This window comes from Eptesicus fuscus, chromosome 3 (assembly GCF_027574615.1).
Source record: "Eptesicus fuscus isolate TK198812 chromosome 3, DD_ASM_mEF_20220401, whole genome shotgun sequence".
Lineage (NCBI taxonomy): Eukaryota > Metazoa > Chordata > Mammalia > Chiroptera > Vespertilionidae > Eptesicus > Eptesicus fuscus.
The window spans coordinates 20,184,309-20,242,270 of NC_072475.1; the positions used below are offsets into that span (position 1 = coordinate 20,184,309).

Consider the following 57,962-nt stretch of genomic DNA (forward strand, 5'->3'; position numbering starts at 1 on the left):
TACACACCCACTACCTCACTGGACCTGGCTGCAGTCATTTTAGATGTCCCTGTTGTCAATACAAATAATGGTCATAACAAAATATGATTTTGATCCCATTTCCTTGGCTCCTGACCCAGGCTGGTTCAGAACAAAGGCCTCCCTGTCCTTTGAAAGTGTCAGGAATCTCCTGCCTCTTCCCTCTGCCAAGCACTAATCTTCACCCCAGATATCTGCAGGTTTTGCTCTTTACCACCTGACTATACTTTTCAAATGATTTGTCCACCCTTGCTCTCCTCGTCCTCTTAATGGTGCTTTTTCCCCCCTCTTCTCCCTTCCCCACCCCACTTTCCCTCTGGTGATCACCATACTCTTATCTGTGCTTGTAAGCTTTATTTTTCTTTCCTCAATCCCTACACATTTTTCACCTAGCCTACCAAGCCCCCTCCCCTCTGACAGTTGTGCCCCCAGTAGATGAGTGGATTTAAAAAAAAAAGAAAGAAAAAAAAAGCTGTGGTACATTTACACAATGGAATCAATACTACTTGCCCATAAAAGAGAAGAAAATCTTACCTTTTGCAACAGCATGGATGGACCTGAAGAGTATTATGTTAAGTAAAATAAGACAAGTTTCATATGATTTCACTTAAATGTGGAATCTAATGAATAAAATAAAAACAAACTCATAGATATAGAGAACATCCTTCCCAACACTTGTTTGTTGATTTATTGATGATAGTCTTTCGGACAGGTGTGAGGTGATATCTCATTGTGGTTTTCATTTGCATTTCTCTGATGATTAGTGACCTTGAGCATCTTTTCATATGTCTTTTGTCCATTGAGCAGAGAACCTCAGGTGAGGATGTGAAGAAAAAAGGAACCCTTGTGCACTATTGGTGGAAATGTAGATTGGTGCAGCCACTATGGAAAACAGAGTGGAGGTTACTCAAAAACTTAAAAATGGAACTGCCTTATGATCCAGCAATTCCACCTCTGGAAATATATTTTAAAAAACTCAAAACAGTAATTCAAAAAGATATATGCATCCTATGTTCATTGCAGCATTATTTACAACTAGAGGCCTGCTGCACAAAATTTGTGCAAGAGTCGGCCTTCCTCCCCCGGCTGCTGGCACTTCCCTCTGGCAACCAGGACCCAAGCTTCCCTTGCAGCCCCAGCTTTGTCCGGAAGGTCGTCCGGAAGGACATCCAGTCCAATTAGTATATTCTACTTTTATTGTTATAGATAGCCAGGATATGAAAGCAACCCAAATACCCATCAATAGACAAGTGGATAAAAAAGCGGTGGTGCATATATATATACAATGGGATATTACTTGGCCATAAAAAGAATGAAATCTTACCATTTATGACAACATGGATGGACCAAGAGGGTATTGTGCTAAGTGAAGTCAGACAGAGAAATCAAATACCATATTATTTCACTTATATGTGGAATCTACAAAACAAAATAAATGACCAAATTAAACAGAAACAGACTCATAGATACAGATAATGGACAAATGGTTGCCAATCAAGGAACTAGGTGAAAAAGGTGAAGGGATTTAGAAGATTGGCAGCTATAAAACAGTCCTAGGGATGTAAAGTACAGCATAGGGAATATAGTCAATAATATTATAATAACTATGTGTGGTACCAGGTAGGTACTAAACTTATCCAGGGATCACTTTGTTAATTATGCAAATGTCTAACCAGTATTCTGCACCTCTGAAACTAATATAATATTGAATATCAAGTGTAAATGGAAAAAAGAGATTAAAATTTTTACAAATAATACATCATTGGGCCAGTCTGCATTGCTATACAATGGACATTATTTCCATGTTATGGTCCACAGTGCATTCTATTTAATTTTTACTTGCTCACAAATTATTCCTCCTGACAAAGGCTATATTTAGCTGAACTATGTGATTTGATTTGCAGATCCTCCACCCACACACACATATATTTAAGTAATTGTTTCAAACAAAGGTTCACAGTCTTCGCTTTGTAAGGAAGGAAGGCAGAGGGTACAAGGAAAGTGGGTTTAGCTTGTTTGCTTCTGCAACAAGCAAAAAAGTCCCTTAATTTGAATAATGTAAGCAAATTTTTGTAGGTAAAAATTCATCCTATCATTGGACTTTTGTGCAGCGCTTCCTTATGGTATAAATAGACAAAGCTCTTATGAAAGCCTGCTTATTTTGTTGTTGTTTCAGTGAAAATTATTCCAAAGGATGGGCATAACGTAAACACAACTCTGAAGTAATCAGAGTGTGCCCTCATGTAAATGGGAATAAAGCTGAGGGTAGTTTAGAGGAGCAGAGAAGCAACGCTGAACCTGAAGTGCCATTTGCTTGCTGAGTGACACTGGGCAACATGCTCAACTTTTGCTGAGAAAAGCTCGTTGTGAACTTGGAGGGTTGCAGTTAATAATCTTTCCTGTTCCAGGTAGCTATTTTTTAAATAAGTAATCAAGACATTGTTTTAATTACATTTTCTCTCTACCTATTGATATATACCTGGCCATTGGGCTTCGACATAGGTATGTTTTTAGTGAGCAGAATAAGCATAGATAGCCTCTAAAATGTGATAGATTGCCCAGCCAGCGTAGCTCAGTGGTTCAGCGTCAACCTATGAACCAGGAGGTCACGGTTCCATTCCAGGTCAGGGCACATGCCCGAGTTGCGGGATAGATCTCCAGTGTGGGGCATACAGGAAGCAGCCGAGCCATGATTCTCTCTCATCATGGATGTTTCTATCTCTCTCTCCCTCTCCTTTCCTCTCTTAAATCAATAAAAATACATTTAAAAATAAAATAAAATAAAATAAAATAAAATAAAATATGATATAGAGAGCGCCTGGGAAGGCACATGAGCATTTCTTTTTTTCTTTTTTTTTTTTTAATATATTTTATTTATTTTTTACAGAGAGGAAGAGAGAGGGATAGAGAGTTAGAAACATCGATGAGAGAGAAACATCGATCAGCTGCCTCTTGCACACCCCCTACTGGGGATGTGCCCGCAACCAAGGTACATGCCCTTGATCGGAATCGAACCTGGGACCCTTGAGTCCGCAAGCCGCTGCTCTATCCACTGAGCCAAACCGGTTTCGGCACATGAGCATTTCTTTAATTATTGTCAGCTGAATCCAATGGCATTGGCAGAGCCACGTTCTGGAAACACACCTTGCCAGAGGCAGGATTGTTGTCAGCCTGACCTTCAGCCCAAGCGCCAGGGGTTGGGTTTCGTTTTCTAAATCCAGCCAAGCACCAGGAATGAACACGACTCGGGCCCACCCAAGAATGCACATAATCTCCTTTGTCTTGACCTTTAGTAAAACTTCCTGGGTTTTGCTGTATAAAATAAACATGCTGTATTGGCTCTGGGTCACTGTCTCTCCATTAGAGGACAGCTATCCCACCCGGCCCCAGCTTTTTCCTTCTATCTCTGTGTCTGTCTCTTTCTTTCATTTTCTCAATCCCCAGCCACCCCTATTCGGGAACCAGACCACTCTCTAGCCACGCTGGATGTGGAGAAGAGAGAAATATTTATAATGTGATAGATTGAAAACCCCTCAAAATAAAGGTCCCAACACACGCTCTCTCCCCTGGAGCACGCCTGCACCCTTCCCCCCCCCTTTCCTCACAGCATGGATCTCCTAAATTCTAAGGGACCCTAAGAGACTTGCAAACAGGACAGCACTGGGCAGTGGCAACTCACCCCAGGTAAACCCCCTGAACCCGTCCCCAAGGCCCCCTTTTCTCTGACTTCCTAGTGAGTTGGAGCAGACCAGCCTAGGCTCATTTCCCAAGCCCATCCTTGTTTCATCGTCTCCAGCTTTAATGAACACCCTCTAAAATTAAAAATAGTTAAATAAAATGTTATAGATTATATTAGTTTGCAAGTCATGTTGCAACAAAATACCACAGTCTGGTTACTTAAATAACAGAAATCCATTTACACACAGTTCTGGAGGATGGAAGTCCAAGACCAAGGTGCCAGCAGGTTGGGTTTCTCCTGAGGTCTCTCTCCTTGGCTTCCAGATGGCTGCCTTCATGCTGCCTCCTCACACGTCATCCATCTGTGCACACACCGCCCCGGTGCCTTTCCGTGTGGACAAATTTTATCGTTTTACAAGGACTCCAGTCAAACTGAAGTGGGCCCACCCTGACAGCATCATTTTAGTGCAATCACTCTGTAAAGGCTCTATCGCCAAATACAATCACAAGTACTTGGGGTTAGGACTTCAACATACGAATGTGAGGAGAAATACAATTAAGCCCATAAGGAAGATATTCTAAGCCTTCCTTTCATGGATATATTGTTTGGTGTTATTTTAAAACACACTTTCAGTTTAATGACACACAACTTCCTCTGAGGCACCATAGTTTTAATTACATCAATCGGTACTTATAAGATGTTACGAATCTTGCTAGCCAATACATTTGTTTTTTTTTATAAAATGGTACAGTGCAATATTTTCATAGTTTGTTCTTCCTTCATTCTTATACCTGACAAAGACCTTTATTATCAGTTAATCACTCATAGACCAGCATCACAGAAAGCCTGGTATCACCTTTGGTACCACATGATTCTAGGTTCACCAGGGGTGCCTAGTAAACATTTGTTAGATTATTAATTAGGGTGTTTTTTTTTTGTCTTGTAGGGACCTAAAGGCCAATAAAACCAGAGATAAGGAATTATGAATCAAACTGCTGTTTGCTATATAACACACAGTAACTATTGTTAAAAATCCATGGCCTGGATGGTAAAGTTTATGTTCTTGGTGCTGATGCACAGTTAACCACCTCACCCTCTTGGTGCAGCCCTGTCGCCTGCACATACAGTATATGTATTCCCCATCAAGGCAAATGGTGGTTATGAGGATGGGACTGGGAAGGCAGTTTTAGGATCTCTGCAGAATCTGTTAACAGTTTCAGTCTCTCCCGGGGGTTTTCCTAGACTTTCAGAGATCTTGGGAGCATGGCCAGCACAAGCTGGCCCACCTCTTCAGGGATCCATTCAACCTCATTGCTAGCAAAAATCAAAACCTAGGCAAGCCCACTTCTTGCTGTCACAATCAAATTTGGGAACTCTTTGGAGTCCGACATGTAATAAGCATTTAAGAAAAGTTAACTTGGACACAGAATCCTGGAGAAGTTGGGAGGTTCCAAAAATGATTGCACTCAGAGGTTTGGCCACATCTGGCTCAGGGGGGAAGCATTCTTGCATGGAGCACGTTTACAAAGCACAGCTCACACTGACTGTTCCAGCTCACTTCCTTCCACAGCACAGCTTCCAAAGAAAGACAGGGGGAGAGCTCTCCCCACGTCCATTCGGCAGAGACTAGCGCTCAGGGTATCAGAGGCTAAGGATTATGTATGTACATTATGTCATAAAATGAGTAATTGGTGAAGCTGCAAACCTCAGTCCAATGACTTTATCTCTTGCAATAGTTCCACTACACCACACCTCCTTCCAAAGTAAAAAGTTGATACACTTTTCTAACTCGATAAGACTACTCACCCTATAAATCCATGCTAGGCAACTGGATTTCTCACTTTTTACTGGAACAATAATCTAAACTGCTAGAGCAGATAATCTTGGGCAATCTCATTAAGCCACCATAGTCAGATATCAGGAAATTGGATTGCCCAAAATAGGCGGGCAGATTTTTTTTTAATTGAATGTATTTGAAGATTTCTTAATTAAAATAAGGATAGAAAAATGTAAGTACGGCTGCCGTGGCTCAGTGGTTGACTGTCAGCCTATGAACCAGGAGGTCACGGTTTTATTCCCGGTCAGGGCACATGCAGGGGTTGCAGGCTTGATCCCCAGTAGGGGGTGTGCAAGAGGCAGTTGACCAATGATCTCTCTCATCATTGATGTTTCTCTCTCTCCCTCTCCTTTCCTCCCTGAAATCAATAAAATTCTACTTTTTTTAAAAAAAGAAGTAGGAACACAGAATAAATGAGTTAATTGCTAAATGTACTATATACAGGTCTAGAACCTAGTAGAACATCTCTGTGAAGAAAGAGACTAATAAAAAAAAAATCTTTAGAGGCTTATCAACCATTATCTCCCTAACACTGAACCCAGGGCCTGGGGAACACTGAGAAGCCATCCTGGATCAGTTGAGATAAACTGAAGAGGAAGGATTTTCTCATGTAATAGCCTCTCAGCTGGCTCCCTGCTTCCACCGTTGCCCTGCTTCAGGCTCTCTCTCTCTCTCTCTCTCTCTCTTTAATATATTTTTATTGATTTCAAAGAGGAAGAGTGAGGGAGAGAGAGATAGGAACATCAATGATGAGAGATAATCATTGACCGGCCGCCTCCTGCATGCCCCCCACTGGGGATCGAGCCCACAACCCAGGCATGTGCCCTTGACCGGAATCGAACCTGGGACCTCTCAGGCAGATGCTCTATCCACTGAGCCAAACCAGCCAGGGCTACTGCAGTCTCTTTGCATCCAGCTGCCAAGTGATCCTTGAGAAGCATACACCAGAGTGTGTCATCACCATAACTCCCCCAGTGACTCCCATTCTCACTCAGCAAGAGCCACGGTCCTTGTCATGGTTTATGGGGTCCTGCCAGACTGGTTTTTCTCCATCTCTGAATTCATCTCTTACTTTCAGCTTTGTTCACACGTCTCCATTCACTCTGCCTTCTTTGCTTCTCCTCCAACTCGGCAAATGTGCTGCCATCTGGGGCCGCTGCCCCTGAGCACCCCCCCACCTGGAATGCTGCTCCCTGTATTTTGCCACTGCTCAAATCCTTCAATGTGCACAATTTAAAAACACCGCGCCCCCCATTTCAAAAAATTAAAATAGTACCTCCCCAATTTACTCTTCTCTCTACTAGCTATAAATTTCTAATCAATCACTTACCTATGTATTGTACTCACTATCTACTTGGCCCCACCCAAATGGGAACTCCATGAGGGCAGGGATTTTTGTTTGAGTCTCTAGTACCAGGAACATAGTAAGTGTTCAGTAAACACTTATTAAAAAATTAAAATAGTACAGAAAAATGTTTTGAATTCAGCAAAATCGGTGTTTTTGTAGAATGTCAAAGAGAAAGTTAAAATGTCCATTAGCAATGAGAAAGACAAGAAAAAATGTTTTCAGAATAAGATGGAGAGTAAGTTTTAGTTCTAATGTAAAAGTGGAGCTTTATGGACAAAAAAGAGAAAGAAAAGGGGGCAGAGGGGTGAAGGAAAGAAAGAAGAAAGAAGAAGAAAGAAAAGCAGACATTATGCTTGATAAGACCTCCCTCTTCAAAGAATGTCGTCAAGGTCTCGTCCACGGAGCGCTATTGGTCAGGGGAGGAGTCAAATAAGGACTTTAGCCCCTAACATTCAAATCTGCCCCTCAATTTTATATCTTTAATATTTTGAGTTTCTCAAAGAGATTTTTGTTTTGTGCCCTGGCTGGTTTGGCTCAGTGGATAGCGTGTCAGCCTGAAGACTGAAGGGTCCTGGGTTCGGTTCCTGTCAAGGGCACATGCCTGGGTAGCAGGCTCAGACCCAAGTAGGGGGCCTGCAGGAGGCAGCCGATCAATGATTCTCTCTCATCATTGATGTTTCTATCTCTCTCTCCCCTCCCTTCCTCTCTGAAATCAATAAAAATGTATTTAAAAAAAAAGATTTTTGTTTAAAAAAATGGCTCAGATTAAAAATGATAATAAAAGAGCAAAACTACTGGGCAATTTTTGAGAGATGTTCGCTGAAGACTGCTGATGGCAAAGGTCAGAATCACAGCAGGTGGCTATAGAGAATCTCCCAGCAGCCAGGCTTCAGGTTCTGAAGATGCCTGGACAAGAGAGCAGCGCTCCAGCGAAGAGAAAGAACGCGCTGGTCTTCAGGGAACCGCCCAAGTGAACTTTGAGGAGAGGCGGCCAGATAACAAGCAGGGACGGAGTGCCAAGAAAGTAAAACTCTCCTCCAAAGGCAGCCCAGCGGTTTCTGTTTATCTGGGGGAGTAAGTGTGCTGGGCAGGGAACTTACAGCGTCACAGGACGCTGAGATAAGAACACAAAGGCATTCTTGGAAAAATAAGTTTTATTTTTTTAAATTATGATAACTGTTTAAATTTGCTTGGAGCCTTGGAATCTTACCTCCTCTGATATATCCTATGCTGTTGGCACGTCACTTTATGCTGTTCTTAACCCACCCATCCCTACCCTTCTAGGTTTAATCTAGTATATGTAATCATTCGTCTTGTTTGCACAAGAGTGACAAATAAGGCTGGTAGTTTGAGGAGAAGACAATAAGGTTGTAAAGAAAAGACAATGTTAATTGTTACAGAAAAGCAAGAAGCTAGGAAAATTCCAGGACTAGCGAATAGGGAAACTGAGACAGTAAAACAGCAGTTTGCAGCCACCTAGTAAATCCTATCTTTCCTAACCCAAAGACACTTAAGAGTAAATGGTTTGCACTTGTCACCTACTCACGGGATAACAGAAACCCAATTAAGTGTCATTTGCCAACCACACCCAAGGACAGAAAAATTAAGAGAATGAATCTCATTTTGGTACATCAGTATAAAGCTGATGAATATTCTATTGATCCACCCCTAAAACCTCCCCTAAATGCCCAGCCTTTAAAACCCCTGAAAACGTAAGTCCCAGCATGCTCTCCCTCCAGGGAGTACACCAATACCATTCCCTCTCCCCCACCCATCTCCCACAGGCACGTGTCCCCCATCCTCTAAGGGACCCATGATATTTGCAACCAGGGGAGCAACGGGCAGTGGCAGCTTGTCCTGGGCTCACCCCGCTGAACCTGTCTCCAAGGCCCCCTTTTCTCTGAGTTCCCAGTGAGCCAAGGCGGCCCAGCCGAGGCGCTCCTGTCATTTATTCTACGCCCTTCCTTGTTTTACTCTCCTAAGTATATGTTTTGCTGCGGTCAATAAATTCTTGCTTGCTTTTCTACACTTAGTCTCTTGATTGAAATCTTTCCCTCGAGAAGACAAGAACCGAGGTCTCATCTCCCTGGTAACATGAATGTCATTCAATCTTAGTCTTACATATTGATATCATCCTACTTTTTCCTGTTATAACTGATATGATTAACATGTGGTTATTTTGTTGCTGCCCTGTGCACTGATATTGCCCTGATTTGGTGACATGGGTTAAGGAATTTAAGAATTTGAATGCAACATAGAAACCAGAATATTTGTCAACAGGATAAATTTCCTGCAAAGATGTATATTGATCTGTCTATAAACCATAAATGCAGAAAATGTTATATAATGATACATTTCAAAATAGTCCTACCTGTGGTAGCAGTAGTGCCACAGGAAGTAGAGGGGAATTGCAGCAAGTACCTTTGGAAACACGGGAAGGGCTATCAATTCACTCAAAACCATGCCACAGGAGAAACAGCTGAAAAGGTGGGACTTCTCAACTCTAACTAGACCCACTGAATAGAATAGCTGTCTGCATGTATTTGAAGCCTGTCTGGCAGAGAGAAGATTGGCCTTGTTAGGTATGGCCTGAGGGGCAGATGATGAGAGATGCAGCTTCTGAACAATGGAGCAGAGTGTCTGTGACACGCCTGTCTCAGCTCCCGGTTCTGAGAAGAAAGAACTCCTGAGTCTGCAGCCAGCGACTGCAGCCACCTGCCTGTCAATGGAGGACAAACACCACGGGGAGGTAGTAACAGAAAGTCCGCTTGTCTGGCTGTGCCTGCAAGGTGGCCAAGATGTGATGGGTTTGTGATTTGCTCTTCTGAAATCTGGCCCCAGGGTGCAGTAAATGAGGGATTGGGGGAAATCGGTAGGTAAAAAGTAGAGACAAAGTAGATTCCAAGCGGTGTCAGAAATTGGTGGAGGTTAGCAGACACTAACGATCAGATTTTTATAAACCACAGAGATAGCGGCAATCCCAGAGAAAAGCCCAGGTGAAAGGAAGTGCCGATTCTGTCCCTCTGGCCAGTGCAGCCATGGACATTTTAGCAGCACCCACATTGATTTTGTCTCCTGTGCACATGCCCCAGGTGTTTGTTTGTTTTGGCTTTAAAAGAGACACTATCCCAGCTTCTTATCTGCTCACGGAGGTCCTTGCAGCCCATCTGTCAGAAGACTCAAGTGGTTAAAAGAACTGAAAAAGCTAAGAACATGTCACCCCAAAATATACTGCGCATAGGGGTACAGGGGCATGCCTGATGCCGCAGTGTCTAATTGACATCAGAAATAGGCTATAAGATGGCCCAGCTGGCATAGCTCAGTGGTTGAGTGCTGACGTATGAACAAGGAGGTCATGGTTCAATTCCCAGTCAGGGCACATACCCAGGTTGTGGGCTAGATTTCTAATGTGTGGTGTGCAGGAGGCAGCCAATTAATGATTCTCTCTCAACATTGATGTTTCTATCTCTCTCTCCTTCTCTCTTCCTCTCTGAAATCCTATATAATAAAGAGGTAATATGCAAATTACCCTCACGCCTTCACAAGATGGCTGCCTATGGCCAGGTCAGCAGCGGGGTTAGTGAGGGATGACCAAATGACTGAACAGCAGGCTGCGTGGGGTGACCAGGCCAGCGGGGGGGCTTTGAGGGGTGACCAGGCTGGTGAGGGGGGCAGTTGGGGACAACTAGGCCAGTGGGGGAGGGCAGTTAGGGTGACCAGGCCAGCGGGGGGTGAAGCTGGAGACGACCAGGCCGGCAGGGGTGGCAGTTGGAGGCAATGGGGCTGGCATGGGGGCAGTTAAGGGAAACCAGGCTGGCAGAGGGGGGCAGTTGGGGGCAACCAGGCCAGCAGGGGGGCCAATAAGGGGTGACCAGGCTGGTGGGGGGGCAGTTATGGGCGATCAGGCTGGCACGCAGAGGTAGAAAGGGGCAATTTGGCCAGCAGGTAGGGCAGTTAGGAGCGACCAGGCAGGCAGGCAGGTGAGCGATTAGGAGCCAGCAGTCCAGGATTGTGAGAGGGATGTCTGACTGCCAGTTTAGGCCTGGGATCGGGCCTAAACTGGCAGTTGGACATCCCCCAAGGGGTCCTGGATGGGACCTCACCCTGCCAAACCGCCCCTCCCCCCCCCACTGCCATGCATGAATTTTGTGCACCAGGCCTCTAGTCAATATATAAAAGAAATAGGCTATAAGATGTGTCTGAGAGGCAAAAATCTATCCAGGAGCCAGGGTGCCAGGGTGTAAATCCCACTTCCACCACTGATTCACTGTGTGACCTGGGCAGGTTCCCTATGCTCTCTGTGGCTGTTTCCTCTTCTGTAAAATGGGAGAGGACAATAACAGTACCTACCTCATAAAATGAGAGTTAAATGAGTTAATTCATGGAAAGGACCCATTCCAATGCCTGGCCATAGTAAGCAATTAATAAATGATTATTATTTGAGTGTCAAATTATTGTTGTCATCACTGTACTCAAGGTCAAAGGAAGAATCAGACTCCTGATTCTATGTAAGAAAAATAAGCCTCTTAAGTCACAACCTATAATTAGCTATCTGGGTGTGATTCTTGATAAATAAAGTTATAGAAACACAAATGTCCAGGGGCATGCTGATGTTTTCTACCTCTTTCTTCCTTTATATGTTCACACAAGCGTTTATAACAGACTTACTACTTTATTTTGTCCATCTGATCACTCAGATAGTCACTCTAACACACATCAATTCAAATATTAAAGTACCCAGCATTCTATGAGCTTAAGTATCCTGCAGACCCCTCAATTTCAACATCCCTCAAATTGAAGTCTGGTTATTTTCTTTGTATTTCTATTATTTGTCAATATTCTTAGCCATTTTCATAATTGTATTTGGTTTAGCAATGCTACCTGACTGAATTTCCCATAAATCCATCTCTCTCTTTGAATCTTACTACTAGACTTCCCTTATTCAGGCCTCCTTGCTTTAGTGCCTCGACTACTAGAAAGAATTTCTGTTCTTGCCTTTCAAAGCTCCCCACCCCCCCACCGCTTCTACAACTCTCTTCTACACGGTCATCAAGATGAACTTTCTAAAATACAGATCTAATCACATGTACACTCTCCCAACAGTTGCAATTTAAAGTCTGAAGCCTTTATGATTCTTCATGGTTCCAGTTGATCTTTCTGGTCCTGCCACTCCCACCTGTGCTAGTTCAGCCTTGAAGGCCCTTGACTGATTCCTCCCCACCACCTCCCTTGTCCCAGCACACTCAGAGGACCAGGACCCTTCTGGGCCTTTACTCATACTAGTTGTGTTCCTGAATGTCCGTTCTCCTTTTTCTACCCTGAAAACCTCCATTCAATCTTTAAGGTCCAATTCAAATATCTCTACTACAGATAATTCTTTGACTTAGTTTTCCTTCCATAGAATCGCTTGACACTGGGTTTATATTGCATTTTAACAGCACTAAAGTCATAGCTGCCTTAAAGGCAACAGATTAAATTCATAAATAGCTTACTGGGCTGATTAAATTAGGTACTTTTCAAATATATGAACTCTCTCTTCTTATGCATCTTATTAAAGTTAGCTATGATCAGCAACTAACCCAATCTTTCGTACATAATAGGTGTTCAAAAGGTTTATTGAGTGAATGAATAAAGTAAGTATTTTATCTTGGTATATTTTCACTTTTCATCAGCACAATCAAACAGAGGAAGATATACTTTCTTGCCTTGTTTTCAGTTAGCTGTTTACTAATTTCTAGCCATCTATTTATGCATGGGTAAATGCCACACTGGAGAGAGAATTCTGCTTTGCTTTTGGAATGGCAATGGACTCAGCTAAAGGAAAGGGGTAATGACCACCATTTATTCATTCATTGGATTGCTTATTATGTGTCAGGCCCTGTTCTAGGCTCAAGGGATTCAATGGAAAGAAAAATAGACAATACCCCTACTCTCCAAGAACTTCAATTCTATAAAGAAGAGACAGAAAACAAATGAACAGAAAAACAAGGTGGCAGTGTTAGAGGTAAGGGCTAAGAGGACCATACAATTGGGTGATATGGTATAGTAACTAATTAGGGATGGGGTCAGACTGGGTGGTTTACCTCTCTGATGAGGTGAGACCTGCGTGTTGAAAGGAGCCGCCATTTAAGATCTGAGGTTGGAGAGGATAACCAGGGCAATGTTTAAATATAGGCTTCAGGTAAAGAAAGAAAACAAGTATGGCTGGCAGGTCATTAGCAAGGGGACATACAGTGTAGCAAATACTATACAATCTGCTTTCCATGTTTTTTCTACCTTTATATCTGATTACCTCCTCGGAAGAAGGCTATCCACATTTTATAGAAGGGAAAACAGAGTGTCAGGGCAGTGAAATAATCTTATCCAAGTCTTATATGTTGGAAGTAGAAGGAACAATTTTTTAAAATACATTTTTATTGATTTCCTTCCTCTTTGAAATCAATAAAAATGTATTTTAAAAAATTGAGAGAGAGAGAGAGAGAGAGACATTAATGATGAGAGAAAATCTTTGATCGGCTACCTCCTGGGAATCAAGCCTGCAACCTGGGCATGTGCCCTAACCAGGAATCAAACCATGACCTCCTGCTCATAGGTCAACGCTCAACCACTGAGCCATACCAGCTGGCCAGGAAGAAACAATTATTCTAAGTGAATTCTGACTGTCTCAAAATTTCAAGAACAAAAGTCAGGCTTAAGTAAAATAATTTTAGATATGATTGCTTCTTTACTGTTTACTGATAAACCACTGTAATCGTGATAAGAAGCAAATACATGAGATCCCTTAATGTATTGCTGATATTAGTGTGGACCAAAAGGGGCCAGTACTAACCTGACTTACTCAGGGAAGGCCTGTGTGGCAGCCTTGCAAACTCAAAGGCCTAAAGTAACCACAAAGGATGATCTGAAATTAAAACTTTAACTAAAAGCCGTTGTGGTGGATAGTCATTTCCTAGGTTGGTATCTTCCCTGACAAAGATCAATTTCTGTTTTAACTTGAGAAGGCTAAAAGGCTAATTCCAATGTAACCCTGATGTTTGGGGGGCTAGCAATCTGAATTTGTGCCAGTAACCTAATGTACATTCTTGATAACCTATAATTAAGTCACTGCCCCTTTTTCCACAATCTGGTCTTGCAAGAGCTGTTACCTAAATGCTCACATTTTACAGAGGCCATAAATCATGAGCAGTACACAACCCCCAGAGGGGGTTATCAGCGTTGGCGCCAAGCCAGGCCCTTAGATATGGTCTCAAGGCCCCCATCCCAACACACGGGGCTTTTTGAAAAGCCCACAAAAGGTCCAGAAGTCCCATGCATATTTGGGGGACAAAGAAAGCAAAAGGGATAAAAGAGGAGCTTCCCCCATATTGGTTTGCTCAGACTTTGGAGGCAACTCCTCTGAGACCGCTGGCATAATAAGACCGTGTAACTCCGTTTCTCTAAGCGTCACTTGGGTTTCTTCGGTCTTCAACAACAATACCAATAAAATTAAAATGTATAGTTAGATCAGAATATAAACTATTTGAACACAGTTTAAACATTTAAAGATAAAATAAGGGATACTTCAATGTTAAAAGACAACACCTACTAAGCATTGCTTCCTATTGGTGTTAAAACATCCTATCAACTCTTCAAGGCTGAAAGAGCAAATTAAACAAGTAAGAAGATGCAATCATAAATAACTGAGGGAACTTTAAAAGAGCATTCAATTTATAGTGATTACAATGAACAGACATACCTTTGTTCTACTAAAAAGAATTAATCCATCAGGGGTCAGTAACCACCAAAAGCTTAATAAATTCAAATGTTAATGAAATTTTAATCCCATGTAACTTTTTTCCCTGGGGCGAGAATAAACTTGAGGTGATATGGAATTTAATTACATTGACAGTGAAGATATTCCTTAAACCACAGATACCAACAGATTAAAAAAATTATGCAGATTTTCTTAAACGTACACAAGGAAAAAGACAACCTCAAAATCCTGTCAAAGAAACATGTTTTCAACTTAACAGTAAGATTCACGTTTTGAGGAATGGGGTCTTTGGAGAACAGTTTATATAGAAACACTTTCCTTATCTAGCAACTGCCAGCACATCTCGACCAGAGATCATAAAGAGGAAGATAAAAAGGATTCGGGCCTGTGTTTTACCCAAACATCACAGAACTTATCACCAGTAAACCAGGAGTCCTCGACACCTGGCAGAATCTGCACGGGCTGTTTTCTGAGATCTTTGTTTCCCCCCAGGTATGTTTTTTTTTTCTATTCCAGTGGTGATTTCCCGGTAAAAATATATATCCTACTTTACAGCCAGAACTTCATTAGAAATAGCCAATGTATCAATTTGATTTGAGAAGGAAGTGATTGGAAGCGATGTTTCTCTGGCCTTGCATTGTCTGTCTCACTCCAGAGAGGTCCAGAGCCTTGCTTATACCTTTATAAGGTATCCCTTTGTTATTAACAAGAAAGCAAACAATTTGGGGGGTTTTCTGTATGTGCCTTTAAGATCTTTGATTGATTAGACTTTAAGAGGCTACAGAGGAATATGACTCAGTTATGTTGAGATTTTGTTAAGATACAGATGGACAACTGGGAGTTTTCTTTTTAAACCAGCCCCTAGGGTCTTAGTAAAATATGCAACAGTCATTACTTCACATATATCTGCCTCTTCAATCCTTCCTAACAAAGCTGGAAGAACTTTAAAGAGCTTGTAATTTCCATTTTACCCCATGGGTCCACGTTCTTGGTCAGTTTGGAAATTAAGCCTAAAACAACCACCAAAGACAGTTGGAGTTTACATCCTGGAGAGCACACAGGTTTCATATTTCCTGCTGAATCCAATCAATTAGAGGTGACAGCCTGAAGTTCCATGTTGAGCAGAATGACAAAATACAGTGGCTCAGTGGGAAAGAAACAGACTGGATTATGTATGTTTACCGTGGATGCAGGGAGGGATGTGACAGCACTCAGACCATACATCTGCTGACTCTGATGAAGACATTCAAAGAAACAATGGACACAGATGATTGTTTCAGGGAATCATGATGGAGCAAACATAAAACTTCTTCTCCAAAAAGGGAGAAAATGTACAGTGTGTGTGTGTGTGTGTGTGTGTGTGTGTGTGTAATGCTTACAAAGTAAAACCATTCATTCATTCATTCATTCATTCAATGTTTATTGAATGATTATTTAATATTATAATTTATACATTAAATATGGTATAATGTAAAAACAACATAAATTATGCTATAGATGAATGATAAAATAATACATATTTGTTGAGTGCACCAATCCACGTGCTAGAGACACAATAGGAAACAAAACAAATTTCCAAATCTCTTTTATTCCATGTGAGAAAAAGATCTCCAAAGATGCAATGAACAAATAAATGTTATGTCTGGGAGTTATACAGGCTAAGAATAAAAATAAAGCAAGAACAGGGAAGAGAGATTATCGGGGTACTATTTCACATGGGGTGCCTGGTGAAGGCTCCTCTGAGAAGGTAGTCTGTGAGGAGAACCTGGGGAAGTGAGCCACAGAGCAGGGCAGACATCAATGATCAGTCCTATTCAGGGAGGAGCTGGGCAGAGACCCCGATGTGGACGTGTCCTTGGTGTGTCTGAGGACCAGCAAGGTGTGTTCAGTGTTGCTGCCTGTAGGGAGTATTGGGGAGAGAGCAGGGGATGAGGCAAGAGGTAATTGGGTACAGATGATGAGAGCCAAGCTGAGTAGGCCAGTGTAAGAAAGACATCTCTTATTCGGAATGAGACAATTTATCAGTGGAGAGTTTTCAGCAGACCAGTGCCATGAATGACCTGGTTGCAGAGAAAAGCTTGTGACAGGGAAAGGAAGGGAGCAAAAATGGGAAAAAACAGACCACTCAGGAGGCTGCTGTGATAATCCAGGGAAAATGATGGCAGCTTGAACCAGTTTAGTTGTGGTGGAGATGACAAGGAGTAATCATACTCAGGATGTTCTTTTTTTTTTTAATATATTTTATTGATTTTTTACAGAGAGGAAGAGAGAGGGATAGAGTCAGAAACATCGATGAGAGAGAAACATCGATCAGCTGCCTCCTGCACACCCCCTACCGGGGATGTGCCCACAACCAAGGTACATGCCCTTGACCGGAATCGAACCTGGAACCCTTGAGTCCGCAGGCCGACGCTCTATCCACTGAGCCAAACCGGTTTCGGCGGGATGTTCTTTTTACATTAAAATTTTTTTATTCAATTTACTTAAACAAAAAAAAGGTATCCATCTCTCTCATCTCCCACCCCTCGCCTCTTGCAACCACCAATCTATTCTCTGTATCTATGAGCTTAGGTGTTTTTGTTGGTTTTTAGATTGCAAATATGAGAGAGATCATATGGTATTTGTCTTTCTCTCTCTGACTTATTTTACTTAGCATAATGCTCATGAGGTTCATTCATGTTGTCACAAATGAAAAGATTTCATTCTATTTAATGACTGAATAATATTCCATTATGTATATATGTATGTATGTTTCATTATATGCATGTATGGCTACAAACATATGTATGTATGTTTATGTGTATATATATCACAATTTCTTTATCCATTCATTCATTGATAGATACTTAGGTTTTTCCATATCTTTGCTATTGTAAACGTAAATGCTGCAACGAATGTGAGAGTGCAGACTACTATCTTTTCCAACTAGTGTTTTTGTTTTCTTCAGATAAATACCCAGAAGTGGAATTGCTAGATCATATAGTAGTTTAATTTTTAATTTTTGAGTAACGCCATACTGTTTTCCACAGTAGTTCTACCAATTTACATTCCCACCAGCAGGATGTATTTTGAAGGTAAAGCTGATGGAATTTACTAATGGGTTGGAATGAAATGTGAATAAAAGAGACGAGTCGAGAAAGACTCCAATATTTATGGCCTGAGCAACTGAAGAAATAAATTTGTCATTTACTGAGATGAGCAGGATTGTGAGAGCAGCAGGTTTTCATGAAAAATCAATAATTCGTGTTTGGACTTACATATTTTTTAATTTAAAAAATCATCTTGCCGAAACCGGTTTGGCTCAGTGGATAGAGCGTCGGCCTGCGGACTCAAGGGTCCCAGGTTCGATTCCGGTCAAGGGCATGTACCTTGGTTGCGGGCACATCCCCGGTAGGGGGTGGGCAAGAGGCAGCTGATCGATGTTTCTCTCTCATCGATGTTTCTAACTCTCTATCCCTCTCTCTTCCTCTCTGTAAAAAATCAATAAAATATATTTAAAAAAAAATCATCTTCATTGCATAATAGTACAAAAAATAAAATGCACCTAAAGTGTCCAGTTTGATGACTTTTTTAAAAAAAATATTTTTAAATTGATTTCAGAGAGGAAGGGAGAGAGAGAGAGAGAGAGAGAGAGAGAGAGAGAGAGAGAGAGAGAAAACATCAATGATGAGAGAATTATTGATCATCTGCCTCCTGCATGTCCCTTACTGGGAATTTTGAGCCCACAACCCGGGCATGTGCCTGTTCTGGAATGAAACTGTGACCTGGTTCATAGGCCCATGCTCAATCACTGAGCCATACTGACCGGGCAGTTTGATGACTTTTGACAAATGTATACAATTGTATAACTACCATTGCAATCAAGATATAGAATATTTTCCATCACTCTCAAATTTCCCTGTCCCCTGTCCTGGTCAATTCCCTAGCCACTGTCCCTGGAGCTTAGATTTGTCTCTTCTGGAACTTTACATACACGTGATGATATAGTATGTCATGTTTTTGTCTGACTTCTTTCACTCAGAGTAATTGAGTTGTGATTTCATCCATATTGTGTGAATCAGTAGTTCATTTCTTTTTATTACTGAGTATTGTTTGCCTTTCATTATTGAATAGTGTGAGTTCTTACTACAGTTGGGATATTATTTCTTGTCAGATACATGCATAGCAAAAATTTTTTCCCAGTCTGTGGCTTACCTTTTCTTCCGAAGAACAATGTATATTGAAGACCAGAGCTTCTAAGTTTGTTAAAGTCTAATTCATCAAATTTTTGAATGGCTTGTATATTTTATGTCCAAAGAATTTTGCCTACCCCGAGATTGCAAAAACTTTCTCTTGTTTTCTTCAAGTTCTATGGTTTTAGCTTTCAAGTTTAGCTCTGTGATTTATTTCAAGTTAGTTTTAATATATGGTGTGCACTTTCCTTTTTTTCCAAATGGATATACACTTTTCCAGCACCATTTGATGAAAATAATTTACTTTCTCCATTGAATTATGTTGGCATCTTTTCAAAATTCAATTGACTGTAGGGAGAGACTATTTTTAGACTCTGTGTTCTATTGAATTGATCTCTATGTATATTCTCATAGCAGTTCCACACTGTCTTAAGTATCAGAGTATCATACTAAGACTTGCTTTGTCTCTCCAGATAGTGGTAATGACTTATTGCTGCTACTACTATCTGGATTTTCTAATCATCCTTTGGTTGGCTTCTCGCTCTACTAATTGCTTTTGTTCAAATGCATTAAGCTCCTTTGTAGTAAATACTTAAAGTAGCTTATGTTTTCCAAGTTAAAGTTGACCAACATGAATTCTCACAAAATTGGCAGGTAGATGCTATAATTATCCCCAGTCTGCAGATAAGGAAGTTAATGTACAGAGAAGTTAGGTAATTTGCCCATGTTTAAAGAGCTAGTAAGTGGTGAAGGCAAGTTTCAAAGCCAGGTAATCAAGCTCCAGAGCTTATGCCTTTAGCACTCTGCTCTGCTGCTGACAGACATCATTGTAGATGATATTCAAACCTTCATTCTGAATGAAATCATGCAGAATGGAGTAGGAAGAAAAGGGGTCAGAGGCATGAACCAGGAGAACTGCAGGTTTTAGAGGTCAGAAAGATGAAGAAGAACCAACAAAGGAGACTGAAAAGAAGCAATGAGTGAGAGAGGAAAACCAGGAGCAGGGAGTATCCTAGAAACCTAGTGAAGAAAGTGTTTCCAATGAGAAGGGAGTGATCAACTGTCTCAAATGCTGCTGGTAGGTAAGTGAGCTGAGCATCGGGAAAGGATCATCAAATTTAGCAACATAGGTCATTGATGATCTTGGTAAGAACAGTTGTGGTGGAATTGTAGAGTAGAACTAGCCCAATTAGAGTGGGCTCAAGGGAGAATGTGGGGAGAGGAAATGGAGGTAGTGAGTATACACAGCTCTTTGGCTGTGTTTATTGTCAGGGGAATGGGTGGTAGCTGCGGGTGGTGGGTGGTGGTGGGGAGAGAGATGAAGTCAGGTTTGTATGATGAAGTGGATGATCTAATGAAGAAGAAAATATTGATAATGCAAACATAGGAAGAGAAAACCACAGAACCCAAATCCTGGAGGAAGCAATGAGGATGGGCCAGACCCAGTGTCAAAAAGAAGGTAGAACTGTGGGTACAAGGAAAAATAACTCCTTCGTAGTAGCAGGAGAATAAGCAGAGGATGTGGGTCCAAGGTGGTTTGACAGACTTTGTAGGGAAATGTGTGGAAATCTTCTGAGAGCTTCTATTTTCTTAGTGAAATAAGAAGTTAGTTGTAGTGATTTGACAAAATTGGAAAAAAGTATCAATTTAAAGGGTAGGAAGTAAATAGATTAGGGAAATAGAGTAGAATTGCCAAGTGGTAGCACCAGGGACCTGATTGAGGTTAATGGTCATAAATTTAAAATGAAATTCAGTCAGTTGATACTGAATAAGCATTTCTCATTTTTTTAAGTATCCACTTTCATTCTAATAACATTATTGGGAAAAGATAATAAGCTAGATATTTGAATTTTTAAAAAAAACTTGCCAAAGAAATCTCTATAAAACTTGCCAATTAAATTATAATATTATATTGAAGGTAATTTTCTGATTTTTAATCATTTTACTGTGGTTATGTGGAGAACTGCTTGTTTTTACAGAATACATAATGAAGTATTTGGGGGGGAAGGGACACATGTCTGAACTTACTCTTGAATGGTTCAGAAAAAAATAATGTGTAAGTGTAAAATTGAATATGCAAATATATATACAAATACACACACACACACACATATATATACACATGATATGTGCATATCATGTATATATGTGTGTGTGTGTGTATATTTATGTGTCTATGCATATATGGAGAGAAATAGACAAATTCAGAAAACAAGAGCAAGTCAGACAGAGAGACAGAAAAGATAGGGCAAATGTAGCAAATGTTAATATTTGGGGGAACCTGGGTATAAGTATTCAGGATTTGTTTATATTATTCTTGAAACTTTTTTTGTAAGTACAAAATTACATTAAAAAAAGGGCTGGCTAAGTATTTTCAGGCCTATCTTTGAAACAAAGTGCATTTGAAAAATTATTAAAATCTTGTATTTTATCTTGATTCCTCCACCTAGTCTTAAAATGTCATAATTCAGAAATTTTAAGTAACTATTTATTTAGAATTTATGTTTTAGAAAAACATCAAGGCAAGATTAATGCTGGTTTATTTTTAATCTGTGTCTCATAGCATTAGGGGAAATCTGTCGCTGAGGTATAAATTTCTATTATGAAGAAGGAATATGGTTATATCGGTTGTTATGTAGACCCTGGCTATACTTGCATTCTCTCCAAGAATGTGCAATATAATGCAGAACATCATACTCAGCACAGAATTCCAAGATCCATTGGTTTTGTGTGTGTGTGTGCTTTTTAAATATATTTCTTTATTGATTTAAGAGAGGAAGGGAGAGAGAGAGAGAGAAACATCAATGATGAGAGAGAATCAGTGATGGGCTGTCTCCTGCACGGCCCCTACTGGGGATTGAGCCCACAACCCAGGCATGTGCCCTTGGCCAGAATGGAACCTGGGACCTTTCAGTCCACAGGCCGACGCTCTATCCACTGAGCCAAACCAGCTAGGGCCGAAGATCCATTGTTGATTCCTCTAACTCCCTTTCTACATCTGATGCATCAGCAAAAGCTATTGATTTCATCTCTCAAATCCATTCTAAATCCCTCACCTCATTCCATCTCTATGATCATCACTCTTGGCCTCGTCACCACCATCATTCCCCTGCAGACCTACTTTCACTATTGCCCCTCCTCCAATCCATTTTCTACATAGCAACCATGATCCTCTATTTAAAGTCAGTCATGGTTAAATGCTTTATATGTTCCAATGCACTTAGAATTTCCTGGGCCCTGCCTATATCCCCAAGCATCTTTCTTCTCTCCCTGTCATTCCACATGTTCCAACCACACTGAATTTTCTATGTTTCCTGGAACAAGCCAGACCTATTTGCATACAGTCTTGGCTGGAATGCTCTTCTCCCTGATCTCCCACATCTTAACATTTACTTAGCAAAGATTGATGAAGCATCTCCTAGGTGCTGGCGCTATTGTAGGCTTTATGGTTACAATAGTGAAAGTGGCACACACAGCCTTTTCACAGAGCTTATGTTCTAACCGGTGACATAGTCTGGACTTGTACATCTCAAAGTTAACATAATTCGGCAACCTACACAATTATGAACACAAAATTAGATACAAAAGTGAATAGTTATTCAGAGTCAGAGAAGAAATTTCAACCACTTTTTGGGCTTTGGAGATTCAAGCCCCTTTCTTTTGAGATATCCTTAGGCAAGTTTCCAGGAGTGCCTACATGCTAAGGCTTCCTGAATACAGCCTGAACACTCCATAGCTTCTAGAAAATCCCAGCAATCACAGGGGCCCCGGGCAAGAGAGGGGCTCTGAAGCTTAGACTTCATTGGCTTCATGAGAAGTTTGTCTCTAATTCTGTGAACAAGATTGATAATATACAACGATGCCATAAAATATTTTAGAGTGCTAAATACTATAAAAATATAAAAGTAGCCAATGTGTTTCAGAGTGCATGGGCAGGCAGTAGTAAATACCAGAGAAGTGAAGATCTTAAACTTGATTCCAGAGTAAAGATCATACAAAGCCACAAGCCCTTAAAGGTCACAAGTTATTTCTATTGCAACAAATTTTAAAGAGGGATTACAAGGAAGGATAACCAAAGGCTATGTAGCATTTATTAAAATACAAAGCTGTTTTGCCCAGCTGGTGTGGTTCAGTGGTTGAGCATTGACCCATGAACCAGGAAGTCATGATTGGATTCCTGGTCAGGGCACATGCCTGGGTTTTGGGCTCCATCCCCAGTAGAGGGTATGCAAGAGGCAGCCAATCAATGATTCTCTCTCATTATTGGTATTCTATTCTTCTCACCCCCCTCCCCCATGAAATCAATAAAAATGTATTTTTTTAAAAGACAGCAATGTTTTATATCTTTAAAATCTATAAATTTAGTTTTTAGAGAAAAAAAAGGATTTTTGCCATAAGATAAATAAAGCTAATAAAAAGCAACCAAGACAAGCAATTGTCACTTTTAGCTTTGAAATGGTAGTTCAGTTGATCTTACAGGGTATTTTGGGCATATTAATTTACCCAAAACTTTTTTGAAAATTGTCTTCAAATTCCAGGGTCTCTATTTAAATAGAAATGCACAGTGCAGTATCTTAGATAAATGAGAGGGAGTTTAATTTTAATAGGAGACACAGATCTAGAAGTGAAGAGAACAGAAAACAACATGAAAAGTTTAAATTCACAATGACGACCCTTAAATGCCAAAGTCCCAAAGCCCGCGAATCAACTTAAGTTACTGAAATTATAATCATTTCCAGTCAGAGAGGAAAGGAGATTGTCAAACGGAGCATTACTGTCTCAGATCTGAGATGAAGAAATAGATAAAAACTCTAAATATTTCTAAATTTTAATTGAACCACTTCTTCTAATTTTCCAGAAATTGGACTTGGTAGTTTTACAAGAACTCTACTTAGCTCTGAAAGATTATTTTTAACAAAAGAGTATTTTAATGCAGGGGGTAGAGAAATTAGCCAAATTGAGTTGGCTGTCTTAATAACCATGCTGGCTTCCATCTCCACTGAGATAATGCACACAAACACTCAGGCACAGAGAACTTTCTTAGCCCCTCTTTCAAATTCTCCTGTCAGATGAGTTCAGAATATTTTATGTACACTAGTTGCTGAGAATTTCTATAATGGAACTCCTTCTACCAGCCTGGTCTCTTATCTTTCCTCTCCGCCCCCGACAATTACTTTTCATTTTAAGTGATTCAGACCTATGGTTAAAAAAAAAAGTAGACAGAAATATATATATACTAGAGGCCCAGTGGATGGATTCGTACACATTGAAAGGAAATTAATTAGAAGGTGGCTGGCAGGGCAGGACTGGCTGAGACAGGCCAAACACGCCCTGGGGCCAACCTCCCGCAGTCCCTCCCCAGCCAGTCGCACCTGGGGTGGCACTGGGGCTCGAAGGGTGTCTGCAGAGTGAGTGGGGTCACTCTGGCAGGTGGGGTCCCTTGGCCTGGCCTGTGGGGATCAGGCCGAAACCAGCAGTATGACACCCACCAAGGGATCCCCGAGTGCTAGAGGGCACTCTGAAAAGTTGCTGTTGCTCAGCAGCTCCTGCATGGAGCATCTGCCCCCCTGGGGGTCAGTGCGCATCATAGCTACTGGCCCTTCAGCCAGTCACTTAAGCTTTTATATATATAGATAATGAAAAGAAACTCTCTCTCTTCCCACTTCATTCCATGCACACACACACACACACACACACACTCCTGCCCCCCGCGCACACACACATCACCATCACCACCACCAACACCACCACCATGGTTAATCAATGAAAAGTTTCTTATGGTCATAACTGTGCATGCATAGAGTAGGAGTTAGGCTGAGACCCGTACAGGATCATATATAGAATTAGAAATCCTCTTCTCTGGTTTTCTCCTTTCTAGGATTACCTCTTAACACACTGTCTTCAGCTGTGAAACCCCTTTTTCCTGTTTCTGTGGGGTCTATTCTTAGAGCACACTCTAAATTCATAAATAAATGGGAAACTTACCCCATTTCACTCACTTTTTGCTTTCCTACCTATGATCAAATCTGTTTTTGTTACCATTTAGAGTCCTTGAGTAATTCAGAACATTTTGTTGATTGCTTGGTTTGTTGTTCAGAGTTTATTTCAATGTAATCAGTAGAAGAGATGGGCTGAAATGAGATTATTTCCTGAGAATTTTGCATTTGTTTAAAGATACCTTTTTACCATGAACCTAGAGGGTATCATGTTAAGTGAAATAAGTCAATCAAAGACAAATACTATACGATTTCACTTGTATGTGAAATCTAAAGAACAATATAAATGAACAAACAAGACAGAAACAGACTCATAGATACAGAGATCAGACTGATGGTTGCTAATGAGCATGGGGCTTGGGGACTGGGTGAAAAAATGAAGGGATTGAGGAGTACAGATTGGTAGTTACAAAATAGTCATGGGAATGTAAAGTACAGCATCCTACCTAATAAAATAGTAATATGCAAATTGACCGCACATTCGCTATGCCCAAGCCATGCCCACCAGCCAATCAGGGTGAGTATGCAAATTACCCAACAAAGATGGCAGTTAATTTGCATACGCTGAGGGAGGGAGGAGTGAAGACTAAAGACAACTTAGAAGGAAGAGGGAGGAAAAGCGGAAAGCAAGGTGGCTGCCAGAGGGAAAGCCCGGGCGGGGCGGGGCAGAGTGGGGCGGGTGGCAGTGGCGCGTGGGTGCAGGCATGGCGGGTGCAGGCATGGCGGCTGCAATGGCGGCAGCAGTGGCAGCACACGCGGCTGCAGCGGCCACTTGCAGGATTCTTCCTGCAAATGGGTTACTAGTAGGAAATATAATCAATAATCCTATATAATAAAAGCCTAATATGCAAATAGACTGAACAGTGGAATGACCCATATAACGACCAGTTGCTATGACACACACTGACCACCAGGGGGCAGATGCTTAATGCAGGAGCTGTCCCCAGCCCGCAGGCCCCAGGCCAGCTAAGGCAGGTGCCAGTGGCCCCCCCCACCAAATCGCCCCGCAGAGGAAGGCAACCAGTGGTGGTGGCCAGGGGTGGGGCTGGTGAGCGGGCGGCACCAGGCTGGCCAAGGCAGGTGCCAGCAGTAGCCCCCCAGTCGCCCCCTGGTCACCCCACAGATCAGCCCTGATGGCCAGCCAGGCCTAAGGACCTTACCTGCACAAATATTGTGCACCAGGCCTCTAGTATTGTAATAACTATGTACGGTGCCATTTGGGTTCTGGAAATATAATGGGGGGGCACACTTTGTCAAGTATCCTACATAATAAAGAGGTAATATGCAAATTGACCATCACTCCAACACACAAGATGGCTGCCCTCATGTGGTCAAAGATGGCCACCACAAGATGAACAGCAGGGGAGGGCAGTTGCGGGTGATCAGGCCAGCAGGGGAGGGCAGTTGGGAGGGACCAGGCCTGCAAGGGAGGGCAGTTGGGGGTGATCAGGCCTGCAAGGGTGGGCAGTTGGGGGCGACCAGGCCTGTAGGGAGGACAGTTGTGGGGGACCCAGGCCTGCAGGGGAGGGCAGTTAGGGGGGACCAGGCAAGCAGGGGAGGGCAGTTAGGGGCAATCGGGCCGACAAGGGAGCGGTTAGGTGTTGATCAGGCTGGCAGGGGAGTGGTTAGGGGTGATCAGGCTGGCAGGCAGAAGTGGTTAGGAGCAATCAGGCAGGCAGGTAGGAAGGCGAGCAGTTGGGAGCCAGCAGTCCTGTATTATGAGAGGGATTTCTGACTGCCCATTTAGGCCCAATTCCACTGGGATCAGGCCTAAACGGGCAGTTGGACATCCCTCGAGGGGTCCCAGATTGGAGAGGGTGCAGGCTGGGCTGAGGGACACACACACACACTGCCCCCTCCATGCATGAATTTCATGCACCAGGCCTCTAGTATTTTTGTATAACAACTATGCTGTACACCTGAAACTAATACAAAATAATATTGAATGTAAACTAAATTGGAAAAAAAAATGTAAAAGGCAATAAAAAATATTAAATGAACAATCGCAAAACAAAATTATCAAAAACCTGAACAGACACCTCACCAAAGAAGATATGCAAATGACATGAAAAGATATTTATATGTCAAGAGAGAATTGCAAATTAAAACAACAATGAGATACCTCTATACACCTATTAGAATGGCTAAAATCCAAAACACCAACAGCACCTGTGAGGATATGGAGCCCAACAGGAACATTCATTCAATGCTGGTGGGGTACAAAATTTTATAGCCACTTTTGAAAACAGGCAGTTTCTTAGAAAACTAAATGTATCCTTATCATACGATCCAGCAATCATGCTGCTTGGTAATTGTCTAAAGGAGTGGAAAACTTATGTCCCCACAAAAATCTGCATATGGATATTTATAGCAACTTTATTTATAATTCCCAAAACATTGAAAACCAATATTTTTTTCAGTAGGTGAATGAATAAATAAACTGTGGTACATCCAGACCATGTAATATCTTCAGCAATGAAAAAGTTGTCTATCAAGCTATGAAAAAATCTTAAGTCTATATTACTGTGCAAAAGAAGTCAATCTGAAAAGACTGCATAGTGTATGATTCTAACCATATAAAATTTTGGTAAAGGCAAATCTACGGAGGCATTAGAAAGATCAGGGGTTAGAGGAGAAAGAGGAATGAATAAGTGTAGCACAGGGGACCTTTAAGGCAATAAACTATTATGTATGATAACAAGAAATTAAAAAAAATAAAGATACCCTTTTCATGACAGCAAGGCTTGGATAAAATATTTTATTAACTCTCTCCTCAGAGCTCAATAGGAATTGCCTCCTGGAGAGGAAGTCTGAATTTTACTAATAATAGTCTTTTCATACTTATATCCTTGCAGAGTTCTTTGTCCTTGAAATTCAGTAAATTCTTCAGAATATCCCCTGATAATGAACGCCCTGTATCATTTTTCCTAGAACATGGTGGGCCTTTTAATCTGCTGTTTCAGTTCTACCTTCTTCTGATAAAAATGCTCATTATTCTATTTTTTAATACTTTTTTTTTCTATTCCAGTGTTTAGTTTGTCTTATTCACAGATACTGAAGATCTATCTCTTTGTGGAATTGTTTTTTGTTCTCCATATCTATTACATCCTCTCATTGCTTTAATCTTTTTGTCTCTTTCATATCAAATCACTGTGATTATTCCAAACCTTTCCTCTGTTTCAGAAACTCTGTTTTTAAAACTATTTCTATGAATTCTAATTTATTCATTAGTTCTGTATTAAGCACCTTCTGTTTTTTACCTTAGATCTGAAATCTCCCATTTCAGCTCTTTCTGCTACTTTATTATTTTTAATCTTTTTAAAATCAATTAATGTTCTTCTTAATTCTTTTGTGTTCAAATATTTCTTTTTTTGTTAATCCTTACCTGAGGATATTTTTCCATTGATTTCTGTAATGTGGGGAAGTGAGGGGGGGGGAGAGAGAGATAGAGAGAGAGAGGGAGAGAGAGGGAGAGAGAGAGAGACATTGATGTGAGAGAGACACATCAATTGGTTGCTTCACACACCTTCCCCGACCAGGGCTGGGGATTGAGCCTGCAATCAAGGTACATGCTCTTGATTGGAACTGAACCTGGGACCCTTCAGAACACAGCTGGAATCTCTATCCACTGAGCCAAACTAGCAAGGGCTGTATTCAAATCTTTCAAGATGTGTGTAATAGGTTGAAGAGTCTCCCATATAAATCTATGTCCACCTGCAACCTCAGAATATAATCTTATATGGAAATAGAGTTTTTGCTGATGTCATTAAGCTAAGAATTGAGATGAATTTATGCTGGATTAGAGTGTCCCCTAAATCCCATGAGACCGCCCTCATGTGAGACAGAAAGGACAAACAGAGACAAAAAGAAGGCCATGTAAAGATGGGTGTGGAGGCTGGACTAATATGTTTATAAGCCAAGGAATGCCAAGGATTTACGGCAACCACCAAAAAGCCGGGAGACAGGCATGGGAGAATTTCTCCTTCGAACTCCAGAAAGAACTAACCTTGCTGATACTGATCTATAAGAGAATAACTTTATTTTGTTAAAGCTGCTCAGCTTGTGGTAATTTGTCATGGCAGCATGAGGAAACTAATACTGATTTTGGTACTGGAAAGTGGGGTGTCTGCTATAACAAATATCCAAAATTGTGGAGGTGGCTTTGGAACTGGGAAGTGAATGGAGGCTGGGAGAATTTGGGGGCACTTCATAGAAAATAAAGAGATAGTTGGGAGAAATATGAATGTTCAAAGCAGTTCTGGTGCGGGCTCAGAGGGAAGCGAGGAGCATGGTGGAGAAAGCGTCTGTCATTGTAGAGAACACATACATCATCATGAACAGAACGTTGGTAGAAATATGAAGATCAAAGATGCTCTGGTGAAGAACGGGAAAATATTTATTGGTCTGCTTTGTTTATATTTGCCTTTGGAAGAGAAAAGAACAGAATGATCAACTCTACCCTATTTATATTTCTACTCGAGAACAAACATTGGTTGTGTGTGTGTGTGTGTGTATGTGTGTGTTTGTGTGTGTGTTTTCTTGTGTTGGGTTGTGTGTTTTTTAAAGGTTTACATATATTACTTATTGTAATCTTCACAACATTACAAAAGCCCTTGAGCTAGGAAATAGTACTTTGTGCACTTTACAAATATGTTTATGGTATTCTTGATTTTTTTTTCTTTTCTTTATTGATTAAGGTTTTACATATGTGTCCTTATCCACCCATTGTCCCACCCCCACCCCCACACTCACGCCCTCACCCTCCTGGTGTCTGTGTCCATTGGTTAGCTTATATGCATGCATACAAGTCCTTTGGTTGATCTCTCCCCCTTACCCGTACCCTCCCCTACCTTCCCTCTGAGGTTTGATGGTCTGATTAATGCTTCTCTGTATCTGGATCTGTTTTTGTCTTGTGTTAGTTTTTAAAAGAAATGGGAAAAAGAAGAAAAAAATTCTCCTTCCCTTTTCTGGTTCTCATTACCCCTTCTATCCTTCTGACAATCCTCCTCCTACCATTTTTGTTCTATTTTTTTGTTTGTTTTGCTACAAGTCCACATTCCTATTTATAATCATTGGTTTTCACCCCTCCTTTTTTTCCCAGTAAAGTCTTATTACACACACACACACACACACACACACACACACACACACACACACAGAACTTACAAGTGGATATTCAGCTGAGGCTACTTCCAAACAAAATGGAAAGGGTTCATGCTGGTTTCTTCTTGGTAATTATAGCAAAATCGGAGAGGAAAGAAATAAATTGAGGAGGGAAATATTAAACAAAAAGAAATCAGAACCTGATGATTTGAAAAATTCTCAGCCTTCTCTAGAGAGAAGACCATGGATTCTGCATCACCTTGTGCTGAAGGGCTTGGGTTTGTAATTAATGGATCAAATCAACCATCACACCAGAAGCCAGGGACAGAAGTTGAGTTATTGAGGAATGATCTACAGCAGACTTTCATGTCTAATGGCATGAAATGCCATGGATTGCTTGGGACACCAACAAGGCTTTTGAGAATGTTATACCAACAGAACCACTGCCAGCATGGACTGAAAGGGGCAGAGACAGGACAAAAATGAAGAAAGGCTGTCAGACTTTTGAGGTTCTACAAGCAAAAAAATAATAATAATAAAAAAATAAGGGGTGGGGGTAGGGTGGTGGTGGCTAATAAGTCTACTTGGCTACAGAATGTGCTAACCTTTAAGAAAAAAGAAGAATCACCCCAAGGGCAGAGCCACAGATGCAAAGGCAGAGGCCAGAGAGGGCAAGGCCACTGTCATAAGCTAAGAGGTGAGACGTTATCACAGGCCCAGAGGGCAAAGCATCAAGCCTCAGAGGATTATTCCCAGGCCTTGAGCCTAACGGAACTTGTTCCGCTGGGTTTTGGACTTGCTTGGACTCTTTTATTTCTTCTCATTTCTTCCTATGAGAATGAGAATGTCTATGCTGTGTCTATTCTACTGTTGTATTTTTGAAGCAGATAACTTGTTTTCTAGTCTCACATGTCCACATAGAGGAAAGATTGCCAAAGATTTCCAGAAATCACTGGCAGCTGTCCTCCAGAACTGTGAGAGAATAAATGTCTGTTGTTTTAAGTCACCCAGTTTGTGGTAATTTGTCAGGGCAGCCCTAGGACACTAATACAGTGTGGAATTTACTTTTGTTCTTTTATATGATAGATTTTATCTGTTGGAGTTTGTTTTTTTTAATATACTAGATCCTTTCTTCAATGGTTTTATTACAGTGTTTTTTAAGTAGCTTTCATGCCATTTTGGGGGGTCTTAACTATTATTCATTTGAATTATTCTATCAAAACCATTTTTTATCCTAAAATAAGTTTGGTACATTCTTCTTATTTTTCTTCCATGTTTCCTAATTTTTATTCCTTAGAGCTTGAGTATGAATACCCTTCTTTTCCTGTTTATGCAGAAATAAGAAGAGCTAAGTCCAGCTGGAGACAATCACAGGTAGAACACCTTTCCTATGTGCTCTTTCATATCATTTTGTTAGAAATTCACTATATAAAAAAAGTGGGCTAAAGACTTCAATGAATAGCTCACAAAAGAGGATATCTAAATAGTCCATAAACATATGGCTAAAATAAAAAGGAGTAAGTTGGTGAGGATCTGGAATAATTAGAAATCTCATTAAACAAAAAGAAACCAGATTGCTGATGTAAATTAGTTCAATCATCTTGCAAAATTGTTTGGCAGCATCTTTCTACTAAAACCGATCATAGTATACTCCATGACCCAGCAATTCAACTTCTAAATATATACCTGCTATAAATGTATCCATGTGTTCACCAAAAGATATATAAAATATGTTCACAGTATTTCCAAACTGGAAACTGCTCAAAAACCTCAACAACAAAATGAGGAAAAAATATGTGATATGTTCACACAATAAAATACTATACAGTAGTAAGGATTTTAAAAATGAAAACTACACATAATAATATGGATGATTCTCACAAATATAATGTTGGCAAAAAAAGTGCGAGATGCTTATGTCCACCAAAGTTCACATGTTGAAACTATTGTGATTATAGTTGGAGATAATTATGGTTACATGAGGTCATAAGAGTGGGGCCACAATCCAATAGGATAAGTGTCCTTATGAAAAAAGATACCAGAGCTAATTCTTTCTCTCTCTCCCTTTCTCCTTTTCTCTTGCTACCCCCCACCCCCCAGCCTCCCTCTCTGGCATAGCAACAAGGTGGCCATGTGCAACATTTGCAAGCAAGGATAAGAACTCTTACCAGAGATGGAGTTAGCTGGAACCTTGATCTTGGATTTCTAGCCTCCACTACTGTGAGAAAATGAATTTCTGTTATTAAAGCCACTTCCTCTATGGGATTGTTTTTTATGGTATCCCAAGCAGACTAATACTAATCTATTGTATGATTCCTCCATTGATATACAGTTCAAAACAGGCAATATTAACCTATGGAATTAGAGTTATGATAGAAGTGGACAATGACTAGAAGGGAGTCCAGGAAGACCTCTGAGATACTAGAAAACATCCTATTTGTTTCTTGATGTAATTGCATGGATGTCTTAACTTTGTGAAAATTACTTGTGATTTATGCACTTTTCTAAATGTATGTTGTACAAAAAGTTGGATTTTTTTTTTTTTTTTTTAAACCTAGTGTCTTAGTTCACCCCTCCTAATCAAGCCATAGTTTTTTTAAACATGAAGCTTTTCTTGGGATATCGCTCATCCTCCCTAATTCAAAGACTTCAAATAGAGCCCCAGATCTTCAATTCCATTACTATCTTCCACCGGCTGCCATTTACAATCCCTTCCCACTCAGATCGTTTTGTTGTTGTTGTTGTTATTTTTGTTTTGTTTTGTTTTGTTTTTAACTATAAGACATTAGTTGGTAGAAAAGAAAATTGTTTGGATTTCACCTACAGTTCTCCAAGTGCCTCTTCTCTCAGATGATTTTGTCTTATTTTCTCACATGACATCCTTTATACTAGATCCTTCTCCACCAAGACATTAACTGCAGCAGTTTTTCTTCTTGAAGGCAGCAACAGGGCTCCATTTACTGTTCACGGCCCTACCCCCATCACCAGCTCCCTGGACAATGTCTAGTTCTAAATAAATATTTGTGAATGCATATATAAGTTAAGGAATGGGAATGCAGTCATGACAAATAAAATATAAATGTAGCATGCTAATGTTAGAAAAAGAGAGAGAAGAATCATCTCTCAGTTATTTCCTTAGACGTTTAAAGCAAAGAGCCAGCATTGCACCAAAGAGCAAACTAAGCATTTAACTTAATAAGTTAGAAAAATTAAAACCCAAGAAGAGAAAGTAATATTTAAAATGAGACCAGAATTGAGTTAAAGATAAAGAAAAAGCTGATAAACCTAATCATAACTTGACTCTGAAAATGCCACAACATGAACAAATATTTTTTAATACTCATTAGGAAAAAAAAAAACACGATTGAAAATAACTTCATATTGATGCATTAAAAAAATCTTAATATTTTGCAAATAGAAAGTATAATTTCCTAGTAAGATACCTATTTCCAAAACTACTTCAACAAGAGGAAGAAAATGTGAACATATCAACGCACTTCCCCCTCCCCCCAATTAAAGGATAAGGGTTCCAGATGATTTCATAACTCATTTAAAATCCTCAAGGAATAAATAATTCTTCTGCCTTTTGAGTGTTTCAAGATTATAGATAAAGAAACATCACTTCTAAGTTTATTTTATGAGGTTAGCATATCGATACCAAAACCTGGCCAGAATGGCATTAAAATAGCTGATACTTAAAAAGAGCTTTTTGTATAACAAGCACTATTGTAGGGGGGCTGGGACTAAAAATCCATTTAATTCTCACAAAATACCTATGTGATTGATATCACCCTTTACATACAAATAAACTTAAGACACAAAGAAGTTAAGTAACTTCTCCAAGATCTCACAATTAGTAAATAGTGAAGTTGGAATAGAACCCAGGTAATGGGGTTCTAGAAAACAAGCAATTAACCATCACACTGCCTGCCTCACACAGAGACAGAAACTATCGGCCTAACTCATTTATAAATGAAGAGGCCAGCATCTGAGAAAAGTTACCAGCAAGCTTAACTCAAAGGTATATTAAATAATAAATGAAGGGGGGAAAAAAGATCTCGACAAAAATAGTGTTTATTCAAGAAAATCAAAGATAAATAGTATGAAAGCTATTTATATAATTTTTAAATTCTTTTTAAAAAAATATATTTCTTTATTGATTTCAGAGAGGAAGGGAGAAGGAGAGAGAGATAGAAACATCAATGATGAGAGAGAATCATTGATTGGCTGCCTCCTGCCCGCCCCCCACTGGGGATCAAGCCACAACCCAGGCATGTGCCCTTGGCCAGAATCGAACTGGGACCCTTCAGTCCTCAGGCTGACCTATCCACTGAGCCAAGCCGGCTAGGGCCTAATTTTTAAATTCTTGGTAAATTAAAATTTTATGTAGTCACTTCAATCAGAAAAGAGAACAAAATAAATCATATATATGTATATATACTTATATGTATACATATATACGGCAAAAATCATCATCATTGACAGATAATATAGTAAGCACACAAAAAAAATAAAACTAAATGTTAATAATATGAGAATTCAGTAAGGAAGTTGCTGAATAGATTTGGGCAGAGGGTGACTAGACTATCAGAGTCTCAAAGCAGAAGTTGTTAATCAGTTGATCATTCTCCTATGCAATAAGGATAAGAGTAGAAGGTGGCCACAAACACATGCCACCTAACATTACTTTGGACACTAGGTCATGGGTTACTGACTCCAAAAATAAACCTTCATACTTGTCCTTTAGGTGTAAGAATGATGTTCTGAGAGGTTGCAGCAAAATTATATATAATTTTTTGTATGTAAGACTGCCTCTTTAATCTGCAAATGTCCCTTCGGGCTGGCTGACAGCTAAAACCCCATTGTTAAAGGTACTTCTCTTTAGCTGGAAGCTTCCTCAATGTGTTAAGTGAAATACTTACGGTCTAATGGTTTACAAACTCTCAACAGGCATTTCTTCCATAGTGCAGGTCATTTAGGGCAAGCATGTTGGCCTCTCAGGTCCTTTGTTTACTCATTTGTAAAATGAGGGGGTTAGGACAAGATAACCTAAGACTTTTCCAGCTCTGATATTCCATGTTTCTGGAGTCCTCAGATCCTTCCCAGCAAGCAGCAGGCACAATGGTTGTAATGAAATTCAAGATGACATCAAGAAGGAACAAAATGGGGGCTAAAGACAAATTCCAAATCCTTCAGAACTGTGTCTAAGGTATGCCTTATAAAACGATTACTTTGCATGTAAATATGTAAGACAGATGTGCCAAGTTAAAAACAGCTGTACAAATAAAAACTATCAGGCATTCTTCATTCACTTTTGTTCTGGGATATGAAGTCTTGAAGGGGACTCTAATATTACTCTTAACAACCCTTTAGTGCTAAGATTCTGACACCAATTCTGATGTGTGGCTTTTTCCCCTAAACCAAACAATTCCCCAACACCAGCTAGTTGTTCTATAATTCAACTCAATTCTGACACTGCCTACCTGGAGACAGCATCAGATTCCAGAGGTTGAGGGCTCAGGCCCATCAGTCTGCCCTCCACGTCAGATGCCGATAGCAAGTCCTGGTTATTATGTGTGCTTGTAACCAACTGGCTATAAATCTGAGGAGTGGGATAAAGAAAAGATGAAATTATGCATTTGTAAGGATAGTTACTAAAATGTTAGTTTAGAAATCCAGGAAAAGAGTGTTCATACTGGCTAATGTTGGCTTTAGGATAAGGTGACCAGACGTCCCACTTTTGGCGGGACAGTCCCGATTTTTAACAATTTGTCCTGCGTCCCGCGGCATTTTTAAAAAGTCCCGATTTTTGGAAAGAATGCACGACAAGCTAGGGAACGGCGGGAGAACGGGAAGGGAATATACGGTTTCGGAGGCCATGTGGCTATTTAGCCAGGATATGAGTTTTATATTATTTTTGTTAATTTTATAATGGTAAACTTTAATATTAACAAATAATTGTTGAGAACTGATTATCGAGAACTGCTTATCAAAGTTTGCATTGTTGATCAGTTGTTAGAATTCCACCACCATTGTTTGGACTTAATGAACAATGGCATTTTTTGGGATTGGCAACGACGAAAACATTTTGTAACTGTCTCTCAGACGATACACATCGTACTGCATGCTAATAAGCTAGTTAAACAAGTGATGTCATTATAAATCAGCTATTCAGATAATTTAGGTAAGTAATTTATTTATTTATTTCATAAATACATAAATTTTCTTCAATTTAGCAGACAGTACTTGTATTATTTATATTTTATAGTGGCGGCAAAACGTCTAGCGCCGGCCTTGAAAGTGACACTTACGACTTACATTACGGCAAATTCAGAGGAAAAATAATACAAGTTAGTATTGTTATTATTTAGAAAGAAATATAGGATTAAAATAATTTTTAAAATATAGTTACTTTATAACAATCAAATTAACTTAATTTATAAACTAACAATAAAATATGTTCATGTAATTATGTGCCTATTTACTGTGTTTTTAAGCAATATGTATATAATAATTTATAATATAATTTCAAATTATTTTTTTTAGATTTTTAACATAATGAGTAAGAAAAGAGGATGCAAAATTCAACGATGATCTAAGAAGTGAATTTCCTTTTATTAAAAAAACCAAAAGCGATTACATTATAGACCAGATTTTTAATCAATCAAGAACCTCCCCCCTCTCCGGGCCAAAATCGGTTTGGCTCAGTGGATAGAGCATCAGCCTGCGGACTGAAGGGTCCTTGGTTGGATTCCGGTCAAGGGCATGTACCTTGGTTGCAGGCACATCCCCAGTAGGGGGTGTACAAGAGGCAGCTGATCGATGTTTCTCTCTCATCAATGTTTCTAACTCTCTATCCCTCTCTCTTCCTCTCTGTAAAAAATCAATAAAATATATTTACCCCCCCGCCTCCCGTCAATGGTGTTCCGCTTTACCAATGTTAAAATCTGGTCACCTTACTTTAGGAATGTAAGGGAAGGATTCAGGAGATCCTGTGCAGATCAAAATTTTAGGACCTGGGAATTTACTACTGAATGGGGAGTAATAAAGAAATCATTAGCCCAGCCCACGTGGCTCAGTGGCTGAGCATCAACCTATGAACCAGGTCACAGTTCCATTCCCGGTCAGGGCTCATGTCTGGGTTGTGGGTTGGGTCCGCAGGAAGGGGCATGCAGGAGGCAGCTGTTCAATGATGCTCTTGTTGCAGAAGACCAAAGAAAACCAAGGACGCTTCAAAGAAGAGGAGGAACACTGTTTAATACACTGGCGGACTCAGGGAACAACCTTCCAAATCTGAGTGAAGGAACATGCGTGGGGCTTTCCTTTATATCTTCCTGTGGTCCTTGTCCCGCAAATATGGATTATGCTTCCGGTCCTTTTCGCTGGCCTTGCAAGAAGGCCCCCAGGTGTTGGGGGTCTCCAGGCCATATCTGATGGTCTGGCCTGGCGCCAGTGTTAATAACTCTGGAGCAGTGCACTGTCCACAGCCCCATGGCCTCTGTAACCGGTTCTGCAAGACCAGTATCTGGGAAGGAGGCAGTGACTTAATTATAGGTTATCAAGAATGTACACTGAGCTTGCTGGCATGGATTCAGAACACTATTAGAATTAGAATTAGCCCTTTTTAGCCTTCTCACTCTCTCATCATTGATGTTTCTATCTTTCTCTTTCCCTCTCCCTTTCTCTCTGAAATCAATAAAAATATATTTTAAAAATAAGTTATTAAGAACCACTAACATGTCAAGCCTAGATGAACCAGAACAATGTTGATTTCATAAAGTTTATGGGTTCACAAGAGCACGAGTATATGAAGTGTCCTGCAAATGGGAGGTGTGAACAAAAAGGGGCCACATCATAACCTGACTAACTCAGGGAAGGCCTGCGTGGCAGCTTTCCAAACTCAGAGACCTAAAGTAACCACAAATGATGGTCTGAAATGAAACCTTTTAAATTAAAAAGCAGTTTATAGTGGATAGTCATGTCCTAGGCTGGAATCTTTTCTGACAAAGATCAACTTCGATCTTAACTGAGCCTATTTATGGTCTTTTTGTTTCTAGATAACATACCTTCGGAATGTCAGGGTAACTTGTAACCTCCCTTTTTCCAGACACCTCAGGGCACAACTAATGTACCAGAGGGCCAGGGCAGAGACCACAAATTCCCTCATTGTTATTGTTATTGTGTTAATTGATGACCATTAACTATCTTGTAACCACCTATGTAAAAGAAGCATGTGTCTGTCACTTTACTTTTTATCCAATCCCAGAGGTTTTCCCAGTTTGCTTTCTCCTACCTCCCTAATCTATCACCAGTGGGTTTCATGTAACCCACTTATGTCTCCTCTTTTGATGGTAATTTATAAAAATAGGTTAAAAAAAACAACAACAACAACATTCTCCAGAGCATTATCTCAATACGTTGAGATTCTGTTTCCTGGCAATTGTCGACAATTTGGCCCAAATAAATTCGCAAAAATTCTTTACAGATTTGAATGTTTCTTACGTTAGCAGAGGAAGAGTGAGTCTACCACTCAGGAAATATATTGGACTCGTTGATATAGGTCTGGTAGCTGTCTGCCAAGAGATCGTAGCTGAAATAATGAGACTGGATAAAAACAATCAAGGAAGAAATGGTAGAGAGATGAAAGGACAAGAAAAGATGCTGTATTTATGTCAACGTAAGAATGTCCAAAGCTGTAGAGAATTTTTATAAAACTTTATTTATTTGAGTCAAACCGAGGATATGTCTGGAAGCAAGATCTCAAGAAACTGAGAAAAATGCTTTGGAGAATAATAGTTTGCAGTTTCTTTTATGCATTTGAGATTAAGAAGGGAATGTAAGGAAGATTGCATGAAGGCGGGAGAAAGCAAGGCAGGAATCAGAGTAAGAGGGTGGTCCACTCTAGAAGGAGGCGTCTGAAAGGAGGCATTTCAAAGGTGTGTTAACCTAGACACACAGAAACAATGGACAGGGCATGCTTAAGCAAAAGATAAAGCCTTTTGCAAAAGAATTTCTAAGCCTGGGCATGACGAGGCACCATCAGCTGCCCAGTTAGGTATTTTTGATCAGATCTCCCTGTGAGGCTACTTTTCATAGAAGCCCTTTTTTGTCCACATGTAGTAGACACAAGATGAAAAAAGAGGACAGCAGAGGCCAGTGTTAGCACAGTGATAACTGTGTTGTGGAAGCTGAGAACTGAAAGTTCAAGAGATATTTGTGTTAAAGATTTTAAAAGGTCACATGGCTAGAAGTAGTAGAAAAAAATTAAAGAGGGTTTTAGGTAAGAAGGATGAGAGGATTAGACAGAGTGGGACAAGTCAGAATGAAGAGACGTTTGTCTAGCCAGGTTCAAGGTAGTCTGAGCCCACAAGTGACTGATGTGGAGAGAAGGTGAGCATTCCTATCATTGAATAGTACTAACCTGACCCTTTGTCTTTGAGACACCTTAGAATAATATTAATCATTCTCTGCCGGAATGTGCAATTGTCCCTTAGTGATTTATTAAGGATATTACAGGAGAAGAAAAATCATACATTGTAGAAAAAAACCTCTTTTACTTTTATTAACATTGTTAACGTAAAAAAAAAAAACAACATTGAAACCTATAAAGAATTTTTGTGAGTTTGTTTTAGCCAAACTGTTGACATATGCCAGGAAGCAGAACCTCAATGAATTGAGATAATACTCCGGAGAATGGCGGGTTACATCTGTATTTATACATTGCAATCAAAGGAAAGGGACGTAGGTGGGTTACATGAAATCCATTGGTGATAGACTAGAGAGGAGGGAGAAAGCAAAGCAGGGAAACCCCTGGGATTGGATAAAAAGTAAAATGATAGGCACATACTTAGGTGAGTGCCAGAACAATTAAGGATAACAATGAAGGAATTTGTGGTGCTGTCCTGGAGCCCAGGCACATTAGATTGTGCCCCAAGGGGTCCAGAAAAAGGGAAGTTACAAGTTTCTCAGACATTTCAAGGGTATGCTATTATAGATGCAAAAAGACAGATAGGCTCAGTTATGATAAAGGTTGACGTTATCAGTGAAGATACTGGCCTAGATGTAACTACCCACCATAACTGCTTTTAGTTCAAGTTTAATTTCAGATCATCCTTTGTGGTTACTTTAGGTCTCTGTGTTTGCAAGACTGCCATGCAGGCCTCCCCTGAGCTTGTCAGGTCAGCATGTGGCCCCTTTCATCCACAACATCTACCTCAAAGACTTACTGAAGAAATTAATCTGAGCCTGAATTTCTTAGCAGAAAGAAACTCATTGAGTATTAAATGAGTAAAAAGCAACACTGTTAGTTTAACAGACTGGGAACAGGCTCCACCACCTTCAGCCATTTGAATACCCTGACACTGGCTCAATTTAGCAAGATGTGACTGAAACTATCCCTTATCTTTGTGATGTCACCAAAGACCCAGTTCCTGAAGCAGCAGAAAATGAACATAACCAAAGGAAACAGGAAGATATTATTTTCCCTTGGGAAAGTAAGTTCACCTCTACCGAAAATGATCAAATATCACAGGTGGACTAGAACAGACAATAACTCTACTGTAATAATACGATCAATTTGATAAGAGCCAAAACAAGACAGACAACATTGTTTAATATTTTTGGAGCTGTCTTTCAATTACACACAATTTCCCCCTACTAAAATGGATCCTATGAATGCTTTCATTTCTTTAATTTTTCTGGCCTACTTTTAAAAGTTACAATGTACTAATATGTACTGAAAAAACTATTGTCGAATGGCATTCCCAAATCACTATACTTGAAAAGAATTTTTACATTAAAACATATTTTGTAAACATATTTTGAGTAGTTTTCTTTAGGATTTGGCATTTTAAATCCTATCTAATAAAAGAGTAATATGCAAATTGACCATCACTCCAACGCACAAGATGGTCACCCCCATGTGATCAAAGATGGCTGTCCCCATGTGGACACAAGATGGCCGCCATAGGATGGCCTGCAGGGGAGAGCAGTTAGGGGTGACCGAGCCAGAAGAGGGCAGTTGGGGGTGACCAGGCTGGCAGAGGAGGACAGTTGGGGGAGATCAAGCCAGAAGGGGAGGGCAGTTGGGAGGAATCAGGCCTACAGGGGAGGGCAGTTGTGGGCAATCAGGCCTGCAGGGGAGGGCAGTTAGGGGGGTCCAGACCTATAGGGGAGGGCAGTTGTGGTGGACCAGGCCTGCAGGGGAGGACAGTTGGGGTGGACCCAGGCCTGCAGGTGAGGGCAGTTGGGGGGACCAGGCCTGCAGGGGAGAACAGTTAGGGGTGACCTGGCTGGCAGGGGAGGGCAGTTAGGGGTGACCAGGTCGGCAGGGGAGGGCAGTTAGGGGCAATCAGGCCAGCAGGGGAGCAGTTAGGCATCGATCAGGCTGGCAGGGGAGTGGGTAAGGGGTGATCCAGCTGGCAGGCAGAAGCAGTTAGGGGCAATCAAGGCAGGCAGGCAGGCGAGCGGTTGGGAGCCAGTAGTCCTGGATTGTGAGAGGGATGTCTAACTGCTTGTTTAGGCCCAATCCCACCTAAACGGGCAGTCAGACATCCCTCAAGGGGTCCCAGATTGGTGAGGGTGCAGGCTGGGCTGAGGAACAAACCCTCCCAAGTGCACAAATTTCATGCACCAGGCCTCTAGTATTATAATAAAAATACATACTAAACACCACCATGGATATACATCTGCATGTACAGATCAAGTTAAATTTTAAAGATTTTTTTTTCACTCGGCCTGTCAGTGAATGCAATCATCTGCATCATAAGAATGACAGTCTGATGGAAAGGACTAAGAATGATGCAGTTTGGAGATTCAATACATCAGCAGAATAGGTGGAAGTTACACTCACCTTGTCCTAGAACCATATCAAAATTACAACTAAACTACAGAGCAATCAACCTGGATAACTATCTAAAAACTAGCTGAACAGAAGTTTTATAACTAAGGATATACAAAAGAAGCTATGTCTAGACTGGTAGGAAGGGCAGAAATGTTAAAAAATGCTGGCCTTGCACCTATGTGTGGCAGTTAAGAATCTGGAGGGGTATTTCAACTGAAGAAGTTTCCCACCCGAGGAATGAGAGGCCTCAAAACCATGCCAGGTTTCCTCGCCCAGAGCACCAGAGCCAGGAAGAGGTGCCCATGTAATATCTGGCTATGAAAATCAGTGGGGCTTCTGTTCTTCCAGGTGAAAAGGGGAACTACTGGAAACCTAGGCACTCTTTTAAAGGACCAGTACACAAAATCTGGGCTTTAGTGAACAGATGGTGGCTTAGAGGGGACTGGAGTGATACAGGAAAAGATTGGGTTAAGGGGCTGGAAGGACAGCTGCCAAGGTCTTTGTGCTAAATTCCTTTCCCACACCATCCACAGACGCCTTCTTTCCTGGGTTGAGCACTCTGCTTCAGTGGAATATTACTTGACCATAAAAAAGAATAAACTCTTAAAATTTGCAACAGCATAGATGGACCTAGAGGGTATTATGCTAAGATAAGTAAGTCAGAGAAAGAAATACAAATACCATAAGGTTTCACTTATATGTGGAATCTAAAGAACAAAATAAATGTACAAACAAAATAGAAACAGATTCATAGATACAAAGAGCAGACTGATGGATGCCAGGATGGAGGCAGGTTGGGGGGCTGGGTGGGAAAGGTGAAGGAATTAAGAAGTACTAATTGGTAGTTACAAAATAGTCATGGGATTGTAAAGTAAAATATAGGAAACACAGTCAGCAACATTCTAATAACTACCTATGGTGCCAAGTAGGTATCTGAAATATCAAGGGGAACACTTGGTCAAGGATATGATTTTATCACTGCTCTGCTGTATACCTGAAACTAATCCAAGTAATGTTGAATGTATAATGTAATTGGGAAATATTTTTAAAAAAAATTTTTAAATGAGGGGGTTAAAGTTTTATCTTTGCAAGTGGATTTGTATGGTATACAGCAGAAAGCAAGAGTCTAAAAGATACTTGTATTTCACTTGGCACTTTTCCTGAAACACTGCAGATCCAAGAGGAGCTGGGAATAGATTACATTCAGAATATGATTATGTCAAGGTAAGATACAAACTTTCTCACTCAGAGGTTGCTTAGAAGGCACATTTCTTTATCTTGCTTATCCAAGTTTGGACTATTTCTCATGAGCACCCCTGCCCAAGGTCGGAGTCAAAGAGAGCCAGAGATTTAAAGGTAAATTGTGCCAAGGCTGAACAGCTGTCCCTATCTGGATTCTTCCTGTGGCTGCTGTTGGGTAGTGCTCAAGGCCCCACTCCTACCCCAGAGCCAAGGTCACAGATGTCCACAGGAAATGCATCAGAGAGAGATCTAGTGGAAGTGAATCAGATGCACGTGTTTGTTGGTATGTAGCGATAGGCATCCTCAAAGTGCCTGGTGCAGGCGGCTCTCCCCCGAGGCCAGAATGAGCTCCAGTCTTGTGAATGTCAGGTGTCCAACAACTCATGCTGTAAAACAGCCTCTTCTTTCCCTTTCTCTATGTGTTGTCAATAAAGGAAGTATAGAGGGCTGCTGGGAAGACGCACACAGTCATCTTGGGGATGTGTGGGGATGAGCACGTCTCTGGGACTGAGTCATGTCTTCATGTGAGGGGAATGTGCAGCCTGTTCCCGTAGGGACTTTCCTGCCCGGCGGCATCAGAGCACATGGAACTGGTTAGACAGAGGACTAGGCTCAATTCCATGTTTTGAAATTTAATTTTCAGTCAGTCAGTTATACGCAATCAAAAAACTCCTTGGTGAGTGAAACTTGAAGTCACAATGTTTCTGAGTCTTATTTGTCCCATCATCACAGTTAATTATTGTATTTGGCACATAACAAATATTTAGATGTTTTGCCAGATTGTCAGAAGCAACAAACACCTCATTGTTATGTTTTATTATATGACGAGAAATGTTACAATTTCAACGAGATGTCCAACATCCCATCTACAACTCACCACCTCCACCACCACCAAGGGTTCCCTACCTCAGTAAAGAGAAAGAGATACCTAGCTACCCTAAATTGTAGGAGTCGTTCTAGAGTACTTCTTCTTTACCTTCAAAACAAAGCAAAACAAAACACAAGTCTTGAAGATTCTACCTCAAAATACTCTACTTTAATGGCCTTAGATGATTTATTTATTTTAAAATATCTCTTATTGTAATAGTTTTTTAATTAAAAAAAAAAAGCCAAAACAAAACAGTTTGCTCATGTGATAAACACATGATAGGCAAATGGTCTTTTTTTTAATTAGCTACTTAATTTGTATATGATAAAATTAAAGCATTTAATCTGAATATAAATTATCACTGCTAACAACTGTTAGAAGGAAAAGGGAAATTCAGTGGGAGATCTACTCTATTTTTAAATTGTTCTGATCATTAGAAAATTTTAACTCTTGTCCATGAAAAGTAATCACAATAGAGAAGTGTGCTGGGTACCACTTTCCAGCTTAAAATATGTATTTCATATTTTTAAGATCACCCACCTTTCAATATTGGCTTGGTTGGCAGGGTTTATCACGGGCCCCAGGCCTACTTGACTGCAGCCATCAAAAGCACGGTGTGGAGGGTATTCTGAGGCCACTTTAAGACTCACAGGATAGTTTTCTAACAGATCTCTCCACCTACATTTTTGCCTTCTCTGTCCACGCTTCCCATTACCATCAAGGCAGCACAGGCATTCTCATGAAAAGCTCTGATCTTATTACTCCCTTGTACAAATTCCACCATGACTTTCTGTTGCATGTAATGAAATGCAAACAGTTTGCAGTGCATACAAATTCCTTTATCACCTGGCCCTTTCCTCTTCAGTCTCCTCTCAAGAAACAACTACCCATTGCTCCTCTGTCTCCATGCTTTTTATGCTTCAGCAATACCAAAGAACTTAAAGTCATCAAAATTTACAATATATCTCATACAATAGTTAATGTTCTCTATGTTTTTGCATTCTTGAATGTTCTGATCCTCTCCTATAGCTGGCAAATTATTCAAATCAAATAAAAAATGTGTTGAAAATGATGTTGTCAGATGCACACAATGATAAAAAGTTGCCCTGTAATGCAGATAACATTTATAAAAACCTAAAGATTCCACCAAAAACAACAACAAACAAACAAACAAACAAACCCTACTAGAACTGATAAATGAATTCAGTAAAGTGTCAGGAAACAAAATTAGTATTCAGAAATTGGTAGCATTTTTATACACCAATAATGAACTATTATTATAAAGAGAAACTAAGAAAACAATCCCATTAACAATTGCATTAAAAAAAAATACCTATGAATAAATTTAACCAGGGAGGTAAAAGACCTGTACTTGGAAAATTACAAGATATCAAAGAAAGAAATTGAAGGAGATACAAATAAATGGAAGCATATACCATGCTCATGGATAAAAAGAATGAAAACTTTTAAATATCCATACTACCCAAAGCAACCTATATATTCAATGCAGACCCTAGCAAAATATCAATGGCATTTTTGACAGAACTAGAACAAATAATCCTAAAGTTTATATAGAATCACAAAAGACCCTGAATAGCCATAGAAATCTTGAGAAAGGACAAAGTTGGAGGCATCATACTACCTGATATCAAAGCTATAGTAATCAAAACATCATGGTATTGGCATTAAAACAGACACATAGGTCAATGAGACAGAATAGAGAGCCCAGAAATAAACCCAACTCTATATGTTTGACAAGAATATACAATGGGGGAAAGACAGGCTATCCAATAAATGGTGTTGGGAAAATTGGATAGATACACGCAAGAAATAAAACTAGACTACCTTCTTCACCATATATAAGAATAAACTCAAAATGGATTAAAGACCTAAATGTAAGACTCAAAAATCATAAAACTCCAGAAGAAAACATAGGCAGTAAACTCTCTGACATTTCCCTTAGAAATGTTTTTTTCTGACATATCTCCTTGGGCAAGGAAAACAAAAGAAAAAATAAATAAATGGGATTACATCAAACTAAAATGTTTTTGCACAGCAAAGGAAACCATCAACAAAACAAAGTCAACCTATTGATTGGGAGAAGATATTCACCAATGATACATCTGATAAGGGGTTAATATACAAAATTTATAAAGAACTCATACAAGTTAACACACACACACACACACACACACACACACACACACACACACACACTCACAAAACCAACCAACCAACCAAATGAAAAACACAAAACCAATCAAATTTAAAAATGGGCAGTGAACCTGAATAGACACTTCTCCAAAGAGGACATACAGATGGCCAAGAGATATATAAAAAGATGCTCAGTATCACTAATCATCAGAGATATGCAAATTAAAACCATAATGAGATATCACTTCACACCTGTCAGAATGGCTATGACCACTAAATCAAGAAACAAGTGTTGGTGAGGATGTGGAAAAAAGGGAACCCTCATGCACTATTGGTGAAAATGCAGATTGATGTAGCCAATATAGAAAACAGTCTGGAGGTTCCTAAAAAAATTAAAAATGGAACAGCCTTATATACCACTTTTGGGTATATATTCAAAGAAACTCAAAACACTAATTCAAAAAGATATATGCAAAAAAATAATAAAATAAGATATATGCACCTCTATTTTCATTGCAGTGTTAATTTACAATAGTCAAGATAGGGAGTTAACCCAAGTGCCCATCAATAGGAGAGTGGATAAAATAGTGGTGGTACATACATACAATAGAATATTACTCAGCCATAAAAAAATAAATCTTATCATTTGTGACAACATGGATGCACCTAGAGGTTATTATGCTAGTTGAAATAAGTTGGACAAAGAAAGACAAATATAATATGGTTTCACTTATGTGCAATCTAAAAAACAAAACAAACAAATAGAAACACGCACATAGACATGGAAAACTGATGGTTGCCATATGGAAGGGTGATGGGGGTTTGAGTGAAAATGGTTAAGAAAATAACAAGTACAATTGTCAAGGTTCCTAAATGGTTAAGGAAATAACAAGTACAAGTACAATTGATAGTTACAAAATAGTCATGAGGATGTAAAGCAAGCATAAGGAATATAGTCAATAATCTATATATATAAAAGTCTAAGTGACCTCCAACCGGTAGCTATGATGCGCAATGACCACCAGGGAGCAGACACTCCAACCGGTAGCTATGATGTGCACTGACCACCAGGGGGTAAATGCTCAATGCAGGAGCTGCCGAGCTGCAGTGACTTGGCAGCTGCAGTTCTTGGGTGACGCACCCAGAACCAGAGAGGAGAGAGCCCGATTCCAAGGTGTGTCACCTGAGAACTGCCCTCTCACAATCCGGGACCCCTCAGGGGATGTCGAAGAGCCGGTTTTGGCCCAATCCCTGTAGGCCAGGCGGAGGGACCCCAGTGTTGCACGAATTCATGCACCGGGCCTCTAGTAATGCAATAACTATGATACCAGGTGATTACTAGACTTACTAGAAGGAATCACTTTGTAAATTATTTAAATGTCTAAGCACTATGCTGTATACTGGAAACTAATATGGAATAATATTAAATGTCAACTGCAATTGAAAAAATGGTTGCCCTGTCACATATTTCAAATGAACCTTGTTTACAACTCAATTATGGAAATTATATGTTCTATTGTAAATGCTTGTTTGCATTTCTGTTACCCACTGAACTAAGCCTTCCCTGAATCCATAATCATTCTATCCTTTTCCCCTTCATAGCTATTCAATTCTGCACAGGATTTGGTTGCTTTTTCATTCATCATTTCAAAATCATTATTTTTGAGTGTACCATAGTGATTTGTTTAGCTGTAGTTGGTTATTTTACAATCTGTGTAGTATTCTAGTATTTCATTTTATGAATGTATTAAAATATTTTATTCATATTTTATCAATGAACTTTTATTTTCTTTACAGCTTTTTAATTATTATTAAAGCCTCCAGGTGTACATGTACAGGCTTTCTTCTAGGGAACATATCTGAAGGTAGAATTGGTGGATTGAATTTTATGTGCTTCTTCAAGTTCTTTAGTTAATGCAACTGTTTTCCATAACTATTGGTTCAGGTGTGGTTGGCCTATCAAAATTTTCATTGGCCCTAGACCAGTGGTCGGCAAACTCATAGTCAACAGAGCCAAATATCAATAGTACAATGATTGAAATTTCTTTTGAGAGCCAAATTTTTGAAACTTAAACTTCTTCTAACACCACTTATTCAAAATAGACTTGCCCAGGCCGTAGTATTTTGTGGAAGAGCCACACTCAAGGGGCCAAAGATCCGCATGTGGCTCGCGAGCCGCAGTTTGCTGACCACTGGCCTAGACCAATAAAATGTAATGTCTGAGGTTATCTTTTCAATAGCATTACTGTCAAGAAAAATTTCTACCTTTTCAGAGTTTAAAACAGCATGGTCCATAGAAAGTCAACCCAAGAGGAACAACCTAGCAAACCACAGCCAGCTGGCCAAATCCAGTAGTGGTTAGTAGCCTGTTTTTGTAGAGCCCTTAAGCTAAGATTTTTCTAAAAAATATTTTTACATAGTGGTAAAAACAAAACAAAACAACGAAAACATGTGTGGACAAAGCCTAAAACATTGACTACCTGACTCCTTGCAGAGTAAGTTTTTCTACCTTTGTACTAGCAAACACCCACAATTTCATTGAAAAGATAGCAAATCATCTCTTTGCCCTTTACAAGGATATGTATTTCCTCCTGGCAACTTGATTGTATCTTGGAGTTTTAATTGGCACTTACCAATTAACGAGATTGTGAATCTTCTCATATGCTATGGTCATTATTATTTATTTTTTGTTGTAATGCCTGTTTATGTCTTTTCCATTTGGGAGAATTATTTGGCTTTTAATTGCAGTTCTTTATATTCTATATAATAAAAGCCTAATATGTTGTGTCTGGTTGACTGGTCAGCCATTCAACCAATCAAAGTGTAATATGCTAATGATATGCTAAGGCTGCTCAACCACTTGCTATGATGTGCACTGACCACAGGGGGCAGATAGTTGACTAGTCGACCAGTTGTTATGACATGCTCTGATCACTAGGAGGCAGATGCTGGGGCAGACACTCCAACCAGTAAGCTAGCTTGCTGCTGGGGTCTGGTCGATCGGGACTGAGTGAGATGGGCCAGACATGCCCTGGAGCCCTCCCGTGGTCCCTCTCTGGCTGGCTAACCTCCCACATCCTTCCCCGTACCTGATCATGCACTGGTGGGGTCCCTTGGCCTGGCCTGTACCCTCTCGCAATCCGGGAGCCTTTGGGGGATGTTGGAGATAAGGTTTCAGCCCCATCCCGCAGGCCAGGCCGAGGGACCCCACTGGTGCACGAATTCATGCACCGAGCCTCTAGTATACAAATAATTTTCCACTTTACTTTTATGTGTTGGAGATACCTTTCCCTAGTGCATTGATTGTCTTTGCATTTTCTTTCTTTCTTTCTTTCTTTCTTTCTTTCTTTCTTTCTTTCTTTCTTTCTTTCTTTTTTTGACAAACAGAAATACAATTGAATTTGTAATTAAATTTATCAATCTCTATGTTTTGATCTTTTGGGGCTTTGAAATTATTTTTTTATTTTTATATTTTTATTGATATCAGAGAGGAAGGGAGAGGCAGAGAGATATAGAAACATCAATGATGAGAGAGAATCATTGATCGGCTGCCTCCTGTAGGTCCCCAGTGGGGATGGAGCCCACAACCCAAGCACCTGCACTGACCAGGAATTGAACTGGTTCATTGGTCGATGCTCAACCACTAAGCCACACCATCTGGGCTGAAATTATTTTTTTATTGCAAGGTCATAAAGTTATTCACTTCTATATACTTCTAACATTTTTAACACTTTAAAAAGGTTTTGTTTATTACATTTAAATCCTTAATTCATTTAGAACTACATTTTTTTGTATGGTGTAGAAATGCAATATTTTCCGATGGTCTTAGGCTCTACAGCAGCGGCTCTTAACCTGTGGGTCGCGACCCACAGGTTGAGAACCGCTAGCAGGGTCGCCTAAGACCATCGGAAAACACAGATATTTACATTACAATTCATTAACAGTAGCAAAATTACAGTTATGAAGTAGCAACGAAAATAATTTTATGGTTGGGGGTCACCACAACATGAGGAACTGTATTAAAGGGTCACGGCATTAGAAAGGCTGAGAACCACTGATCTAGGCCCTCTAACTACAATATTTAATGTTAAACAAAACTTGTATTGCTAGTTTTTTAAGCATTTTAAAAATACATTAATTGCATTCACTTTGCTAATATTTTGTTTTAGCATTTTTTACTTTGAAACTGAAGAGTGAATTTGATCTTAATTTTCCCTTCAGATACCCCTCTGTTATTAGAGTCAAGGTTATATTAACCTCATATAATGAATTAGGAAATATTCAACCTTATTCTATTCTTTAGAAAAGTTTATGTGAGAATGGAATTGTCCATTCCTTTTATTTAAGGTAGAATTTGCCTTCATTAAAATGTTCATACTACCCAAAGCAATATATAGATTCAATGCACTCCCCATTAAAATACCAACGGCATATTTCACAGACCTAGAAAGAACTCTCCAAAAATTCATCTGGAATAAAAAAATGACCCTGAATAGCCACAGCGATCCTGAGAAAGAAGAACAAAGTAGGTGGGATCTCAATACCAGATTTCAAGCTGTATTACAAAGCCACTGTTCTCAAAACAGCCTGGTACTGGCACAAGAACAGACATATAGACCAATGGAATAGAATAGAGAATCCAGATATCGACCCAAACCACTATGCTCAATTAATATTTGACAAAGGAGGCATGAACACACAATGGAATAAAGACAGTTTCTTCAATAAATGGTGTTGGGGAAATTGGACAGATACATGCAAAAAAATGAAACTAGATCACCACCTTACACCATACACAAAAATAAACTCAAAATGGATATAGGATTTAAACATAAGATGGGAAAACATAAAAATACTATAGGAATCCATAGGCAGAGATATCTCAAACATATGCCGAAGCAATTTCTTCACCGATACCACTCCTAGGGCAATGGAAACTAAAGATAATATAAACAAATGGGATTACATCAAAATAAAAAGCTTTTGTACAGCAAAAGAAACCATCAACAAAACAACAATAAAGCACACTGTATGGGAGAACATATTTGCAAATGTTATCACTGATAAAGGTTTAATCTCCAACATCTACAGGGAACTTGTGCAACTTAATAAAAGGAAGGTAAATGATCCAATAAAAAAAGGGGCAAGGACCTAAATAGAATCTTTTCGAAAGAAGACAGAAGGAAGGCCAAGAGACATATGAAAACATGCTCAAAGTCACTAATTATCTGAGAGATGCAAATCAAAACGACAATGCAGTACCATCTCACACCTGTCAGAATGGCTATCATCAACAGATTAACAAAGACAAGTGCTGGCGAGGATGCAGAGGTAAAGGAACCCTCGTGCACTGCTGGTGGGAAGGCAGACTGGCGCAGCCACTGTGGAGAACAGTATGGAGTTTCCTCAAAAAACTAAAAATGGAACTCCCATTTGACCCAGTGATCCCACTTCTAGGAATATATCCCAAGAAACCAGAAACATCAATCAGAAAGGATATATGCACCCCTATGTTCATAGTGGCACAATTCACCACAGCTAAGATTTGGAAACAGCCAAAGTGGCCATCAGCAGATGAGTGGATTAAAAACCTGTGGTACATCTACACAATGGAATACTATGCTGCTATAAAAAAAAAGGAATTCTTACCATTTGCAGCAGCATGGATGGACCTGGAGAGCATTATGTTAAGTGAAATAAGCCAGGCAATGAAAGAAAAATACCACATGATCTCACTCACTTATGGAAAATAAAGAACATTATAACCTGATAAACAAAAAGATAGATACAGAGGCAGTAAAGCACCGAACAGACTGTCAAATTACAGTGGGAAAGCAGGGGAGTGTTGGGGAGGGGGGCAAAGAGATCAACCAAAGGACTTGTATGCATGCATATAAGCACAACAAATGGACAGAAGACACTGGGGGGGAGGGGGAGATGAGGGCATGAGACAGGGGGTAGGGGAGGCTGGGGGAAGGTCAATGGGGGGAATAAAAGGAGATATATGTACTACTACATGTAATACTTTAAACAATAAAAAAATAAAAAAAAAAAAGCAAGCAACCTTCTAGGCCTGTTTCTTTTTTCTACCTTTATGAGAAGAGTTATATTGTTAGCTAGATTTATTTTGGTTATTATAGGACTAGAGGACCAGTGCACACAAAATTTGTGCAGGGGGGCGCGGAGGTCCCCTCAGTCCAGCCTGCACCCTCTTGCAATCTGGGATCCCTCGGGGGATATCTGACTGCTGGTTTAGGCCCGATCCTGCAAGGGCCTAAACCAGCAGCTGGACATCCCTCTCGCAATCCAAGACCACTGGCTCCTAACCTCTTGCCTGCCTGATCACCCCTAACCACTCTGCCTGCCTGCCTGATCACCCCTAACCACCACTCACCTGCCTGCCTGATTGCCCCTAACCATTCACCTGCCTGCCTGATAGCCCCTAACCACCTCTGCCTGCCTGCCTGGATCGCCCCTAACTTCCTCTGCCTCAGACCCTACACCCAGGACCCAGGCTTTCCTCCTCCAGCCAGGCAACCGGGACCTGGGCTTCCTTCCCTCTGGCTGGCCGCAGGGACCCAGGACCTGGGCTTCCCTCCCACTGGCCGGCAGCAGACACCCAGGACCCCAGGCAACGCCGCCCGGCCAGGCACCCGGCACCGTGGGACCCAGCTTTGTCAGGAAGGATGTCCGGAATGATGTATGGAAGACATCCAGTCTAATTAGCACAAAACCCTTTTATTAGTAAAGGTTACTGAGGGTCTCTATTTCTTCTTGGACCAGTTTTTGTGATTTGTATTTTCCTAGGAATCCATCCATTTAATCTCAGTTTTAAATATATTGGATGTAGCAGCCCATAAAATTTTCATCATCTCCTAATTTCTTCTTTATCTGTGGTTTCTTCTTTTATCAATGCCTCATCACATGTGACTGCAACCTCCTACTCAGCCATCTTAATTAGTCTTGCCAATTTTATTGGTCTATTCAAAGATCCAACTTTGGATTTGATCAACAAATTATTATGTACTTTTCATGAGGTTATTATTTTAAGGTAATTATTTCTTTCCTTTTACTTTCTTAGGATTTATTCTATTGTTCTTTTTTTTTAAAACTTCTTAGGTTAAATGTTCACCTCATTAAATTTCAGCATTGCCTTCTAAAGCAGGAGCATTTAAGGTAATACATTTCCCTCTAGATTCTTCAATTGATATTGATATGAAAGGTTTTTATTGTCATTCAGTTACTTTTTTTTTAACTTTCATATTATTTAATCTTTGATTCATGTTATTTGTTAAAAAACAAAAGTCAATTAGTAAATTTTATTTTGTTTTCCAATTATTTTTTGTTGTTAATCCTCACCTGAGGCTATTTTTCCATTGATTTTTAGAGAGAGTGGAAGGGAGGGGGAGAGAGAGAGAGACAGAAACATCAATGTGAGAGAAACTCATTGATTGGTTACCTCCTTGGCACAAGGATCTTGCCCTTGACCAGATTCAAACCTGGGACCCTTTAGTCTGCAGGTCAACGCTCTATCCACTGAGCCAAACCGGCCATGGCCAACTAGTAAATTTTGAAGATCTTATCTGAGGTTTCACTTTTCATGGTTTCAGTTACCCATACTCAACTGTGGTCTGACAATATTAAATGGAAAATTCTGGAAATAAATAATTCATTTTAAATTTAAATCATTCTGCTAAACTGATTACTCTGTTCACTGGTAAAATTTAAGTCTATTTTGTCTGATTACAATATTGCTGCACCAGATCTCTCTGACATATCTTTTTCTATCATTATGCTTTCCATTATTTTATAGTCTTATGTTTTAAGTATGTCTCTTAAACAGAAGATAGCTGAATGTTGCTTATTTATTGAATTACAAATCTTTGTCCTCTAACTGAAGAATTAGGTTCAATTATGTTTGTGTTCAATATATCTGGATTTATTTCTACCCACTTATTTTGTATGCATAATTAATAAAGATTTAAATTTATTAATATCCTCCTTTCCAATGTGGAGAATAAAGAAACTTTCCTGTACCTTTCTTTTTTCTTTTTTTTAAATATATTTTATTGATTATTTACAGAGAGGAAGAGAGAGGGATAGAGAGTTAGAAACATCGATGAGAGAGAAACATCGATCAGCCGCCTCCTGCACACCCCCCACTGGGGATGTGCCCGCAACCGAGGTACATGCCCTTGACTGGAATCGAACCTGGGACCTCTCAGTCCGCAGGCTGATGCTCTATCCACTGAGCCAAACTGGTTTCGGCTTCCTGTACCTTTCTAGGTTCTTCAAACTGGTTTAATAATCATATCAACATGAGGCAGATTAAAGAAGAAAAAAATAAACCAAATTTAATTATGTACATATGTATGGGAACCCCACATACATACATGACAGTCAGAAACCATACATACAAGAGAAGTTCAGAGAGAGAAAGGGAAAATGAGGGGACATAAAATATGAGGGGACATAAAATATGAGCTGCAGGCACTAAAGGATTATATGGTGTAAATTTACCCTCTTGAATAAAGGGCAGGATAGCTAAGGGTAAAGAAGGGTGACCTGTCCCAGATAAGGGAAAATACCTTCCTTACCTGCTTGCCTGGGACAGGGCAGCTCAACTGCCTGCTCCAGGAACCAGCCAGCACATCACAGGATGTAGGAGAAGGGTTGATCAGATAGTCTCTAAGGGGATTTATGGAAAACAATCAGCAGTCTGGCTCCAATTTAGCTCACGGGTCTGGCAGCACTCAGCTCCTAGAATAGTTTCTCCCCCAACAGGTATCCATGACATTCTAAGTTAAAGATAAAGCAACACACCTTGGAGTTGTGAGGGGGAGAAAGGTCATTGTCAGGACAATAGGAAGAACAGATATTCAGTAATTAGATGTTTGCCCTGCTCTATGGATAAGTCATAAAAAGTTATCTCTGCTAATAACTCTTATTATTGGCAAGTCCCCAAATTTAAATTCTTTATGGGAGAAGTAAAATTTTCCCAAGAGCCTGCAGGGTCTCATTGACTCCCGCTCAAATTAATGCCAGAGACACATCTTGGGGAGGCCTATTCTAAACCACACAGAAGTAAGCACTTTGGAGGGCTTTAACTCTAATAAATACTACCTTAACGTACACACCACCATTATCCAGTATTTTTATCGGCAAACATTTTTTTTAGTCAATATTTGTTTAGACTTACCTGTGCTCTTACCATATTCTTGGTTTATTATTTCTTTTTTGTATATCAAATCTTCTATGTAGTATCATTTGGTTTCATAAATTCATCCTTAAGAAGCTCCTTTAATGAGAGTTAGGTGGTAATAACTCAATTTTCGTTTTGCATAGTCTAGCTGTGTCCACTTTACTATTAATTTTTAACTTGGGAATTTTCATGCCACACAATTAGTATACATCCAAGCCTTACTTCCTACAACAAATCATCTGAAGTCTGGATTGATTGTGAATTTACAGCTTTTTGGTGTAAATTTACCCTCCTGAAGAAAGGCAGAAAACAATCAAATATGTTTGTTTGGGGGCAGGGAGAAGAGGGAGTAGAGAGGGTGTGGGAATTGAGTTTCAATTTTATTCCTTCTTTTTTCTAGTTCACCTTTTCACTGCAGATGTTTCTTTTCAGTAGTACCAGCTTTGTGTAGAAATCTCTGATTTGACATATCACTTTGCTTTGTACTAGGTTTTGAATGAAGTCCCTGGCGTTTACAAGTCCTGTGAAAGTTGAAGTTCTAGATTTGGTGAGGCCTCCTAAGATAGGTAGATGGCCATTTTTAGCACTCAATACCTTTTTTGGATCCCTGGCTCCCCATATTTTTGGCTTCTGAAGTTTTCCTTCACTTTCTTGCTGGCTCAATGGTGCATTTAAAGAACCTGTAAAAAATACTTTATCAAGCATTTATAAGTACTGCATACAAAGACAGCTTTTAAGAATCTACTCCACATCTTGCCAGACCAATGCATTCCATGCTTAATAACTTATACATGACAGCCAAGAGGACTATTTTTTCCTCCATTCCTGTAACTCAAAAAACTGCATGACCTTGGACAACTCTGTAAACCTCTGTTTTCTGAGATTCCTTACTGGGGATTCTTTACTGGATCCCTTAAAAGAAAATCTTTTCAAACTTCTATATCCTCCTTCTGGAAAGAGAGTTAGCATTTTTTATAAAATCCTGAAACTTAGGTAAACGTTAGTGAGATTAAGACTTTAACTGAAAGTCAGAGTCTAAAAATAACTTTATGCATTTTTTTCTTTTGCTATATACTCTATCCATCTTTTTTCCTCTGCAAAGTACCTCTACCAAGAGTGAATCTTTGAATTGACTTCCTGTAGGGTCTTTTTTTTTTCTCTCTTGCAACAAGTTAAAACTATAAATGAAAATTAATTTTAGGTTTTAATAAGAAATATAAGTATTTATTTCAGTAAAAAGAACTGCAGCCTGGTACTCACAGATTCAGGTAGCAACCTAAGTTGTGCTCCACTAAGACAAAGGCAAAGTCACCTTTTAGAGAGAATTTTCCTGCCCAAAGTTCCCATTGTTAACTCCTTTCATGTAAATGAGGTTTCCAATATACCATTCTGATGGATCTAAATCATGTAATTTTGATTGGTCATCTATAGATACAAATGAGGATATTATTTGTGTAGTTCTGATTGGACAGAACAAGTATAAGTCCATTGGTTGAAAGATAAACCAGGACTTTCCTGCAGTGGTTGACTCAGATGGTGTAAACAAGCAGTGTGGGAAATTCAGTCTGAGGTTCTTCCTGGTATACAGCGTCCTGAGGAGCCCCTGTCAGCAAATAGCCAGTAGACTCTTATTATTCAAAAAATTTGGGCCCTCAGTTTGAGACCAATGTAATTAGCTAGTTATTAATAACTAGAGGCCTGGTGCACAAAATTCATGCACAGGGTGTGGCGGGGAGATCCCCTCAGCCCAGCTTGCACCCTCTCCAATCTGGGACCCCTTGGGAGATGTCCAACTGCCGGTTTAGGCCTGATCCCCAGGATCAGGCCTAAACCGGCAGTCGGACATTCCTCTCACAATCCTGGACCACTGGCTCCTAATCACTCACCTGCCTGCCTGCCTGGTTGCCCCTAACTGCCCCTCCCCCCAACTGGCCTGATCACCCCTAATTGCCCCCCGCTGTTGGTCAGGTCACCCACAACTTCCCCCTCTCTGCCAGCCTGGTCACTCCTAACTCCCCCCCCCCCCCCCCCCCCCGCTGGCCTGGTGCCCCACCCCAGCCTAGTTGCCCCTCACTGATCCCACTGCCAGCCTAATCGCCAGAACTTAGCCCCCTGCTGGTCTGGTTGCCCCTAACTGCCCCCCCCACCCCCGCCAGCCTGGTCGCCTCTTACTGCTCCCCTGCCAGCCTGGTCGCCCCCAACTGCCCGGCTCTGCTGGCCTGGTCACCCCTAATTGCCCCCACTGCTGGCCTGGTCACCGTTCACGGCTGCTCCGCCGGCCTGGTCACCCCACACAACCTGCTTATTCAGTCGTTTGGTTGTCCCTCACTAACTCCCCTGCTGGCCTGGTCACAGGCATCCATCTTGTGAGGGCATGAGGGTCAATTTGCATATAACCTCTTTATTATATAGGATAGGAAAGGAGCAAAAGGGAGGCCAGCCATTATAAACACGGCCATTTGGTCAGCTTCACAAGGAAGCTGCAATTTCACACTCCCTATTGAACCACCAGCCCATTCCCCACAGATCACTGGGAGGAGGAATCCAACACAAGGGAGATCGATGTATGCACAGTAAAGTGGGGATGACATAGGGAAGATGCCTGTCAGTCAAACCAGTTATGTTCTCTACCTGGCCCATCATCCTTGCTCTGAACAGAGATCATTGGCCAGATGGGCAGGGCCAATGCAAGCCCATTAAAATTTGGTAATACATAATCTCATAGACACGATAGAGCAGTGGTTCTCA

At 40.2% G+C, this 57,962-nt stretch overlaps 1 long non-coding RNA gene across 1 annotated transcript; it reads right to left on the reverse strand.

Annotated features, from left to right (window-relative positions):
• Positions 1-1,399: 1,399 nt before the first annotated feature.
• LOC129147716 (uncharacterized) lies at positions 1,400-54,960 on the reverse strand. The gene is made up of 3 exons (XR_008554984.1): positions 54,610-54,960; positions 35,390-35,508; positions 1,400-1,437 (listed from the first exon to the last, which is right to left on the reverse strand). It is a non-coding gene; the product is annotated as an uncharacterized LOC129147716 (long non-coding RNA).
• Positions 54,961-57,962: the final 3,002 nt, after the last annotated feature.